The sequence below is a fragment of the Onychomys torridus genome, chromosome X (assembly GCF_903995425.1).
Source record: "Onychomys torridus chromosome X, mOncTor1.1, whole genome shotgun sequence".
Taxonomy (NCBI): Eukaryota; Metazoa; Chordata; class Mammalia; order Rodentia; family Cricetidae; genus Onychomys; species Onychomys torridus.
Window position 1 is genome coordinate 73,483,717 of NC_050466.1, and position 72,089 is coordinate 73,555,805.

Consider the following 72,089-nt stretch of genomic DNA (forward strand, 5'->3'; position numbering starts at 1 on the left):
AAGATGATGAAAAATATATTAGTGATTTTCTAAGAATGATCTTTGGAATCATGAGAACATTTTGTATTGGGTGATTTCCCCTTTTCTTTCTGTCCCCCCTTTACTTATGATAATAAAAGATTGGCATCACCAGGGCAAAAGCAGAAGCTAAGAGAAGTTAGAGAAGCTAAGAGAAACTAAGAGAAGTTAGAGAAATTAAGAGAAGCTAGGGAAGCTAAAGGAACTTAGCAACTACAGAAGCCAAAAGTGACCTATCAGCTTACACGAACATTGTCTCAGCATTGTTATTGTGCCTTCCAGGCATCCCATCCTTCAGACCCATGAAACTGCTGAGGCTGGTCCCCGGCATAAAAGCAGGGCAATCTGTATGGATTTTTGAAGCTCAATGGATGGAGAAGCTCCAAAGTGCTGTATTTTGGTGACCACATATACAGTAACCTGGCAGATCTGACAGTGAAGCATGGCTAGCACACTGGAGCAACCATCCCCGAGCTGCCGTCTGAGTTCAGAATCATGAACACTGAGCAGTACATTCAGACCATGACCTGGCTGCAGACCTTGACTGGGCTCCTGGAGCAGACACAGGTCCACAGCGATGCTGAGTCACAGGTGGTTTTGCAAGAGTGGAAAAAGGAGAGGAAGGGGATAAGAGAAATGACCAAAAGTTTCTTCAACACCCAAGTTTGGGAGCTTGTTCTACATTCCAGAACCCGACCTACTTCCTGAGGCGCCTGACAAGGTTCGCTGACATCTACATGGCCTTTCTGAGCTGCCTCCTGAACTATGACGTCCACCACACGTTCTGCCCCAGGAGGACTCCCCTGCAGCATGAGCTCCCTGCATGGTCGGACAGCCCCTCTGCCTTCAAAGCCCGGTTGCTGCAGGAGTCTCTGCCTGAAGAAAAAGCCAGAAGCAGCCACGGCCTCACACAGGGTCCAGTGGGCCTGAGGGTTGCTTTCCCAAAGAGTCAGATAACACCTTTTGTATTTTTTCTACCTTACTGCAAATACTGTCCTGTTCAGGTAGAGACAGGAGCTGGCCATTTGGGTTGTGTCCTCTACACACAGCATTGAAACATGGATGCCGCCTTGTTTACTATGGAACCAATGTCAGGCCTTCTGAGACAAGTGAGACCTCTTGATGCTGTCTGTGTTCAGCAGGTCAAGAGAAGACATTCCTTGATTCTGTGAGACATTTCTTGGTTGTTTATAAGCAGAACATTGGGGACTGGAAGGCATGGTGACATCTGCAGCCAGTTCCCCAGTCCTCTGGTCCTAGGCTTTCGAAGACTTTTACACATTGTTCCAAGAGACCACAGCCTCCCAGAATGACTTTGTATAGGAAGAATTTGTCCTCAGTGTGAACTTGCTCTGCCTGCCCTGAGCTGCAGAAGGTGTGATGGGCGGATTCTGTCCTCCCTTGGGAATGGGTGAGGAGATAGTAGCTCTAATTAAAATTGCCTTTAAGCCAGGCAGTGGTGGTGCACGTCTTTAATCCCAGCACTCAGGAGGCAGAGCCAGGAGGATCTCTTTGAGTTCAAGGTCAGCCTGGGCTACCAAATGACTCCCAGGAAAGGCGCAAAGCTACACAGAGAAACCTTGTATCGAAAAACCAAAAATAAATAATAATAATAATAATAATAATAATAATAACAATAATAATAAATAAAATAAAATTGCCTTTAAGCTGGTGGGTCGGACATTGTAGGAAAAGACAAGCAGCAAAGCCTTGGGGCTCAGTCTGTGACCTGCGCAAGCCTGGTGTGCTAGGGCACTTAGGACATGGCAACTCGCTGGTGGAATTTCACATTTAATGCCAAGACCTAAGCTCATGAGGGGTATAACTTCTTCCCTCCCCAATCTAGGGGGAAGAATCCTTTATTATGTCTGCTTTGCAGTATCTTTGAACATATTTGATGATACAAGGGCCACAGGAATAGCAGTTGATAGAGGACACAGTACTGTTTAAATGGTTTCATTGGAAATGCTACATAAGTACCTGTGGCTAGATCAGCCTTGTCTCATGTGGCCCAGCTCATTTTAAGCTTTTTCGCTAATGTGGCTCTGCTGCTGCCATAGCTGCTCTTCTTTCCCCTCCTCCTTGCCCAATCCACACCCCCCACCTCTAGTTAGGGTCTTGTTACAGAGCCCAGGATGGTCTTTGACTCAATCCTCCTGCCTCAGTCTCCTGAGCGTTGAATTACAGGCATGCAACTGTGGTGTGGTGTATATTAAATCTAAAGAATGGCAGAAATATGAAGGAGGCTTGTGGCAAGTCCTCACTAGTTGGCATCTTTACTACAGTAAGTAGATCGTCACTGGCTGTTGATAGACTGCTCACATGGCCTTCTATAGGCTGCCTGCCACAACTCAGAAGTTAAATGGGCTGTCCAGCATTCACCACAATGCTGTGTGTTATCATGAGGATCCTTGATGTCTGCTGTGTTGAACATTATCTTGAAGCTGACCCTTCAGACCCCCTCCTCCCATGTTGTGTTCTGAACACTGGGTTTCAGTGTTCTGCTTTTTAAGGACAGAATGGGCATTTTTCTGTTTGCTTGTTTTCCCCAGTGTTAATCACCAAGGGCTTTTGGCAGCTAGCTTCTAATGCTGCTCAGGATGTCCCTGACTTGTGCTTTGTAGGAACAGAATGAATTTTTGTTCTGCTCAGATATCCTTCAGTATAGACTAGATGCCAATTCCAGGAGGGTTGTTTACTCAAGAATGAAGTAGGACTGCTTTCTTGAATGCCTACCATAGGTGACCTAAGCCTTGGGGGAGAAAAACATCTCCTGGGTATGAGAAATGAATTTTACAGTCCATTCCTGTGCAGAAGGGTCATAGTCTTGAGATCACTAAGTTTGACAGTCTTGGGATCAGCTGTACCATAGCCCTGCAAACATGCAGCTAGTAGACTGAACACTCAGACCTGTGTCCTCACAGTGTGGCCTTGTGTAGTGTCCTTGTAGGAAGAACAAGAGTTTCTGCTGTGTTATTGTCCTTGTCTGGTGCTGTCAGGACAGGTTTTAACTTGTCAGAGGGACTCTTGGCTGAGGTCTGACTTACTGTACTGGTTGGTGTCTTGTTCTATTATGTGCTCATTGACGACAGACTATAGATTTAAAAAGAGAGGTAGATCTTTTTCCACCTTTTAAAAACCAAATTGTAAAGCAAACATTGGTTTTTTATTGGTGTTTTTTTGAGACAGTGTTTCTCTGTGTAGCCCTGCCTGTCCTGGAACTTTCTGTGTAATCCAACCTGGCCTTTGACTCACAGATCTGCTTGCCTCTGCCTTCCAAGTTCTGGGATTAAAGGCGTGCATCACCACAGCCCAGAAATAAAATTATTTTTATTATCTTTAAAATAAAACATAACTAGGCTATATGTTTTGTTCTACTAATCTGAATGCTTGTTTTTATGTGAATTTGATGCTATGTTGAATATTATAGCTATGTGATATATTTTGAAATTCACTAGCTTGATGCCTCTAGTTTGATTCTTTTTTCCCCAGATGGCTTTGGTTATTTAAAATGTTATGGGATTCACATTAACCTTAAGAATAATCTCTTAGGGAAGTAGCAGAACTAAGTTCTGTTCTAAGATCCATGGCCCCACTGGGCACATGTACTTGACTAGGTTTACAGTACCAGGATGACTACCTTCTGGTTATCTCCAAGATTAATTGCCACTTTTTTACCCTTTGGGATGTTTTGCCCTGATGATCATTGTTGTGATTCATAGGTGCTATAGCTGGGCAGGAATATTTAAAGCTTTTTATTGCCTATCAACTTCCCATAGTATAAAAACTAGTCTTCAGGGAAGAGGTTTTCAGATCATTTATTTATCAATTCTTCTGAGTCCTATTTTCAGAATACCTGGTGTCTTCAGCAATAAGGTCTTACATTCAGCTTCTGCCAGGAAGCGAGGGCATATGAATATCAGTATTATTTTGGAAATTTCTTCAATTTCTCAACAACTCAAAGTGTGGTCTATTATGCCTGGTACTAGTTTTTTGTAAGACATTCTATGGCTCTTGAGGGAATATTGTCAACCCAACTGGTGGAACTCCATTTGTGTGCACACACACACACACACATAAACACATGTATTATCTATAAATTTGGGTAAATATAAATCATGGTTCTATATCTCTTTTCAGCATCCTTAGTGTTTTTATGACTCCTCTATCTCTCCCTCTACTTCTGGATTCCCTCCCTTCCCACTGCCCAATTTAAAACTCCTTTCCAGTCCAGTTTCCCAACCTCATTCATGTCACCAGTATTCTATCATTCCCCTTTGCTCATTTTCACTTTTAAATTTCCTGGTTTCTGTTGTTAATCCACATTATACATACACATATGAATAATTGGAAATAGAAATGAGAGATGAGAGAAGACGTGCTGCATTTTTCTTCTTGGGTCTGACTTATTAAACTACACAATATAGTAAGTATTGTCTAGCTCCATCCATTTATTAACAAATTCCTTGATTTTTTTCTTTATAGCTGAATACTATGCCATCTGTATATATACCTCATTGCCACTATCCACTCATCAGTTGGAGGACATATAAGTTTTTACCATTCCTCGCCAGGATGAATATGGTGACCATGAACACTGCTGACCTATGGAGTACGATACTGAGCCTCTTGACCATATGCCAAGGAGTTCTATATCTAGATTATATTATTGATTTATTTTTAGCTTTTTGGGGATTATGCACACTAATTTCTGGAATGGCTGCACCTGTGTGCAACACTACCAACACAGAATGAGGATTTCATTTTCCCCACAGTCCTAACTTTTATTGTTGGTTGTTTTGTTGATCATTACCTTTTTGACATCTTCAAGTTGTCTTAATTTACATCTCCCTAATTACTGAGGTCAGTGAGCACTTTTGAATACACTTCTTAGCTATTTTTCCTTCTTTTGACAATTCCCTGTTGATATCTGTAGACAATTTTTGTTACTTTTTAAAAATGTATTTTAAATTGAAACAGAATTGTATCAACATCCTCATTTTCTCTCTCCAGATCCTGATGGCCCTTCTTCAACCTCCTATGTCTTACACCTGGCTCTCAAGATAATAGCCTCATTCATATTTTAGATTATGCTTGTTGTGTACATATATCTGTATATATGTACATGTTTGGATTTCACATGTATGTATATATATAAAAGAACCTGAATAGCCCATTTTTATTGTTTATGTATATCTGTTTTCAAGGATGATCATCCTTCATTGGGCAACCAGTTATGGCCATCATCCTAGAGAAAAGGTAATTCTCCTTCTCCCAGCAGTCATTTAATGCCTGTAGTTCTTTTTCTAGGGGTGGTAATCAATGAAAGTTCCCCTCTTCCATATATCCACAGACACTGTATTGTTCTTGTCTTGTTCATGAATCCACTTCTAGGAGAGACTGTTTCAAAGAAGACTTCCTGGTATTCTGGCTCTTAAAATCTTTTCACACATATCCTGAGCCATAGATACAGAAACAGTGTTGGAGGTGGTTCCAATGGAACTTAGCTCCCCACAATTTGTTGATGTCTGCATTATGTCCATTTGTAGTTTTCTATGGTGGTCTGCATTTGCTATAAAGAGAGGTTTTGATGAGGTGTAGTTACACTTACCTGTGAGTATAAGGATAAGATTTAAAGTGTAGTAAGGAATTATGCTGCTCTAGTACAGTGCTGATAGTTGATTATTTTCTAAGGTCTGTAACCTCACTAGCTCAAGGAAGCTAGCTAGATTTCCAGTATGAGGTATGAATTCCCTCCTGTTCAGTGGGCTGGCTTTAAGGTTAATACAGAAGGGGAAGGAATAACAAGGAGAAATATCACCAAGATAGCTTGATAAAGCTTCAAGGAATCATATTATTTCATATCTACTTAAAATTATACACAATACATATAAATATATGTACATACTATATATATATATGTGTGTGTGTGTGTGTGTGTGTTTGTATAGATGTGTATGTATGTGCATAAGTGTATATGTATATGTTATGATTATATAATATATGTCTTGATCAAGAGTTCTATTGCTATGAAGAGACACTATGACCATGACAACTCTTATAAAGGAAAACATTTAATTGGGGGATGGCATGGTGGCATGCAGGAAAACATGTTACTGGAGGAGCTAAAAGTTTTATATCCAGATCAGCAGACAGCAGGAAGAGACTGTGAGCCATTAGCCTGGCTTCAACCTCTGAGACCTCAAAGCCCACCCCTTAGGGACACACTTGGTCTAACAAAGTCACACCTACTCCAACAAGGCCACACATCCTAATAATGCCATTCCCTGTGGGCCTGTGGGGGCCACTTTTATTCAAACTACCACATACTTCTGCTTTGTTAAGATTTCTACTGCTGGGAAGGGACACCATGACCATGACAACTCTTATAAATGAAAGCATTTAATTGAGACTGTCTTGCGGTTCAGAGGTCTAATCCATTCTGTTCATGATTGGAAGTATGGTGGCACACAGGCATATGTGGTGCTGGAGGAGATAACTGAGAGTTCTGTATTTGGATTCAAAGACAGCAGGAAAAGACAATGACACTAGGCCTAGCTTAAGTATCTGAAATCTCAAAGAACACCACTGGTGACCTACTTACTCCAACAAGGTCATACCTACTTAGGGCACATCCTAATAGTAATAGACCTATGGGTCTACAGAGGCCATTTTCATTCAAACCATCACAATATATTACATTCTTTGTATTTATTATATTATTATATTATTATAAAATATTAAGTATTTATTATATTTTATATATTACGAATAAATGTATATTTTTTTCAATGAAGTTAAGTCAGACTAACAATGTTTCCCCCAAGAATACAGACTAACAAAAACCCCAGTATTAGGCATGGGAAACTTCCTTTCAAATGGTTGGTCAGAGTAGTACAACTGGTTCCCAAAACAATAAAGATTGTCATGGTAGCACTTGGTTACTGCTCAGGGATTGAGGATGCACACCTATTGCTGAAGACACCACACATTTAAGACACAGGACTCACATTATTCAAGCTGGTTCTGACTTGAAACACTTTTTTTCTGAGGTTTACCTTCCATGGTTCCAAAAATACTATGCAAGCTGCTATTAAGGAAGGGAAACAATCAAACAGTGTTACTAGTTACAGTACTTATGTGTTGTGTGATATTTTGGTTACACTCTGACACTCCCAAGGCTGACAATAAAGTTTACCTTGAATCAGACCACAGAACTAGCTATTAGCCAGCCAAAACTAATCATAGAGGTTTTGGAGTATTCAGGACATGTAGAAATACACAGGAAATAATAGGGAGGGGCTTAGAGAGATGCTCCAACATCTTGGATTGAGGAAGGAGAGAGGGAGGAGGTCACTGATTGCTTCTTTGCCACTGTTCTGACCAATCCTGTTTTTATCCCACTATTGACTCCTGAGTTTTCAATGATATTTATATAATTATATAAATGTGTCACCTATTTACAATGCCTGTTACTAGCATGGCGAGATAGGTTTATACTTGCAATAAGAGACCTTCACGTGCCTCCCAAACAGATCAAGCTATTCAATTGTCTCATTTATCTAGAGGGCCTGATCTATCTGGGGGCTCCACAGCCGTGGTTCATAATTCATGTGCTTTCTTTTGATTGGCTATTTGTCCCTGTGCTTTTTGCAATCTTGGTCTCAACAATTCACGCTCTTACAGTCTCTCCTCTTTCCAGGCTGTGGGACCTGGACCTGTCCTTAGTGTATGAGCTGGCTGTTTGGAACCTTGGGCTTACACAGGGACACTTTGCTCAGCCTGGAAGGAAGGGACAGGACCTGCCTTACTGAATCCACCAGGTTTAAATGAATCCCCAGGGGTGTCTTGGTCCTGGAGGACATGGGAATGGAGGGGAGGGGCTGGGGGAAGGTGGGAGTCGGGGCGGGAAGGGGGAGGACAGGAGAACCCATGGCTGATGTATAAAATTAAAACACATAATAATAATAATAATAATAATAATAATAATAATAATAAAAAGAAAGAGACCTTCACGTATTGGTGACTACCAACAGCTATCTAAATTAGACTTAAGGCCCATAACCCATTTTAATTAAAGTGTTTTTCTTAACTAATTGTTTATTTAGTTCTTCATACATCCTGGCTATTATTTTTTTGTTATAACTATAACTGTAAAGGAACTGTAACTATTCAGAATGTCTTTTCTGACCTCTATCAATTATAAAGTCCTATCTATGTTTTCTTCCAGCAGTTCTGGTGTTTCAAGTTTCAGATGTTGTCTTTCACTTATTTGGAGTTACTTTTTGTATTGGATAATAAGTCTAGTCTTTTCTTTGTTTAATATTGTTTAGGCTATCTGAGGTTTTACAGTTTCATACAAATTTTAGATAACTTTTTCTATTTCCAAAAAAATCCAGTTGGTATATTGATTGTAATTGCATTTAGTCTTTAAACTTCATTAGGTAGAACATTAATCCACAGAATATTAAATGTGCCAATCCATAGGTCTGTCAAGTATTTTCATTTTCTAGTGTCTCCTTGAATCTCTTTCTTCAGAGATTTAAACTTGTGTTCCATATTAAAATATTATTATATCATTTCCCTCAACTGCTTTTTCTCCCTCTAACTCCATTATAGTAGTCTTTTGCCTCCTTTGTTAGGTCTACCACAAGAAATTTTATTTTATTTGAGGCTATTGTAAATGAGAATATGTCCATAATCTCTTTCATAGCATTTTTGAAAAATAAAATGTTTCTTCTAGTTTCATGTAGAGAGATGCACTTGAAATTTGAAAGAGATTTAATTGAATCTACAGATGTCTTTGGGTATTATAGAAATCTTCTTTCATACATTGAATAAAGGACTAGTCTTCAAAATACGCATGGGAAACACATTATTCAATATCAGCAAACAAATAACCTTATTAAAACATTCATGAATAGACATGTCTCCAAAGATGTACAAATAGCCAACAGTATAAGAAACATGCTGAACATCCCTAAATCATCAGAGAGATACAAATTAAAGCCATGAAACCATATACTATCATCACATACATTTTAGATAAGCTAGTATTTAAAATTACTACTCATTATGGTAAGATTTTATTTATTTATTTTAGTATAAGCCAGAAAATGGTGGATCTATTTTAAATTAGTATAATCTATTCAAAAACAATATCAAGTTTTCCCTGTAAATCTTTAAATAGAATTATTGAATGATCTCACATTTCTACTTCCAAGAACACAATGAATAAGTTGAAATCAGTATTTCAAACAAATGTCTGTTCTCCCAGGTTCATGGCCACAGTATAAAAGTGAAAATATAAAAATTATACTAAATCCACAAAATTGATAAATAAATTTAAAATTGGAGTATACATATATTTTTAGCCTTAATAACAGAAATTGTATAATCTGAGACAATGCAAGGGACATAGAGATCATTATGCTAAGTGAAATGATATGTGATTTTACTTATATGTAAACTTGACCAAATTCAACCTTAAAAAATAGGAAGAAATAAAATTTTCTGGGGATTTAGCTCAGTGGTAGAGTGCTTGCCTAGAAAGCGCAAGGCCCTGGGTTCGATCCTCAGCTCCAAAAAAAAAAAAAAGAAAGAAAAATTTCCCATGGGCTTTACACAGGAGCAATAGAAATATTAGTCAAGAAGTATAAAACTTAATTGAGGAAGAAACACTGATGTACACAGCATGTATATTTCAAGATTGCTAAAGAAAGGATAATAAATGTTCTTAGTATTGAAAACAGGACCAAAAAGAAATGACAAATATTTGAGAGGACAAATATCTTAGTTAAATTGATTTAGTCATTCCATAAGGTATATGGGTATCAAATATCACAGTGTAATTCATTGATATATGCATTTGTTATTTGTCAATTAAATTTAAAACTTTGATATTGCAAATGAAAATGAGAGAAAGAGAGAAAAGGAAACACTTCTAATGAATTCAAAGCTACCACAATTGACAGTGATACTATTTGCTAGGTAAGTATCAATAATTTTTATAATCATACCTCTTGCTGCACTCCAACTTTCTTCTATCTTTGCACCAAAGTGGTGAACATGACATTTTAAAGATGCTCACTGTGTAGCTTTCTTATATCATCATGTTAATCTGCTATTTTCATGTAAGTTTTAAACTTCTTTTATTGGAAGTTTCCAAAAGAAGATTAAGCCCACCCAGTTCAGCATGTCTTTGCTATTTTGAAAAAAATGTTAGAATACTGTGATACAAGGAATTTCACAACTATACTTTCATCATATTAGGGTAAGAAAGTTAATAAAAAGAAGGTGGCAAAGTGCTTACTAATAACAACTTGGTGACTAGTGAACCAGAGTCTCTTGCAGTTTTCTTAACTATAAAATGAGAGCCTTAGATCCCATGTACTGTAGCACACCTGCCCTCTGAATTTTCATGGTGATTTTTTTGGATACAATCTATTCATATTTTCTCATATATAATAATAGCAATAAAAGAAATGATAATATATCATTTGAAAATCTGGGAATGCAGCTGGCCACTGGAGAATAAAACAATAATGCTATGAAATACATTGGTGCACTAAATGCTAATACAGGAAAAATACAGTTCATACACATCCCAACAACTATACATTTTCAGAAATACATTGATAGGTGATGTCATTCTCAGGTGAACACCAAAATATATTCATACAAAACATGGAAAAATGGAAACATGACATTATTGAGGCTCCTCTTGGGAGCATATACAGCATAGTGTTAGTCAATTTTGTTTCTAAGTATAATTTCACTTTAAAACTATGACAAAAGTATAATATCCTAGATAAGTAATCATTAATACAGTTGGTTACTGTCATTATTAAGAATCAGGTACTTAATTGCATGCACTGTTCCTCTGAGTGCAACAGAGCATGTTTTCTTACCACAGTATCTTAGAGTGACACATGGGACTGTGACAATAGGATGCTTGAAACATTAGTGGGTGATAAAACTTTCCCAACCCTTTATCATTTTACAGCATCAGCAATGTATATCTCTCTATAAGAAACTGAAACCTTATTATAGGATGTGTGATTGTAGCTTACTTTCAGAACTAAATGACTCTCTTTTCTCAAAAAAAAAATCCATTAATATTCTTCCATAGAAGTTAGTATTTCTTCTTGGAGATTCAATAAGAATAATAAGATCCTATAGTATAATATGTTCTTTCCATATATCAGCAAATTGTCAAGTGTTTTATGTATGTTGTCAGGATCAATGCCTAAATATCTTTTTTGGTTTTTTGTTTGTTTGTTGTTTTAAGTCAACCATAGCAGTTTATTACTCCAAGGGTCGCATGGGCAGGGTTCCTGGCAGGCCACCTGCCTCCCCTTTGGGGATACTTCACTTTGGCCATGGATGGACCCCATGAACCTCTGAATGCGCTTATTTAGACATTTGACATCTCAGCATTTCCCTCTGAAAATGATAGAGCTGTGTCCCACCCACCCCATGGCCCACCAGTCCAGCCTGCAGAGGAGACTCCACTGCCTTGGAATTCTGAAATAAATAGAATAGGTATTAGTGCTGAGTGATGGCAAGGCGGCCCCAGCAACCTCCAGGGCACACTATGGGTACAGTCTCAAGATGTCTTCTGATGAGCAGGCATCGTGCACTGTTGGCAGTACCAGGCCACCTACAGTTTGTCCAGGAAGTTGTCCAGCGCTGGGATACCCTCTTTTATGCCTTTGCACTTGCTAGTCTTACCCACCACTTGGCTCGGACGGCTGCTGTTGTTGAAAGGGTACCCAGGCAGGATCTGCCAGTAGTCAAACACACATTGTGGGTAGGCCTGGCTACTGGTGATGGAGCACAGGTTGGCTGTGAAACCAAAGGACTCATTGACAGGCAGGTAGGCCTTGACCACAAACATGAGGGTGCCAGCCACCTGGGACTCCTCAAACACATGACCACGCTTCCTGTTCAGGACACTGCAGATGCTACTTACAACTTGCTCAGGACACTGGATCTCCATCAGGTAGATAGGCTCTGTAAGGCAGGGCTGTGCAGTCAACACATTGGCATAGAGGCAGTGACAGGCTGTGGGGATGATCTGGCCACCACCTTGGTAAGCGTCAAAGCATACACCACACATGTTCTCCTCACAGAGCGTACCCTCCTTCGTGGCCCACTGGAAGTCAGCCACTGTAGATGTAACCGTCTTGTTAAATAAGAAACACAGAACCAATTGCAGAGTTAAAAACCACGAGGTCAGAGCAAGAGCGGAAAACCTTACCCTTCACTGCTTCTGCTGTCCTTCCTCTCAGGAATTCTGGGAAGTGGAAGGCAGGGAAGGAGACATGGCCAGTCACTGCCATGACAAAAAAGAAATAAGGTACTGGTAAACCATGAGCCACATGGCAAAGTAGAGATTAATAGAAATGGGCTAAATGTAAGAGTAAGAGCTAGACAATGGTAGGCCTGAGCTAATGGCCAAGCCCTTTAAATAATATAAATGTCAGTGTGTTTATTTTACAATTGGGTTGTTGGACTAATAGGGCTTGGTGGCACCTGGAGAGAAGCTCTCCAACTACAAGCCACCACACTGTCCTTGATCTCGTTCAGGTACTGCACACCCTTGACGATGTCGGTGAGAATCCTGGGGCCAGTGCCATCAGGCCCAAAACACCAGATCTTTTGGGCTTCAGTGACATCCCACTTATACTTTTCAGCCAGATAGCATACACAAGCCTTGGGCTCCAGGCAACCAGACACTTCACCCTTGTCAATGTCTTCAGCTAGTCCAGCAGCATCAGAGAAGGGCTGGGCCTTCATGTACAGCCAGTTGTGTTTGCTGGGGGACTTGGACAGGCAGAGCACCTTTTATTTTTAACATTAAGGAAAGTTTAAAGAATTAGGCCTTCCAAAATTTTCTGGTTAATAAGATGAAAAGCCTTACCAGCTAAAACATGTAATATCACAAAGTTTTATGCATTTACAGCTGATGCTTGTAAATTTCTAACAAAGGATGTCCAATAAAACAGAACTCAAAAATATAGTCTTCACTTGGGTTGGTAACATAGTTTCTTTGTAAGCTAGAAATAATTGTTTAGATAACATGAGATTCATTTTTTTTTTTATAAATTTGAGACAATTGAATTTGTCAAGAATATCAGATTTGGGTATGGGAAAAAAGAGTTAACACATTCATTGTGCCTATAAATGCATATTAAATCATATGGCATGATAAAGTAATTTTGAAGTCTCATGCATCTGCTATGTCTCTCTGTCAAATGAAGGGGATTTCAAAGAAGATAAATACTAGTAATAATTAATAGAGGATTATTGCATAATTAGTATGCACATAGGAAATATCATAGCTGAATACAACATTTTGTAATGGAAGTATATGAAAAATTATATAACAAAGGTTTTAGATTTAGGGAGGAAACAATAGTCACAGCTATTGGTAGATCTACCAGATAATTTAAATACATCACAATGAGTCAGAAATCTGACATGCTGTCTAGAAGCTGGTCATTTAGCTGTAGAATGGCATTACTTAAAATATAGATATAGTAAAAAAAAAACAAATGAAATGCCATTTTATTTTATTTTTAATTAAATAAAAATGAATGAGAATTATTTAAGAAATCAAATATAGTCAGAATTCCGGACTTCTATAAAAATGATACCTGAATTTATTATGTAATTTTATTTAATGGTATACAATTTGAAAACATCAAACTTATGAAATACTGCTTATTTGATAACCAATTTTTGAACAATCCATTAAATTTAGTTTAATTTTCCCAAAAATGTTAGAGCTAAATATGTAGCTCTGTGGTACTTCACCAACCTAGAATATGGAGGGCCACATGTTTAATCCTAACACCAAAAAAAGTCTTATTCTTTTGATTTGAAAATGTCTCTCTCTCACATACACACATATTATATATATATATATATGTGTGTATATATGTATATATATATATTATATATATATACATATATAATATATATATGAGTAAATTAAAATAAGACTATTAACTAATGGTGGAATTTTAATAGTACTAAGCAGGAAAAGGAAGTTTATTTTCAGTGGGGTCACATAGAAAAGGGGGCAAAGAGATCCAGTGACTTTCTCAATCCATCTTTTGGATCATGACATGAGGCTGTCTGTTATCCTTTTGTCAGAAATGGGTAACAGCCTTTGTCTCAACAAACCAGGCTTGGAAAAATGTACTCAATAAATAATTTAGACAGACAAAAATGTAGTAAAAAGCAGAAAAATCAAGTTTATTCAATGTGGCCACACTGGGGAAAGAGACAAAGAGATCAATTAAAACCCCCAATTCAATCTTTTTAAATTATATTAATAAATATTAATGTTAGAAAAATATAATTCAGATGCTCATTTCATATTTTTATTACCTATTAGATATCACTAAAGTTTAAACAGTGTTTGAAAGTGGTTCATTACAATGAAGAACTTTGACAGTTTTCACACACACACACACACACACACACACACACACACACACCAATATGTTATATTATACATTTTATATATACCCCTATAATAATTTACCCTTCAAGAAACCCTTACTTCTTAAATTGTGTGTGTGTGTGTGTGTGTGTGTGTGTGTGTGTGTGTGTTTGTGTGTGTGCAAATACAGATTGCTGGTTCCATTAGTGATTTTTGGTTACATGTACTACTTGAGATTAGGCATGAATTTGGGAGGAGGTAGGGAAGACACAGTAGGAATTAAAGGTAGGAAAGAGTGGAGTAGAAATGACCTAGAAGCCTCTAGTCTATGTCATGAATATATAAACCTTTTCTGTACATTTTTGAGTTGACAGTCAACATCTTTGTAGAAATCGTATCAAAGTGTTGGAAAACTATGTTCTCATTCTTTTGACTTTAAAAGACATTCGTTGAAGGAGGTAAAATGAAAACACCCATTAAAATGTCCAAAAAATATGTATTTCACTCTGAGCTCCCTATTTGAACATGTCCTTTACTTTTGGCATTTCATTTTCTATCCTATTTCTAAACATCTAAAACTGAGTTTTGACCTTGGTGGTTATATAGTTCTGATTTCTCCCTGACTTTCTCATGTGGTGCAATATCTCTATAAAGAGACCTTTATCTTCAATCTGAGGATCAGATTTCATGTGTATTTTCTGCAAAGAATGTAGAAAAAAATCCTAAGAGGAATTATTTGTTGTTTAGTACTGTAAGTACAAACACACCTAAAATAGAGATGGCCCTATTTGATGAAATCCTTAAAAGCAGTGTTCCCATGTACTTCATACAAAACCAGTAAGCCTTGTCATTAGAGAAGGTTTTATTCTCCAAAGGAATCATCAAGATGGGAATCATGGAATGTAAAGGACTTCTAGAATTAATGACTAAATTGTGTGTCATGTATTTCAGCAGATGTGAAAAACAGAGCATGGAAAATGAACTTTTTCTTGATATCAAAATCAAGTTTGCTTTGAAAATTTATTATAACAAACATAATTTATGCCCTAATATTTTCCATTTTCCAAACTTTTTAAAAATGTTTACTATGTGTCAGCTTTGGATTGGAATTAGATCTTTATCACAGGAGACCTATGTAGAAGGGATGTTCCTCATGATAATATCTTGCTCTCCAAAATAGCATCCAAATTTTTTGAAAAAGATTTTACTCCTTTAAAATTTCTTAAATCAATTGTATAATTTAATTTCATATTAGTTTCTTAAATATTTTAATGAAAGAAATCTTTGAACTTTAAGATTAGTAGCATAAACATAACAATTACTTTATATCATTTCTTTATATTGAGTAACATGATCCCCACTATTTTAGAAATATATCCACATGTCACTCCATTCCTTTGACTTTTAGCTAAAGTTCATTACATTTCAAAAAATGATATGGATATTACTTATGTTAAAGAAATGCATAAACATATTTATAATGGAAACATGTTGAGGCAACATAGATCCAATATCATTTTGGAAAGCTTTTTATTAATCTAAATCTCTTTAGTTATCTTTGAGGGCACAAAGTAAATCGATTATGGTATTATTTATTCACTAAGCATTAAGTTATATTCTACACATTTTATATATATATAAAGTCATTATATATTGTTTTAGAAAATATGCTAAGGATAATTTGACTCCATAGATCTTTAAGTAAACTAGCTGCCTTTACATGAATGGGTGAATGATTTTATAGTGAAGCAAATGTAGCCTCTAAGATTATGCATTCTGAAGAAAATTAATTAGTTATCCCATGCCTAGACATCATAAATTACCAATAGATAATTAAAAATTGGGCTTGATGAGTTCCTTTCACATTTATTCTGGGATTTTGGATGGTTTGATCTTGTGCAGATTTTCTGCATGTAATCACAGCCTTTATAACTTCATGTTTGTACTGACAAGCTGTCATATCATTGAATACTGTTTCACTGCATCATCATCTTTTTTTCTCTTTCTTTCTTTTTCCTTTTTTTTTTTTGTCTCTCACCCGCCAGTCCCACAGTCGCTCAGACCCAACCAAGTAAGCACATATAGACTTATATTACTTATAAACTGTATGGCCATGGTAGGCTTCTTGTTATCTACTTCTTTTATCTTAAATTAACCCATTTCTATTAATCTATACTTTGCCATGTGGCTCGTGGCTTACCAGTACCTTATATCTTTCTCATCATGGTGGCGGCTGGCAGTCTCTCCCCACTAGGCTTCTACTTTCCACAGTTCTCCTCCTCCTTGTCCCGCCTACCCTATCCTTCCTGCCTGGCTACTGGCCAATGAGCACCTTATTTATTTTAACCAATCAGAGCAACACATTTGACATACAGAACATACCTCAGCAGGGTTTTTCTGTGTAGTTTTGGTGCCTGTCCTGGAGCTCGCTCTGTAGACCAGGCTGATCTCGAACTCACAGAGATCCACCTGGCTCTGCCTCCCAAGTGCTGGGAATAAAGGCATGTGCCACCACTGCCCAGCTCAATCCACTATCTTTATCTCCTATAGACTTTATACTCCTCATACTATGACCCCTGAGCCTCACATATAAATATTGCATTTTTGATGTCCCATTTAGAACTTTTAATACACAGTTTCTTATTCCCTGAGTATTGACCAATTGCTAATTTCTGTATTAATCATTATCTACTACATAAAAAAGAGTTTTCTTTGATGAGTAATGAGAGATGTATGCAATAATATACAGGTAGAAAGAACTTATTGGACATTTTATTACTGTATATTTAATCTTTTATGTTGTGAGATTCTAATTATATCATTTCTCCCTTCCTTTTCCTCCCTCCACACCCTCCCACATACCTGCCTTTGTTTTCAATCAAATTCAAGTCTCTCTCATTTCTTATCCTTTATTTAATGGCTAAAATCCACTTATATGTGAATACATACCATATTTATCTTTCTGATATGAATTTTCTCACTCAGGATGATTTTTTTTACTTCCATTTCTTTGCAAATTTCATGATATCACTTTTTAAATGTATTTATTTTACATACTGAGCCCAGTTTTGCCCCTCTCTTTTCCTCTAGATCCTCCCCTCTGCCCTCTCACGGCTACTCCTTCTCCATTTTTATTCAGAAAAGGGCACGCATCCAATGGATATCAACAACACATGTCATATCTAGGTGCAGTAAGACTAAGCACCTACCCTTGTATTAAGGTTGGGCAATGTACACCAATATGAGCAATGGGGTCCCATAAGCCAGGAAAACAGTCAAGGACAGCCCCTATTCCCACTATTAGGAGTATCACAAGTAAGCCAAGCTATACAACTGCCAAATATATAAAGAGGGCCTAGGTCAGTCCCATGCAGGTTCACTGGTTGATGATTCATTTGTTATGAGCTCCTATGAGTCTAGGTTAGATGATTCTGTGGATTTTTTTTATGATGTCTTTGACTACTCTGGCCCCTACAATGCTTCATTCTTCTTTAGAAGGATTCCCTGAGCTCTGCCTAATGTTTGGCTGTGAGTCTCTGCATCAGAGTCTACCATTGGCTGGATAAAGGGTCTTTGTTTACAATCTATGAGCATTAAGGCATCATTACATCGATATTCTTTTCCTCAAGTCACGTTTGGTTCTTTCTTGAATCTTCAGTCCATTTAGCTTCTGGGTTCTGGTACTCCAGGCAGTGTCAAGGGTGGGTATGGGTCTGAGGCTAGACCAGTCATTAGTTTACCACTGCCATAATCTCTGTGTCACCCTTATCCTAAAACCTCCCATAGACAGGACAAATTTCATGTCAAAGGTTATTTGGCAGTATTGGTGTCCCAATTTCTCTACTAGAAGTCTTGCGTAGTTACAAGAGATGGCCAGTTCAGGCTTTCTATCCCCTATTGCTAGGAGTCTTACCTGGGGTCATACTTGTAAATCCCTGGTAGTTTTTCTTGCACCAGGTTTCTACCTCACCCTGAAATGCTCTCCATTTCCAGTCATGTGTTTCAGTACTCACAGTTTATACCCTCATCTTGATCCCTCAAGTTCACATCCACATTAAACCTCAGTCCACTCAAGAAACCTCTTCGATTTCCACTTTCCAGGAAGATCTTTTAGATCTCACCTTGTGTCATAGCCTCTCTGGGTCTGTGGATTGTAGCATGATTATCCTTTACTTTACAGATAATATCCACTTACAAATGAGAACATGGCCAGGTGGTGGTGGAACACACCTTTAATCCCAGCACTCGGGAAGCAGAGCCAGGCAGATCTCTGTGAGTTTGAGGCTAGCCTGGTCTCCAAAGCGAGTTCCAGGAAGGGCACAAAGCTACACAGAGAAACCCTATCTCAAAAATCAAAAAAAAAAAAAATGAGAACATGCCATGTTTTTTGTTTGTTTGTTTGTTTTTGTTTTTTTTCCCCCTGGGTCTGGGTAACGTCACTCAGGTTGATTTTTTTTCTAGCTCCATTCAGTTTCATGTCATTGTTATTTCACGTCATTGTTTTTAAGAGCTGAATAATAGTCCTTGGTTTAAATGTATCACATTTTCTTTGTCCATTTTTTAGTTGAGTTACATCTACTTGTTTCCAGCTTCTGACTGTGTAAGTGTCCTTGAGCATCCTTTGAGTATATGCCCAAGAGTGGTATAGCTGGATCTTGGGATAGATGCATTCCCAATTTTCTGAGAAACAACCATGCTGATTTCCAAACTGGCTATTCAAGTTTACACTCCCTCCAGCAAAGGAGGTGTGTTCACCTTGCTCCACATCCTCTCCAGCATGAGTTGTCACTTGTGCTTTTTATCTTAGCCATTCTGACACGGGTATGACAGAATCTCAGAGTCATTTTGACTTGCATTTCCCTGATATAAAAGGATGTATAATATTTCTTTAAGTGTTTCTCTGTTGAGAAATCTGTACCACATTTTTTAATTGGATTACTTGTTTGTTTTTTGAGTTTCTTGAATTGTTTATATATTTTGGAAATCAGTCCTCTGTTAGATGTGGGGTATGTGAAGAACATTTCCTATTCTGTATGCTTTCATTTTCTCCTATTGATGGTGTCCTTTGCCTTAGAGAAGCTTTTCAGTTTCATGGAGTCCCATTTATTAGCTGTTGACCTTAGTGCCTGCACTATTGGTGTTGTCTTCAGAAAGTTGTCTCCTGTGCCAATGTATTGAAGGCTATTTGCCACCTTCTCTTTTTTCAAGTTCATTATATTTGGATTTATGTTGAAGTCTTTCTTCTACATGGATGTGACTTTTGTGCAGTGTAATAGACATGGATCTATTTGTATTCTTCTTCCTGAAATCCAGTTATATCAGCACCATTTGTTGAAGATTCTTTATTTTTTCCACTGTATAATTTTGTCTTATTTGTCAAAAATCAGGTGTCCATAGGTGCATAGATTTATGGCTGTGCCTTCATTTCAAAATTCCATTAATTCATATGTCTGTTTTTATGCCAATACCATGTGGTTTTTATTTCTACATCTCTGTATTACAGCTTGAAATCAAGGATGGTGATACCTCCAGAAAGTCATTTATTGTACAGAATTGTTTAAGCTGTCCCGGGGTTATCATTCTTCTATATAAGTTAAATATTATTCCTTCAACTTCTGTAAAAAAATATTTTGGAATTAATGGAGATTTTTTTTTGAATCTGTAGATTTATTTAGCAAGATGATCATTTTTACTATGTTAATTCTACTGATCCATAAGCATGGGTATCTTTCAATCTTCTGATATCTTCTTAAATTTCATTCTTCAAAGACTTAAAGTTCTTGTCATACTAGTGTTTCATCTGTTTGTTAGGTTGCAGCAAGACATTTTACATTATTTGTGGCTATAATGAAGGGTATTGTGTTGAGGGATATCTTTCTGTATGCTGTGAATATGTGTGGCTCTCATTGGTTAATAAATAAAGCTGCATTGGCCTTTGGCAGGGTAAGATGGAGCCAGATGGGAAAATCCAAAAGAGATGGTGAGAGAAAAAAGCAGTGTCGAGGAAATAGGAGCCTGCCTCCAAAGGAGCAACAAGATGCCAGCCGAGTGATAATGCCATGGCCATGTGGCAACATATAAATTAATAGAAATGAGTTAATTTAAGATGAAAGAGCTAGTTAGAAAGAATCTGGAGCCATAGGTCATACAGCTTATGATTAATATAAGCCTCTGAGTAATTATTTTATAAGCAGCTGTGGGACTGCAAGTGGGAGAGATTCATCCTGACCATGGGGCCGGGTGGAAACTTCCCTCCACAGTATTGTTTCCTTGACTTGATTCTCTGTTCAATTATCATTTTTATATAGGAGAGTTACAGATTTTTTTAGCTAATTTTGTAACCAGCCATTGAAATTGTTTATAAGCTGTGAGTGGGAGATCTCTGGTAGAATTTTTGAGTCACTTCTGTATGTTATCATATCATCTGCAAATAATATTTGACATCTACCTTTCTAATTTATATTCCCTTGATTTTCTTTAGTTGTCTTACGGCTGAAGCTAGAACTTCAAGTACTATTCTGAATAGGTATAGAGAGAGTAGACAGCCTTGTCTTGTTCCTGATTTTAGTTGAATTGCTTTAAGTTTCTCTCCATTTTATTTGACATTGGCTATTGGCTTGCTATATATTGGGTCTATTATTTTTAGTTATGTCCCATGTATCATGATTTCTCCAAGACTTTTATCATGAAGGGGTTTTAGATTGTGTCAAAGTCTTTTTTAGCATCTAATGAGATGATCCTGTGGGGTTTTATCTTCCTGTTTTTTTTGGTTTTGGTTTTTGTTTTTGTTTTTTTAATTTGGTAGATTGCATTGACAGATTCTCTTGTTGAACTATCCCTGTATCTCTGGGTTGCAGCCTTCTTGATCATGCTAGACGATCTTTTTGATGTGTTATTAGATTTGGTTTGTGAGTATTTTACTATTTGGTTTGTGACTATTATGGCATTGGTGTTCATGAGGAAAACTGGTCTGTAATTCCTTTTCTTTGTTGAGTCTTTGTGTGCTTTGGCATCAGGGTGACTGTGACCTCATAAAAATAATTTGGCAAAGTTCCTTCAGTTTATATTTTGTGGATTAGTTTGAAGATTATTGGTATTAGCTCTTCTTTGAAATTCTGTTAGAATTCTAAGTTAAAACTCTCTGGCCCTAAGGTTGTTTTTTGTTTGTTTTTGACTCCTTTTATTTCCTTATGGTTTATAGGTCTATTCATTTTTTTCTGATCTTGATTTAATTTTGGTAAGTGGTATCTATACAGAAATTTGTCAATTTATTTTAGATTCTCCAATTGTGTGAAGTACAAATTTTTGAAGTATGATCTACTGATTCAATGGATTTCCTTAGTGTCTATTTTTATGTCTCCCTTTTTATTTCTGATTTTGTTAATTTAGATATTCTGGCTCAGCCTTTTAGTTAGTTTGGATAAGGGCTTGTCTATCTTGTTGATTTTCTCAAAGAACCAATTCTTTTTTTCATTGATTATTTGTATTGCTCTCTTTGTTTCTATTTTATTGATTTCAGCTATCAGTTTGATTATTTCCTTCCAAAGCCTCTTGGGTGTGTTTGCTTTTTTTGTTCTAGAGCTGTCTTTTGAGGCAGGTCAAAGCCCCTCCCTCTGCATCAAGTCTATGAAATGTGTCCCACCATAGGTAGTGGGGCTCCAAAAAACCCCACTTTGCTTGGCTGTGGATCTCTGCATCTGCTTCCATGAGTTACCAGATGAAGGCTTTATGATAACAGTTATGGTATTCACCAATCTGATTACTGGGTTAAGCCAGTTCAGGCACTCTCTCTACTACTGCTAGTAGTCTAAACTGGAGTCATCATTGTGGATTCCTGGGAAGTTCCCTAGCACCTGGTTTCTCCATATTCCCATGATGTCTCCCTCTTTCATGGTATCTCTTTCATTGCTCTCCCACTCTGTCACTGTTCTACCTCAACCATTTCATTCCCTTATGTTCTCATCCCCCATCTCCTACCTTCTTTGCCTCCCTCACCCCCAGTTTACTCATAGAGAACTCATCTATTTTTCCTTCCCAGGGCATTCCATGCATCCTTCTTATGGTCCTTCTTGTTAGCTAGCTTCTCTGGAGCTGTGAGAGTAGTCTGGTTATCCTTTGTTTTATATCTAGTATCTATTTATGAGTAAGTACATACCATGTTTGTCCTTCTGAGTTTGGCTTACCTCTCTCAGGATGATATTTTTTAGTTCCGTCCATTTGCCTCCCAATTTCATGATTTCATTATTTATTTATTTATTTTTACTGCTGAGTACTACTTCATTGTTTATATGTACCACATTCTCTTTATCCATTATTTTCTTGAGGGGCATCTAGGTTGTTTCCAGGTTCTGACTATTAAAAATAATGCTGCTACAAACACAGCTGAGCAAATGTCCTTGTGGTATGATTGAATATTCCTTGGGTTTATGCCCAAGAGTGGTCTAGCTGGGTCTTAAGTTAGATTGATTCACAAATTTATGAGAAACCACCATACCTATTTCCAAAGTGGCAAAAAGACATTTAAGGAATTGTTCAACATCTTTAGTCATCAGGGAAATGCAAATTAAAATAGTTCTTAGATACTGTCTTTCACATGCCAGAATGTCTAAGAGCAAAAACACTGATGACAGCTTATGTTGGAAAGGATGTGGAGAAAGGGGAACACTCCTCCACTGTTGATAGGAATGCAAACTTGTACAGTCACTTTAGAAATATGACAGTTTCTCAGAAAATTGTAATTTCTTGATGAAGGTACTTAGTGCTGTGAACTTTCCTCCTAGAACTGCTTTCATTATTTCCCCATAAGTTTGGGTATGTTTTCCACTCATTTGCATTGTCTTTAATTTCTTTCTTATTTCATCCTTGACCCAGTGGTAATTCAGTAGAGAGTTAATTCAGTTTCCATGAGTTTGTAGGCTTTCTGCTATTTCTGTTGTTGAAATCTAGCTGTAGTCTGTGGTCTTCTGTTTGGATACAGGGAGTTATTTTAATTTTCTTATATCTGTTGAGACTTCTTTTGTGACTGAGTCAGTTTTAGAGAATGTTTCATGAGGTACTGAGAAGAAAATGTATTCTTTTGTACTTACATGAAATGTTCTGTAGATGTCTGTTAGATCGATTTGGTTTATAATGTCTGTTAGCTCAAGTATTTCTCTGTTTAGTTTTTGTCTGGATGATATGTCCACTGGTGAGAGTGGGATTGAAGTCTCCCACAATTGATGTGTGAAGGTCAATGTACGGTTTAAGCTTTAGTAGTGTTTCCTTAAAAATGTGGGTACCCTTGTATTTGGGGTGTAGATGTTGAAAATTGAGACATCATCTTGATGTATTTTTCCTTTGATGAGCAAGAAGTGTCCTTCTGCCTCTTTTGATAAAATTTGATTTGAAGTCTATCTTCTTAGATATTAGAATAGGGACATCATATTTCTTCTTATGGCCATATGCTTGGAAAATGTTTTTCCAACCCTTTTCTCTGATGTCATGTCTATCTTTGGTATTGAGGTATGTTTCTTGTATGCAACAGAAGAATAGATCTGTTTTCACATCCTTGCCTTTTGTCTGTGTCTTTTTATTGGGAAACTGAGTCCATAGATATTGATAGATATCAATGACAAAAGATTATAGATATGTATATAATGACTATATATATCCCTCCATACCCACTTGTCACCCCTGCAGCACTCCCCCCAAAGAACTCCACCCACAAATTCATTAAAAACACCACCCTGCTCCTCCATTTTTCCTGTCACAAACACCTCTTCATTTGTTCTAGTGATTTGGGGAGCTATGGTCTGTCACACAATCTATTTTATCCAATCAGCTCCACCCACAAATGTTCATTGTAATGGGTCATTGTTCTGGTTCAAAACATCTGGCATTTGGCTTACCATCATCACTGGACCCTCACCAAAACTCCTCTTGTATATCCTGCTGTTGCTCCAAGTCCTAGAGATCCTGTGGCTATAGTTCTGCAGGTCCAGTCACTTCACACAATCCAGCAGGTCATAGATGGGGTAGATGTTAAGGTGGCTCAACCCAAAGTAAAGAATATGAGTCTAGGTGGTAGCTGAGCTGATCAGTCTGGGCAACTGGGAACACCTCCTCAGGAAAGAGGCAGTGCCAGCCCTCCTAGGCTCATGTCATTGGGGCCAGCTCTCCCATTCCATGGTGAGGGGTAGGGCTATCTCTCCTGAGTGAGTCCAGCTCTCCCATGAAGGGCTGGATAGGCTTGTCAAGCCCTCAGATTTCAACACTCATGTTTTCTATGGCCCTGCATTGTCACACAGGCCATGGACATCAACACAGTCCCCAGCTACAATAAGACCACAGACCCTGACATGGCCAGCAGCAGCAGCTCAGGCCTGAACATCACCATGGCTCCAGGTTTCAGTGTGGCCCTTGGACACTAACATGGTTTCAGGTGATGTCCCAGACCATGGGTATTTACTTGGCCTTCAGTAGTGACAGGAGCCCCAGACATCAACTTAGACCATGTTTGTGGTAGAGCCTCACATCACTATGCCCCTAGTTGGCAGCACAGGTTACTCAGATCAGTGTGGCCCTGGCAGCAGCATAGCTCTCAGAAACCAACATGAAATCAGGTAGCTGACCAGACCCCAGACATCTGCATGGACTTCAGTGGTTACTGAAGTCATGGATTTCAATCAGGACCCTGGCTGCTGAAGGACCACTAACCCAGACATGCCCCTTGACAGTAGATCATACCTGTATGTCATCATGCTCCCAGGTGGCAGCACAGGCCTCTCAGATCAGCATGGTACCAGCAGTAGCATGGCCATTAGACACCAACAGGGCCACACATTGTAGCCTAGACCCCATGTACACTAGTGGCCTTTGGTGGAAACATGGATCATCTATGTCAATACAGACTCCAGCTGTAGACATGGCTAGTGACCCAGGGACCTAGACATGGCCCTTTGCAGCATCATGGACCTGAGTGGCAAGTGGGCCATCCACACCAATAATATACAAGGATCCTTTGTATTTAATTTAAATATACCATAAACCCACAATTTTCAACTTAAGAAATTAGATAATTCTGAAAGTAAAATATTCAACAGGAACAATTAGAAATTATTTAGCTACTCATTAAAATATTACAAATAAGGTTTGACCTCTTCTTTATGCCAAAAGAAACTACTGATAAAAGGAATATTTACTACAGGAAGGAGATTAAAGTATATAATAGAATTTGGAGCAGATAAAGTAATACTTGTGCCATGTAAATAGTTTAGTATTTTGATAAAGGTCAATAAAATTTTGAAAAAGTAATTATTAAATGCATGTAGTACATGATGGGTGGGCAGTCAGTATAAAAAACATGTAATAGGTCAAACACTGGTTTTTCTATTAAGAAATGAAGAATCACAATAGGTGAACTTTGGTGGAAACTGTTTGACAACAGTGTGACAAGAGTACAGATATTCAATCAAAGATCCATGAGTTGGACACCAAAGAACTCATCAATGCTTCATTAACAGAATTGAAGATTAGAAACAAGTTAAATGTTTAACAGCAGGGAATGTCTTAGTAGCATGATTTCAAAACTGCTTACAATTTCTTGAGTATTTCAATTATATTGGTTAGCTTTTAACATAAAAATATTAATTTGGTTTTCATGTCTTTTGTAAATTATTTAACAGATTTTTGACACTTCATTATTGCAAAATATTGTAATATTTGTAAGTTGTTATTCTACAGATATCAGTTTAGACATAAATCTCTTGTGTAAGCAACCCGGGGGATTATTTCCACTATTGTTTGTGTGTGTAAAATTAGAATCAATCTAATTATAAGATATTTATTTGCTTTTTCATGAAAGTTTACACATAACTATTCTTTATCCTTCCTGGTTCCCAGGAAACTGACCTCAATAGACTCTGTCAATCAAACTCTTTGACATTAGGATTCTCCTTGTATTAACAAAAAGAAACCATTAACAAGAGAAGTAAGCATTGAAGAACGCTTCAGTTACTTTTCAAGCTAAAATGATCAATGAACATTACAGAAGGGAGGGTTCATTATAAGATGAATTACTTAATGATCTTATTAATAAAAAAAGCCAGAGCCGTATATTGGGGTGAAACCTGAGAGATCCGAGAAGCAAAAAGAAGCCAGCCACATTTGTAGCACTAGGAAATCCTCCAGCAAAGAGAGAGCTACTTCCTGTATATTCACATTTTATATGCCTTTCTGTGCTTTGCCATCTTACTTCCTTTCTCTGCCCAGCTATTTCCCTTTCCTCTTTCTGCCCAGCTCTATCATTTCCTGTCTGTCTGTACAGATTTCAAGACCTCTATGGTTAATGACCACTGAGATTAAGGGCATGTGCTACCACATCTGGCTCTTATGTTTAATATAGTGGCTGGCTTTTTTCTCTGATCCTCAGATAAGCTTTATTTTGGGGGTACACAAATAAAATATTACCACAGTTTATTTTGGCTTATGGTTAGAGAACAATAACAGCCCATCAAGGTAGGAAGGAACAGCAACAGGCAGGCATGGTAGCCAGAGCAGGAAGCTAAGAGCTCATATTATTAACCACATGCACTAGAGAAAAAACAAACTTAAATTGGCAGAGGCCTTAAACCCTTAAAGCCTGCTACCTGTTATGCACTTCTTCCAGTAAGGCTATATTTCCTGAACTTTCCCCAACAACACTGTCAACTGGAACTAAATGTTCAAATATCTGAACTTATGAACTGATGAGGAACATTCTCATTCAGATCACTAGGAACAACTTTTCAACTCACTTCCTGCTGACCTCCAAGGTCACAGTGGGTAGAATATTCAACTACGGCTTATAACAGCTGTTTTGTAACCCATTTTCCAAAGCTTAGCTTTTGTGTTACCAGGTCTTCCCACTGACTCTGGAGACCCAAGAGAATGAGACTTTTGTTGTGGTTGTTTGTTGTTGTTTAAGTTTAGTGGCTGTAGTATGTTTCATGGTCCTTATTTGCTAATTTAATCCTGCCTACCCCACTTCAGTTATGTAGTTACATGCTATTTGCATAGTATCACAGTCATTATAGATACACACAGAGAGAACTAAGAGACCTTTAAATTACATCATAGAAGATATGTCAGAGCCAGTTTAAAAACTCTATTATTTCTACTCTTTATACAAAATCATGCTTTATGTAGAGACATTTTAAATGCTAAAAATAGGCTATAATGTTGTGAGACAAAAATGTTATTTGTACAATTTAAAATATATGTGTGAATGAATTTTCTTATATACAACCACAACCACACATGATCTTTCTACTATACAGACTACTAAAATATATTATGTCATTGATCCTCCTGTTACAAGTTACTTAGTTTTATAAAGTATTACAAAATACTTTATAAACTGAATAGAGTTGTAGTAGGTTCCGGGACCCTGGATGCTGGAGGTAGACCAAGCAGAGTTCTCCAGAGAACACCACCGGACTGTGCCATCCCTTTCCCAAACCCTGCAACCTATCCCTTCACTTGTAAGTTACCCCACAAAATAAACCTCCCTTTTAACTACATGGAGTGGCCTTAACAATTTCACCAATATCTGGCGCCCAATGTTCTTAGTACGAATTCACAAAAATGCCTCTTGCCTGTGGCCTTGTGAGCCCCTGCTCAGGCCAGAGCTACACTCCGCCAGTACTGGTAGGATTTACTGAAGAAGGATCCTGAGTTTGAGGCCAGCCTAGAAGGCTTGCTAGGGAGAAGCTTTGGTTTAGCCACAAACGGTGGCAGCTGTGGGACCATGGAGGCAGCAGTTGCTGCTCTAAGTTGCTGGCTACTTCTCATCATGTTGTTGACTGTGGTAATGCTGCTACCTGGGACAAAGGGTTTACCGCTACTTGTTCAGAGAAGAATTGCCAGAACCATGTTACAAGAACAACAAAGGTCAGTTTGGAAAAGTTTGGCAAGACAAATGGTGGGGAGAAATTGCTGTGAAGATTTTCTCTTCTAGGAAAGAACGTTCATGGTTCCAAGAGACAGACATTCATCAGACTGTGATTGCTCCACACCACAGAGGAGGCAAAAAAAAAAAGTCTTCAGAGAACCATGACCAAGCAAGTTTGAAATCTTCAAAAAGATGATGGGACCCAACAAAGATGAATTCATGCGGACTATGGTAAAGCCATTAGCGCCATGGAAAGATCAACTTTCGATTACAAACTGCTCAGGACAATTTCGAGATGACTGGATGAGATGATCCAGCCTGACAGACTACTTGAACAAGGACTTGAAACAAGCCCTGCACTCTCTCATTATGCAGTGGCTGGACAAATGATACAGGACTTGACAGTTAACCCAAAAATAGAGTTTTTGTTTAAAAAAGAAAAAGGAGAATGTAGATATGAGGTAGATCACTGAATCTACTCTGAGAAAAAAGGTAAAGCAATAATAGGATAAATGGGTAGATCATTGAATCTACTCTAAAAGGAGAAAGAGAAAGATGACAAAAGGTAGATTACTGAATCTTTATGAAAAGAAAAGAGAGAGAATATGGATATGATCAGATAAAAAGGGAGATTGGAATATGGAATCTACTTTTAGACAAGGAACTACTTGTTATAAATAGGATAAGTACTGAAATTTTTTTGCCTGGGCTTATCAAATGTTACTGGACTGGACATTGTTATATATAATGGAGTTTTTCACCTGAATCTGTCAAATGTTAATGGACTAGACATCATTAATGTAAATCTGGACTATGTATATTGTATATACTTATTGGATATGATTTTTCTTGTGTTAGTTATAACCTTTTTTTAAATTTTAGACAAAAACAAAGGAAGTGTGGTGGGTATTGTGTTCCCCACAATATTGTGTGTTCCCTGAAATAAACTTATCTGGGGTCAGAGAGCAGGATGGCCACAAGATTAAACATAAGGATAGGCAGTGGTAGCACACACCACCTTTAATCCTAGCATTTCAGAGACAGAAATACCTCTGGATCTCTGAGTTCAAAGCCACATTAGAAACAGCCAGGCATGGTGACACACTCCTTTAATCCCAGAAACCCAGCCTTTAATATCAGAGAGTGGGGGCAGAAAGAGAAAGATTATATAAGGCGTGAAGACCAGAAACTAGCAGTATTTTGGTTAGTTAACCATTTGGTTGGTTTAGCTGAGAGCCATTGGGATGAGGACACAGAAGCATAGAGTTTGGTCTCTTTCTGGATAGGAAGATCATGAAAAAAGGAAACAAATATGTAAGTCAGTCTCCCACTTAGTACAATGAACAATGAACTTTTAGAACAATGAACTTTTCCATAGGGATAGAACAAAACCAAAACCCCCACTGGTGTAACTCAGAAGAAAATTTCTGAAACTTCTTATGGGAGACAAATTTATGACCAATTCTACATGTTTCTGAAATCACCTAATGAATTATAAAAATTAATAGTAAACAGTAAATGGTGTGTGAAAGTAAAGGTACTATTTATTCAACTTTGAGTTATTGTTGAAAATTAAGAATTTATATAGGGAATGTAGAATTAATGGCTTAATAGTCACATTGAGTTTGAAACAGTCACCATAATCAGAGCAACTGACATTGTTAACATTTTATATTTTGATGAGATACACTTTTCCTCTGTTGCAAATTTCAAATATAAAATACAATATCATTATTTTTTGTCCTTTTGTAGTTAGATTTTTAAGGCTGTTTTTTTAAATAACTAGAGTTTATATATCTGGATTTACACTTATGCCATCCTATCCTCAGGTCCCAGTAACCACATTTATTTTATAAATTATTACATGCATTATTTGCTCCCTTCCCTACAAAACACCCTATTATAAAAAAAAATCTAGAAGAAGATTTTTGTAAAATAAGATGACATGTTATAAACTGGTATAGTCAGGGTAAGATATTTTTCATGCAAAAATAGACAAGTAGAGTTATAGAATATGGAACAATGATTCAGACTCCATGAAAAATGTTACTTGGTTGATTACCTAAGGAAAACCACAGAGATGATGAATGTTCCTTCTCAAAAGAATAAGAACACACAGGCAAATAAGAGAATTCATGTGAAGTCAAGCATGCAGGGTCTAGAGAAATCTGTAAACAGATCACAGAACAAGTAAAAAGGACTTTAATAAGGAATTACTTGATAAATATAGATATATAAGAAGAGGTGAAATGCCTTAAATATAGTGCATGATAAAGAAATATAGAAACCAAAATTCAGTCTTGTATGTGACAGAAAATAAGTCAAAGTTTGTTTAAGGTAGTAGGAAGACTCTAGATGCTTAAAAAGAGTGAAGGAAAGGGGGCTTATTTACTTTCTTCTAAAAATGTTTTTATCATATTTGGTTCCACATACATATGTATTTATGAAAGATAAAGACTGGTATATCTAAGATTCAGGAACAAATTGAACCTATAGTAAATATAACTTGATAGTAAGTCAGCATGACTATGATTAGGAATTGAAAGTGAGACATGATTCACAGTTAACATTATTTTTGTGTGTGTATGTATGTGGAATGATTGCATATTTGACTTCTTCCTTTCCAATTTGCATCCCCTTAGTCTCCTTTTGTTTTCTTATTGCTCCAGCTAGAACTTCAAGTACTAAATTGAATAGATATGGGGAGAGTGGACAGCCCTGTCTTGTTCCTGATTTTAGTGGACTTGCTTTGAGTTTCTCTCCATTTAATTTGATGTTGGCTGTCAGCTTGCTGTAAATTGCCTTTATTATGTTTAAGTATGTTCCAAGTATTCCTGATCTCTCCAAGACCTTTATTATGAAGGGGTGCCTGATTTTGTCAGGTGATTTTTCAGCATCTAATGAGATGACCATAGGATTTTTTTTTCTTTCAGTTTGTTTATATGATGGATTATAATGACAGATTTTCATGTGTTGAATTATGCCTAATTCTCTAGGATGAAGTATACTTGATTATGGGGATGATTTTTATATGTTCTTGGATTCAGTTTGCCAGTATTTTATTGAGTATTTTCACATGATGTTCATTAGGGAGATTGGTCTGTAATTGTCTTTCTTGTTGCATCTTTGTGTGGTTTGGATATCAAGGTAGCTGTAGCCTCATGGAAAGAGTTTGGCAATGTTCCTTCTGTTTCTATTTTGTGGAACATTTTGAGGAGTATTGATATTAGCTCTTCTTTGAAATTCTGGTAGAATTCTGCATCTGGTCCTGGGGTTTATTTAGTTAGTCAGTTTATTTGTTTGTTTGTTTTTGTTTTGTTTTATTTTTGGTTGGGAGATTTTTAATGACTGATTTCTTTTCCATTGGTGTTATAGGTCTACCATAATTTTTTATTGGGTCTTGATTTAATTTGGGTATGTGGTACCTATCCAGAAAATTGTTCATTTCTTTTAGACTTTCCAATTTTTTGAAGTACAAGTTTTTGAACTATGATCTGATGATTCTCTGGATTATCTCATTGTCTGTTGTTACTCCTCCCTTTTCATTTCTTATTTTGTTAATTTAGATATTCTCAGCCTTTTGGTTAGTTTGGGTAAGGGTTTGTTTATCTTGTTGATTTTATCAAAGAACTAACTCTTTGTTTCATTGATTCTTTGTACTGTTCTGTTTCTGTTTCTATTTTATTGATTTCAGCCCTCAATTTGATTATTTCCTAACCACTAGGTGAGTTTGCCTCTTTTTGTTATAGAGCTTTCAGGTATGCTGTTAAGTCATTAGTGTGAGATTTCTCCAAATTCTTTATGTAGACATTTAGAGCTATGAACTTTTCTCTTAGTACTGCTTTCATAGTGTCCCACAGTCTGGTTATGTGGTACATTTGTTTTAATTGAATTTTAGGAAGTCTTTTATTTCTTTAGTTCTTCCTTGACCTAGTAGTGATTCAGTTGAACATTATTCAGTTCCATGAGTTTTAGGCTTTCTATGATTTGTGTTGTTGAATTCTAACTTTAAGAAATGGTAATCTGCTAAAATATAAAAGGTTAATCCATTTTTTGTATCTAATGAGATTTACTTTGTAACCAAGTATGTGGTCAATTTTAGAGAAGGTTTCCAGGGGTCCTGAGAAAAAGGTATATTCTTTTGTATTTTGGTAAAATGTTCTTTAGATTTCTATTAAATTCATTTGTGTCATAATGTCTGTGTGTTCCCTTATTTCTCTGTTAAGTTTCTGTCTGGTAGACCTGTCCATTGCTGAGAATGAGGTGTTGAAGTAAACCATTATTAGTGTGTGGGGTCTGATGTGTGATTTAAGCTTTAGTAATGTTTCTTTTACTAATGTGTGTGCCCTCATATTTGGAGTATAAATGGTCATAATTGAGATTTCATCCTGATGGATTTTTCCTGTGATGAATATGTAGTGTCCTGAATCTTTTTTGATTAATTTTAGCTTGAAGCCTATTTTGTTAGATATTAGGATAGCTACACCAGCTTGCTTCCTAAGTCCATTTGATTGGAAAGTCTTTTTCTAATCCTTTACTCTGAGGTATTGTCTGTCTTTGAAGTTGAGGTGTGTTGGTTCTAGGTAGCAGGAAGGATCATGTTTTCATATCCATTCTGTTAGCCTGTTATTAATTTTATATGCAAATTGTGTCCATTGATATTAAGAGATATTAATTACCAGTGATTGTTAATTCTTGTTATTTTTGGTGGTAGTGTGTGTGTGTGTTTCCCTCCTTTGGGATTTTTTGCTGTGGGTTTATCTGTAGCCTATGTTTTCATTGGTGTATCTAACTTCTTTACATTGGGTTTTTCTTCTAGAACTTTCTGTAGGGCTGGATTATGGATAGGTATTGTTTAAATAAGGTTTTGTCATGGAATATTTTGTTTATTCCATTTATGGTGACTGAGAGTTTTGCTGGGTATAATAGTCTGGGCCGGCACTCATGGTCTCTTAGCATAACATCTGTTCAGGACCTTCTGGCTTTCAGAGTCTTCAGTGAGAAGCCAGGTGTTATTTTGATGGCTGTGCCCTTATATGTTACTTGGCATTTTTCCTTTGTAGTACTTAATATTTTTTTCTTTATTCTGCATGTTTAGTGGTTTGATTATTATGTGATGAGGGCAATTTTTTGGGGGGTCCAGTCTATTTGGAGTTCTAAAAACTTCATGTATCTTTATAGGCATTTACTTCTGCATGTTGGGGAAGTTGTCTTCTATGATTTTGTTGAATATATTTTCTATGCCTTTGAGCTTGTATTCTTCTTCTATCCCTATTTTTCTTAAGTTTGGTCTTCTCATTGTATCCATGTTTCCTGGACAGTTTATGTTGTGATATTTTTTGGATGTAATTTTTTTGACTAATGTATTTGTTTCCTCTGTCGTATCTTCAACTTCAGAGATTCTCTCTTCCATATCTTGTATTCTCTTGGTTTTGCTTGTATCTGTAGTTCCTGCTCATTTACTCAGATTTTCTCTTTCCAACATTCCCTCTGTTTGTATCTTCTTTATTGCCTCTATTTCTGTTTTCAAGTCTTGAACTGTTTCCTTCACCTGTTTCATTGTTTTTTCTTGGTTTTCTTGACTTTCTTTAAGGGACTTTTTGATTTATTCCAATTTTTTGTTTATCTTTTCCTCAATTTCTCTAAGGGAATTTTTCATTTCCTATTTAAAGGCCTCTATCATCTTCATAAAGTCATTGTAAGGTGTTTTCTTCTGATTCTTTTACATTCAGGTAAAAGAATATTCAGGTCTTGCTATAATAGAACAGCTAGGTTCTGGCGGTGTCATATTGCTTTTTACATTGTTGAATGTATTCTTGCACTGGCATCTACACATCTCTTCCTCCAATTGGTGCAAATGGTGTCTGTGTCTCAGGGAACCACTCTTGGTCCAATGGGTACTGGCAGTGTTTGTGTTTCAGGGAGCTGCTGGGGACTTGGGGGATGGGAGGGTTTGAGGGACAGAGTGAGACTTGTTGATTGTAGAGTCAAATGTGTGATGGTGGTGGGAAGGCCTGCCCACAGGAGTCTTTCCTGTTGGCCTGCAACTGGGATTGCAAAGGGAGGGTATGTATCTTTATAGGCATTTACTTCTGCATATGGGTTGTGCCTCTGGGCCTAGGGCCTAGAGGCTGGAGTGACCAACTGGGAGAACATTAACTTAACTCTTTGTCCCATTGGAGCTAACAGAGTCTGTCTCAGGGAGCAGCTGTGGTGTCAGGGGATGGTGGGTTTAGGGGATGAGTGGGGCTTGTAGATTACAGCATCTGATGGGGGAGTGGTTGTCAGGCCTGCCCACAGAAATCTTGCCTGCTGGCCTGCAACTGGGGCTTCAATGGATATGGATATGGAGTCATGGGTTGTGCCTCTGGATCTAAGGCCTAGAGGCTGGGGTGACCAACTAGGAGAACAATTGAAATTACTTTTCTTTATCATTTGCTTTATATTTCTCCTTTCTGATAACCCAGGATAGCAACAAATCCCTATATATAAATGTATACTAAGCATATTCAACTTATAATGATTTATGGAATAATATCTCTATCAAATCAATATATTCCCATAAAATTGACTTAAATACAACCTTACAATGCAGTATGATGTCTGAAATACTATAAATAATAAAAATCATTATTATATTCAAATATTTTAAATAAAAAATAAAGGATCTATGAATAATAGAGTTAAAGGGAAATAACATCAAACATTAAAAATAATTTGCCAAGTTCAAATAAAGTAAAAGTCATTGGTTGCTGGTACCTAATCCAAATTTCATTATGGTTAAACTTTTTAGAACGTCAATGTAAGTGTAAAACACTACACTAAAACAAATGCCTCATTTTACCTTGGTAAAGATCTTATTTTACTTGTGGAAGTAATCACTAGAATGGATTCCATTTTATGGTATTGTAGTGATAGACATGAGAAGCAAGTTTTAATGCCAGATGTTGATTGAAGTGAGTCTATGAAGGAGTTAAGTATGTATTCTGTTTGCTCCTGGATGATTCTAGCTGCTGTAATACTGTTTTCTGAGTTCAGCTCACCTAGTAGTTCTCATGGATAAAACAGCAAAACTACAGCATATAATTGTTATGCTCAAATTATTCAATATTATAATAGTTCTGTTGAAAAAAATTTATGTGTTCAAAACATGTGGTGCAGCAGAACTTGAGTCATTCCCTTCTCTCCCATAAAATTGACAAAATCTAAATGAAATATCCTGAGGGTGTATACTTTCCCCATATTTATATTTGCAGTGGGTTTCTCCACATAAATGTGTTATCACATTCAAGTAATAATAAATAACAAATTTATTATTTTTACAACATTGGAAACATCTCTGCAAAGTTTATATGCACTAGTGTAATTTATTCAACTTGTACACAACTGCACACTAATGGAATTTGACACATTCCAGGCAGAAAAATTACATGTGTACTTTGAACTATAGGTTCTGTTAATTTAAAAGGGAGAACGTGAGGTTCTTATGCTGCAATAACAGAGACAAGAAACTATTTAATTCCTATAATGCATTTAAAGACAGTTCCAGCTCATCTTTGGGTACAATCTTACTCTAGATGGTAGGAAAACAGTTCTTAAAGAAATTGAATCACTGATAACAGCATATACACCCAAGAGCTAAACGCATTCATAACAGTGATAATAGGTATAACGTTCTTAGGATCAATAAGTTACTAAGAGCATTGTTAAGATGCTGGTTTTGTTAGCATTTATTGCTTTTGATTGATTACTGAAACATGAAACACTGCATTTCTATAAGCAGTTCTCTTTTTCATAATCAGAGTATAGCTATCAATGGGGAAACTTAATCTCTCCAAGAGGACTTGTGCTGTGGATATCACTCTGTATAAATAAAGTGCTGATTGGCTAAATAAAGTGCTGATTGGCTAGTAGCCAGGCAGGAAGGACAGGGTAGGTGGGACAAGGAAGAGGAGGAGGCTGGGAACAGGAAGGCTGGAAGGAGACACTGCCAGCCGCTGCCATGAAAAGCAACATGTAAAGACACCAGTAAGCCACAGGCCATGTGGCAAAGTATAGACTAATATAAATGGGTTAATTTAAGATAGAAGAAGTAGATAACAAGAAGCCTACCACAGCCATACAGTTTGTAAACAATATAAGTCTCTGTGTGCTTTCTTGGTTGGGTCTGCGCGACTGTGGGACTGGCGGGTGAGAGAGATTTGTCCTGACTGTGGGCCAGGCAGGAAAAAAAATCTAACTACAAATGGCACCCAATGTGGGGCCAGATATTGGTGAAATTATTAAGGACTCTCCACATAGTTAAAAGGTTTATTTTGTGGGGTAACTTACAAATGAAGGGATAGGTTGTAGGGTCTGGCAAAGGTATGGCGCAATATCACTCTGTATAAATAAAGTGTTGATTGGCTAGTAGCCAGGCAGCAAGGATAGGGTAGGTGGGACAAGGAAGAGGAGGAGGCTGGGAACAGGAAGGCTGGAAGGAGACACTGCCAGCTGCCACCATGAGAAGCAACATGTAAAAACACTGGTAAGCCACAAGCCATGTGGCAAAGTATAGACTAACAGAAATGGGTTAATTTAAGATAGAAGAACTAGATAACAAGAAGCCTGCTATGGCCATACAGTTTATAAGTAATATAAGTCTCTGTGTGCTTACTTGGTTGGGTCTGAGCGACTGTGGGACTGGCGGGTGAGAGAGATTTGTCCTGACTGTGTACCAGGCAGGAAAACTGTAACTACAGACTTGGGACTTTTTTTTCCCTTAGAATGGTATTATGCAACAAGAAAAGCAAAAAGAAAAAATTCAAAAAGTTCATTTGGAAATGGGCAAAGCCAATAGGATGTCAAAGAGCCAGCTGTACCCATTTGTTTAGTATAACTAAAACAGTATAAAATGCCTATTATAAATATTTAACAGAGTGTATTTTCCATTATTTAAAACCATAATTAAACCCCTCCAACTCCTCCTTAGCCTGACTATACCCACAACAAGGCCACTTCTGAATTTAGTTAGTGCTGTACATATGGTAGTATCCATTGCAGATGAACAACTTAACAGAGCCATACCCTGAAGAAAACTAGCTCTTCCTCCCCCAATAGACATCAAGTACCAATAAATCCTCACTTAGGCATGGGGGCATGTGTGCCCTTCTCTTATCTATGCTAGAATGCTGACTGCCCTGATCTTGTACAACTAACACAGCTGATATGTGTTTATAGGTACAATAACCCTATAATGTACAGAAGATAGTGATTTTCAGCTTTCCTCCCAAACTCTGGCTCTCATAATCTTTCTGTTTCCTCTTCAGAAATGTTCCCTCAGGTTTGTCAGTAGGATTGATATAAATGTCAATTTAGGACTTACTGCTCTACAGTCAAATATATTTTGTACTTTTTTTAACTTTTTAAATTGCTTTTGGGATTTCATATGTTCCCCATTCCCTCTCAAATGCAGAACTTTTTCTATAATTATTACTGTTACACACACACACACACACACACACACACACACACACACACGGTTATATGCATTTGATGCAGATTATGTATATATATATAATAAATATATATTACACACATTATATATACATATATATATACTACAACTTAGTGAGCCCATTTAGTATTGCTCTTACAGTTGTATTTAGGTTAGGGCTGATCCCTTGGTAGCTGACAATCTAACAAAGGGCTTGTCTTTCAAGAAGTTTAGTTTCCCTGTCTCAGCAGGCATTGATTGCCTATGGTTCTGCATCTAGGGGCAAGGCCTTGTGAAATTTACACTATCTGTATTAGTATGTTGATGAATGTTGTTACTATACATATATTCTTTAGGCAACCATAATGTCAAGAAGACATTATTTTGCAGAAGACATCTTAGAACCTCTAGTCTTTATGGCCTAAGTTCTGTGATATTCCCTAACTCTGAGCAATGGGAGTTAAATTGTAGATATACAATTTGGAATTTGGCACACCATGGTCACTTGTTCTCTGCATTTTAAGCATTTGTAGATCTCTGTATAAGCTGCTGCCTGTTGAAAAAGAAAAAGAAGAACAGCTTTTTTGATGAGAGATGAAAGCTACATGTATCTGTAAATAGAAGAAGAAATGTTGAGAATACACCTAAAAACTGCATTGATTTAGTAAAAATGGCAGTAATAGATTCTCCTTTGGGTATATGATTTCTTCAGTCATGGATAGGTGGATCAGTGTACAATACCAGACATTATTAAATCCCTGTTATTGACTTGTTTTTAAGTCCAACTTGAAAGTTCTTGATTGCCCCGACATAATAGTGTCCACTATTGCACCATTGGAAATCTATCACAGGCCAGACAGCACTCTGGTTCATCAAGCTTTACATATGGGTAGGATTATAGATCACTTTTTCTCACTTGACAAACAATCACCAAGGAGACTTTTGTGGTGTTAACACTATTCATCCACGTCCTGTGTTTGAAGTGTCTTCAACAGCATGATCTTATATTCAAGTTATGTGAGGTAACTTATTTTCAGATTCTCTTGGATATCTACACTAAGCCAATAATTCAAAAGAATGTTTCTCATGTATGGCACTAAAACTTTAGATACAGTTTGTAGTTTATATAATTATCATCCTTCATGGCAGGGTAGTAACTTTCCAGTTAGTGTCATCGACCCTTCTTTCCCTTCCACCAGTTCACATCCTACTTGTACTTTTTAATTTATTTGTATGATATAGATATCAATGAAATATCAGATGTACAGTTGGCAAAGATACTTTGACTCTGGGGACTTCCTCTTCACTCAAGTGACTGTTTCTTCTGCTGTATAGAAGCTTCTTACATAATGATGTCTAACTTGTTGATTTTGGGCCATAGTTCTTGAGTGTATTGAGGCCTAGCCTGAATTTCCTTTCCTTTACCTGTGTCTTTTACAGTAATGCTCAACATAATACCAAATTGAAGTAAAACACAAAACCAGAAAAAGAAAATTGTAGGCCAATATCCCTGGTCAATATATACTCAAATGTGTTCAATGAAATACCGGCATAAAGAAAAGATATATAAAAACCATTATCCACCATGACCAAAATTTATTTATCCCTGATGGTTCAAAATATGCAAGTCAATAAATATACTAAACCAAACAAATTGACTTAAAGACAAAAAGTATATGATCATCTCAATAGACATGCAGGGGGAGCCTTTGACAAAACCCAACATGCTATCATAATATAAGTTCTAGCGTATTTCTGACTAGAGGGAACATATTTCAATATAACAAGAGCTATATATAAGAAACCCACAGGCAACATCATCCTAAGTGTAGAAAAACTTGAAGCAATTCCACTGAAATAAGGAACAAAATAGGGATGTTCACTGTCACCTACTATTTTTACATATTGTGCTAGAAGTAATAGCTGTAGCAATAAAGAAATGTAAATGGAGAAGAAGAAGGCAAACGATCCCCATTTGCAGATGACATGATGCCATAAATTATAGACATCAAAATTTCTACCAGAAAACATCTAGAAACAATAAAAACAATAGCTGTTTGGCAGAATACAGAAAAATGTTCACAAATCAATAGCTTGTCTTTATACCAACAACAAACATATAGAGAAGGAAATCATAGACACATGGATATTCACAATAAAAAAAATAAAATATCTACAAATACAGTTAACCAAGGAAGTAAGGGGACTTTATAACAAAACCATAGACCTCTGAAGAGCAAAAAAAGACACTTGAAAAACAGAAGGATATTCAATGCTTATGAATGGGTAGAATTACTGTCAAGAAAATCACCATTTTACAAAATCCATTTAGAGATTCAATAAATCTCATTCAAAATCTCCATCTCTCTTTTCATAGAAATATGAGGCTATCCTAGCACACACATTTAATCCCAGCACTTGGGAAGTAGAGCCAGGAAGATCTCTGTGAGTTGAAGGCCAGCCTGGACTACAGAGTAAGTTCCAGGAAATGAGCAAAGCTACACAGAGAAACCCTGTCTTGAAAAACAAAACAAAAGAAAACAAAAAGATATTCTAAATTAATATGGTTTCACAAAAGGACCCAGACAGCTGAAACAATCCTGAGCAGATGGAACAATAATAGAGAGATTACAATACCAGATCTTATTACAGAGCCCTAAATAGTCAAAACAAATATGATATTGACACAAAAGCAGACATGTAGACCAATGGAAAAAATTGAAAATCCAAATATCTTTGTATGTAACTTCAGCCATTTAATATTTGATGAAGATGCCAAGAACTTATCCTGAATAAAAGAAAGCATCTTCAAGTGATGCTGGGAAAACTAGATGTCCACATGCAGAAGAATGAAATTAAGCCCTCATTTATCACCTGGCACAAAATCTAAATGGATCAAAGATCTAAAAGTGAAACTTGAAATGTTTTAATTGCTTGATGAAAACTTAGGCAGTACCCTCAATGATTTGATGTAGTAAAGGACTTTCTGAATAAAACCTGAATTTTCCCAAAATTAAATCCAATGTTTGACAAGTGGGACTGTATAGAACTAAAAGGCTTCTACACAGGTAAAGAAACAATTAACCCGATGAAGAGGATGCCCACAGAATGGGAAGGAATATTTGCCAGACTTTCTTCTGACAGAGAGAAGGTAAACAACTGAGTAGCCCCAGGTAGAGCTCCAGGAGTCCAGTTTTCGAGAAAGAGGAGGGACTGTAAGAGCATGAATTGTTGAGACCAAGATTGGAAAAAGCACAGGGACAAATAGCCAAACAAATGGAAGCACATGAATTATGAACTTGATGAATGGATAATGAAAATATGATACATATATAGACTATGGACATATATGCTTCATCTGTAAAGAAAAGATGAAATCATCAATGTTGTGAGTAAATGGATGGAACTAGAAAAGGCCTAGCTAGATGTGGTGGCACAGGCTTTTATTCCCAGCACTCAGGAGGCAGGGGAAGGTGAATTTCTGAGTTTGATGCCATCTGGTTCTAAAGAAAGAGTTCCAGAACATCCAGGAGTACACAGGCAAACCCTGACTCAAAAACACCATGAAAGGAAGAGAGGAGGAAAGGAAGAAGGGAAAGAAGGAAGGAGGGAGGAAAGAAAAAACAAACTATATTGTGTGTGGTAACCCAGCCGCAGATAAACAAATGTGACATATTTTCTCTCATGGGAAGCTCCCATCTCCAAATATTCACATGGAAGTATTTTTTGGAGTAATGACAGAAACCAGGAATGTAAAAAAGGAATAATGCTGGGGTAGGGATGTGGTGAACAACAAGAGAAGCATAGGGACATGTAAGGAGGAAATAAGAAAAAGGAGTCTCCAATTTTGAAGTGAGGAGATAAATGAAAAGGGATGGAGTAGGGTAAAATAACAGTAAAAATGCCTGAAAATGTCATAACTACCATGTAAAATAAAAATAAAATACACATAAGTCTATGTATGATTATACACATAGAGTTTAATTCAAAATTTCTCATCCTGGCTAGATATGATCCCTCCAAGAGCCAAAACTATCTAACCACAATATCAGGCATGAGAATCTTTCTTTTGAGTTATTTGTCAGATTTGTCCAAGAGACTCCCAAAATATAGGCTATTGCTGTCACACTTGGCGGTCTCCAGAAGTGAAACCTAAGTTTGCTGAACACAACATACTTCAGATGAAGGATCCAGAAGCCCCTAAGCTAAACTTGACCTGAATGTCTCCTTTTGGAGAACTAGGTTTCTTTGTACCAAAAGGTACCATGTAGTTTCCAAAGGTGGGAATAAACCAACAGTCCAATCCAGCTAAGCTGCCTGTGAACCACAATAACGAACAGCATGGCAAATAATAACCCTGTGGGTGATATAGTGGCATACATACCTTATTGGTAATCAACAGCTCTTTAGCTTGACTACAGGCTCATTCAACGAGAAAGAAATCATGCCCAGTACAAGAAACTGCCAATTACCAAAAGCTAATGAAGTTATGAATATTGGAAGAAAACCCACAACTCCCACTTCACTAAATAATAGTCTAATCCCTAACCATGTACTAATTATTTGGCCTCATACCCACAGATAAGTGTAGTCCTCACTCCTCATCAAGAAAACTTTTCAGTTCCATAGACAGAGACCATTACAAATAGCCACAACCAATCAAAATCAAAATGATGAGTTGTAGAGCAAAGTCTCAATGGAGTCATGCAAAAAACAACTCCTACACCTAAGGTCAGGGAACATGGCAGAAGCAGTCAACTAAAAAAATCAAAGAGGCAGAGATTCAGGGGATTTCCTGTGAAATTTTATCTCCTGGTATTGTCTGAATTTATGCCTATGAAATTTCATGAATGTGATTGCCAAAACATTAGCTGATCAAGGACAACAATTGACATGCCAATGTGGATGGGCAAAAGAACACAAGACATCAACCAACCACAAAGTATTACAGGCAACAGGGAATGCTCAGGGTATGGAAGATCACCCCAGTTGGTTATGTAATACCAAATGAATAACCCTGAAATCATACACATTAACATTATATAGACTGAGTAGTTCTATCATGTAGCACCATTTAATGAAAAAAGATGCTATCAATTTGAAAGAGAGAAAGGAGGAATATGTATAAAAGTTTGGAGTGAGGAATGAGAAGAGAGAAATGGTGTAATTATATTATATATCATAAGAAATAAAACAAACAAATGAAATATTCAGAATAAACCTAATAAGAGAAGCAAATGACATCTATAATAAACTTTTACTATAGTACAAGCTTAGAGATGAAATTAAAATATTATTATAGGCCTTTTTGTCTCCTCTCAATTATAAGCATATATCCTGGAAGAAGTTTGAGGCAAGAGATGTGAATGTTTTACGAACACTGAATTTCAACATAAGGAGTACTTCCAATCAGTCATCATAGAACCTGAGTTAAACAATTGATTAATTACTTGGTACCTTACTTGTCTTGGGGTTTCTATTGCTGTAACAAAACACCATGACCAATGCTGTTCATCACTGAAGGGAATCAGGACAAGAACTCAAACAGGGAAGGATCCCGGAGGCAGGAGCCAAGACAAAAAGCCAAGGGATGGCACCACCCACCATGGCTGAGCCCTCTCCCATTGATCACTAAATGAGAAAATGCCTTACATCTGGATCTCATCAAGGCATTTCATTAACTGAAGCTCCTTTCTCTGTTGACTTTAGTTTGTGTCAAGTTGAAACACAAAACCATCCAGTAGAACTGACTACTTGTCAACTTGAAACACAAACACATCACTATTAAGCCACAACCCTTCCTTTCTTTTTCATCCCCAAGATCTTAAATAATTTTAAAAGTCCCACAGTCTTTAACAAATTCAGACACATTAAATTTCAGTTCTTTAAAATAGCCAATCTCTTTAAAAATACAAAGTTTTTTAAAATTTATGTCTCTCGCTGGGCGGTGGTGGTGCATGTCTTTAATCCTAGCACTCAGGAGGCAGAGCCAGGTGGATATCTCTGAGTTCAAGGCCAGTCTGGGCTACCAAGTGAGTTCCAGGAAAGGCTCATAGCTACACAGAGAAACCCTGTCTCGAAACACAAAACAAAACAAAAAGTCTCTCAACTGTGGGCTCCATTAAAACACTTTCTTACTTCAAGAAGGGAAAACACTTCCTGGGGTGATGCATGTGTGTCCTTCTTAGTGTCCTCCTAGGTTCTCTGAGGTTGTGGATTGTATCCTGATTATCCTTTGCTTTGCATCTAATATTCACTTATGAGTGAGTACACACTATGTTTGTCTTGTCACTGGCTTTAAACAAAAGGTAGTTCAAAGCCTAGGTGCTATCACTCCAGAAATTAAACAAGATACAATGGCTATGTGGGATCTCTTGCTACAATGGCATCTGGCTCTCATAGCCTTTCTACCCCATATTCCACAATGATCCCTGAAACTTGGGTGGTGTTAATGGTATAAATATAGATGTCCCATTTAAGACTGCAACTCAACAATATATTACTCTCTGCACATTGATCAATTTTGTGTCTCTGTGTGAGTTACTATGTGCTGAAAGCTGAAGCTTCTCTGGTGAGAGCTGAGAAATACAGTTATCCATGGATATAACAATAAATCATTAAGAGTTGTTTTAAGTCTTTGTTCATTTAGCTGAATATTAACAGTATGTACTCCCTATGGGCATGTGACCTGTCTACCCACAGATTCTTATTCCTTGAATAGGTACCAGGGTATGGACTCTGTCTCAAACTATTCAGGAAGTGGTTGGTTATTCCCATAACATGCATGTCAGATATCACAACAGTGGGCATACTTTGCCAGGTCAGTAATTATTGTTGTTCTAAGCGTTTGCGTCTGCATAAGATTGTTGATTACTTGTCTCCTTTGGTAGCATGCATAGCACCTTCCATCACCATGAAAACAAAACAAATTTTGCAATGGGGATAAAGTCTGTCCCATTGTTATGTAAACATGGAGTTGCACTAAGACTGAACACTAAGTGCCATTTACTTGGTTAACAACATGACAAGTTGTGGTAATAGGAAATAGAGCTTCAAACACTATGAAATGACACCAAAATAGCAATTTTAAATACTACCACTTGATATAGAAATCTTGTCTCATCTATGTTGACTGGGTGGTTGCAGTTACAAGTCACCACATGGTCTCCAAACTGAAGCATATAGGCACTAGTGTGGCTGGCAGGTACGAAGGCAGACTGAGTCTCCAGGAGTCCCATCCTCTTGTTCATTTTATAGGATGCAGCATAATCCCAGAATTGTGTGTTGAGTTGGATTGCTGATTCACAGGGAGGCAGATTGGCTCTGGAGTTCCTTATCTGGAGTTTAGGGTTAGATTGCTGATAGGAAAACAAACAGACTGGCTCTGGTGGTCCTTACCTGGGGCGCTGGATCACAGAACTTCAAGTGATTCCAAAGTGGCATTATGAGTGGAGTTGCTTTGGGCATTGATCCAAGAATACAAAGTTTTACTTCTTGGAAATAGTAACAACCACATTAACTTTTCTTCTACTGTATGAAATAAGGTGTATTTTACAAAGCATATGAAATATTTTAAAATAAATTGCTAGATTCATTTTTCAAGGACTCCCATATCTGTATATCTTTTCAGACTGCTATAGAAATAACTTCTTGTCTTAATATTTGTTATTTAACAAATAACAAAATAGCTCATTGGGCTAAGGAACTTGCCGCTAAACCTGAAGACCTGAGGGCAATTTGCAAGACCCATGTAGTAATATTAGAGAATTTTCTTCTACAAGTTGTCTGATGGTTTCCACTCTTGCTCCATGGCATGCATACACACACACACACACACACACACACACACACACACACACACTGAACTGAATTTCTTCTTTTTTAATTAAAAGAATTATTATATTGTAGTCATTGGATTTGGGGGAAGGAGAGTAAGAGACCACCAGTGTGGGGGTGGAGGGGTTCAGTGGAGGACAGTGAAGGTTAAACAAGAAAAATAGATAAAATGTTATATATGTATAAAATTCTCACCATAGAATCCATTATTTTGTATAATTTAAAAAAATTCAATTGAATTTAAAATACAGCACTATTCTGTCCATGTAGGTTAAAACATGGGTCATCTCTTTTAGAGACTCAATGGTTTATCCCAAGAGATCCTACTTTGTCCACAGACAATTATGGTTGTCATAGTCTATCATGGGAGGTTAGTGGTAATACTAGAATCTAGCATATAGAGAACAAAGATATTGTTAATCACTGTGTATTGCATGGGATGGCCAACCATAATAAAGAATTACCCAGGCAAAATGACAGTGCAATAGGTGAAAGATTGCTAATATATGAATTAGAAACTATTATATAACTTATTATTGATTCTATGCATGGAATCTAAATAATAACTAGAAAAGTACAGATTCATGATTTTATAAGAGCATATTGCAAAAAATTTTGATGCAAATTGAAGAAAATATAGGATAATGAACTTTCTATATCATAAGAGAAAAGTATCCATTGTAATTTAATAGTGGGATAAAACAAAAAGAAAAGTCAACATGGCAGAAGTAGAGACAATGACAGGGATGCATGTGTGTTTGTCAGTCAATTGAGGATGAAAATTTCCTGAAATATTTTAGGCTGTGAAAACATGAGTTGAGTAGATCCCCAGATGTGGAAATAGTCTGCATTAGAGAATGAGGGTGATTAGTGAAAGGTAGAGTTGCTGAAAAGAAACTAATAGATTCCTGGCAGGTACTAAAGCTATAAATTATAATATGAACAAATATAAAGGATTGTTTAAAAATACACATTTGACTAACTTGCAAATAACAAGAACATGCCTTTGGAAACCATGACTCATAAAGTAAGACATTTGATTTTTAGTTTTTAGTACAAAGGGAAGGAAGAGTGAAAGCCATTTATTTCATCAAAAAATATAGATAAGCACATGAATATATCTTTCCTTTTACTATTTATTCCTCTTCTTATCAGTGACATTGAAATGTCTGATAAATTGCATTGGAAAATGAAAATATTTAAAAAATTTTTAAAGTATATACATTATACTGCTTATGAAATACCATTCTTAGTTTCATTATTAAACCTAAAATATTTTCTTTTTAAAGATTTACTCTACACATTTCTGTAGCTGGAGTTATCTCCAGTCCCACTCAGATCTGCAGCCACTCAGACCCAAATAAACACACAGACACTTATATTTTTAAACTGTTTGGCCTAACAGCTCAGGCTTCTTGTTATCTAGTTCTTATATCTTAAATTAAACCATTTCTATTATCATATATGTTGTCATGTGGCTTGTGGCTTAATGGTACCTCACATCTTGATTTTCATGGTGGCAACTAACAGCATCTCCTGACTCAGCCTTCTACTTCCCAGAATTCTCCTCTCTCCTTATCCTGCCTACTCTATACTTCCTGCCTGGCTACTGGCCAATCAGCATTTTATTCATCAATCAATCAGAGCAACACATTCCCAGCATTCCCAGCACATTTCTCTGTGTGTGTGTATGTATGTGTGTGTGTGTGTCCCCCTCCCTCCATCCCTCTCCCTTACCCTCTTCCTTTCCATCTCCTCTGTCTCTCTGTCTCTCTGTCTCTCTGTCTCTCTCTGTCTCTGTCTCTCTGTCTCTCTCTGTCTCTCTCTCTCTCTCTCTCTCTCTCTCTCTCTCTCTCTCTCTCTCTCTCTCTCTCTCTCTCTGTGTGTGTGTGTGTATCTGTGTGCTTGTGTCTGTTTATGTCTGTGTGTCTGTCTGTCTGAGTATCTTTGTAAATGTATATGCATGTATCTGCAAGTGCATGCCAGAAAAGGGTGTTAACTCTCTTAGAATTAGAGTTAGAGTTACAGATGCTTGTAAAATGCCTGTCTAGTCATAAGGGTGTAGAGATCTGAACTCTAGACCCCATAATTATTCATCAAGCAGTCAGAAATTCTGATCCATCTTTCTAGCCCACTTCTACATATTGTTTGAAAAATAAGAAGCATGTAATCTGGGAGTGGTATTATACCATGTAATCTCAGCACAATAAAGAAGGCTGAGAAATGTGGATCATTGACTTTCTTAGGTCAGATTTAGCTTCACAATGAGTGTAAACCTAACCTGGACTACATAGTGTGACATTGCTCCCCCAAGTAAATAAGTAAGTAAAATATATATCTAAAGAGAACTTGGAAATTACCTTAATTCTGTCTCAGTGGTTATTCTTTGCTCATGATGTTAAACAGTACATTTGTGAAAGGTAGAGGTTCAGAAAAGCATAATAAATACCAGCAGGAAGACTGTTGTATGGTAATTACAATGAATTCAAAATAATATATTTTAAATATCTATTTCTGACTCATGTTTTCCTGCAGTTTGTTTTTGAATCTGAAAATCAATCCTCTACCCACTATTTTCTTGCCACATTGCTTCAAAATTCCAATGCTGTACTAACTTTAATAAATCTCCTATGGGTTCCCAGAATATTTTATGTAATTCATGTAGGAAATTGTTTCATGATCCTTGTAGCATATTATGTTCCTGTTGCTTTTGGCAAAAGGGCATTAGCCAAAGAGTTGAGTAGAAAAAAGATAACTTAAAGTTGTTTTTTTTTTTTATTTAATGTGTTGATAAAGGGAGAAAATACATTGTGTGTGTAATACTTTACTTTGTTTCTCATTTTATCAGTGGAGTCTTATGCTATGATAAAGAGGTTAATAGCTCAGAAGAAAGACTTTCCTCACAGTGGCCTGATGTCATTACTGCAGTCAAACTAATCTATTATTGATGACCTGTGATGCTTTTTTATTTGTCTCTGTTTCAGCACTTCTGATATGTTGAGAAAGCCTATTGATTCATGCTGCTTTGGCATTTATGGTAATTTACTAAAAGGGTGCCTTGAAGAAAGCTTGCAGAAGAAATGAACATTTTTCAGTTCTTTCCTAACTGGAATAAAAGAAATATAAAAGGTCTATTTTCTCTGGATGAATTAATAATTTCATCTACTTTAGCTTACTATGGGTAGTAAGGGTTCATAGAAAAGGGAAAATTGTTAGAAATGGAGTGCATCTTCAATTGACATTTAATGCTAAAACTAGGCTGTTGATTTTAAAGAATGCAGGCATTAAACATAAAAAATAAAATTCAAAACTATTTTTCAAAACCTTTAAAAATTCCCTTTAAGAGGATTTCGTGTGTTACCCTCAGGGTTAATTAAGTGGCTTATATTATAAAACATATTGTGATTAATAATTATCCAATGTTTGTATCAGAAGCATCTAAGGAGTAAAAAAAAAAGTATGTTTTTCTACCCTAGCTTTTCATGTAAGCTGGTAATTTGTCAAGACTGACTCTAAAATTGTTGAGCACAGAGAGCACACGTTCCTCATGGGACATCAAATTGGATTCTCATGTGTATTGTACTAGCTTGATTAAATTTGTCTGTTTTTATCTCTGCTACAAAAAATATTTCTGAGTTTTATGTTTCCAATGGGAAACTAAAAAAACAATATTCTCTTCCTAATTGATATGCTTCTTCCAAGAGAAAAATGCAAAAAAATAGGTTAGTTTTAGGCAGCAGATAAGAAAATATGGAACATTGAATAAAATTGATGCTCAGTGTAGAGTAATTTGAAGACTGGATAAATTATCGAGATGTAGCACATTATGGACTAAAGAAGAAATAGTGTTGTCTTGTGAGAAGAACAACAAAAAGAGCAAAATATTTTAATTCTATTCATTAGTCTGTACAAGTTCTGTGAATCTTATTAGTATAATTCTAGCCTTTAGCCTTCCTACAAAAAAAGAGAAAATCATTGGAGTAACAAAGTATTTCTGGTAACTTACTGAAACAAATGCAGATATGCTTTACAAGTACTGTCGAAGTTTTGAACCCTTTAATACTACTTTAGTTTTAATGTGAGATGACCTGAAAATAAGAAAGAGTTACATAAAGGGGATAAAACACATTACAATGCTAGAAGTGTTACTTTAGTGGATAATGAGGCTTGTGGGTAAAATATTTTTAAAATGTTTTCTGTATTACAGATAGCATATTTTCATAGGTAAACTATGTGTGTTAATATTTTTATACTCATTTGTTGAGAGATTTCAACAAATCTTTTTAACTTTTAACTTCCATTATATGTACATAATTATTAACAATGTAGTTAAGAAATTAACAGTTCGTTGAAGTCCAGATGATGAAAAATATAAACACATAAAGGTGTATGTTAGAAAGTGTTAAGGAGGACATAAGAATATTTGAGTTAGAACATTGTAACACAAATCTTAAATAGTCTTATTAATAAAAACTCAGTTTATTGGGATGCATAATATATCAACCACAGAACTTAACATTTTCAAACAGCTACATAACAATGGTTGTAAATATGGTAGCTAAAGGCAGAGTATGGTGATAAAGTAGGTGCAAATCTACTGACCTGTCCACCTTGGAAGAATTTTTAAATATATAAATAAGCTGCTATGAGGAATTTAAAATCTTGAGCTGATAGCCATGGTATTATAATGTTTAGTACTCTCTGCCCAAGCTCCAGAGTCAGCTTGAACCCACCTAGACAGCACCTTGTCAGACCAAAGCAGCCACAGAGTCCTAAGCAGTGGAAGGTGTTGAATGATCCCCAAAGCAGCAGAAGGCAATCCACTACCTCAGGACATCTGGCTATCCCAAAATCCCCCTTCCCTACCCCTCAAGAATTAACTGATGCCCACTGAGTCAGCTGGAAGAAGTTTCAGGAGAAACAGCACTCCCATTCCCAGTCACCCTCCATTTTTTTATAATAAGTGAAGAGTCTAGAATGTTGCTATATGACCACACATGTGCTGCCCATGAGCCAAGCAAGAGGCGAAGTCGTTCTGGGGCCTTATGTCCAATGTAATCCGTGTGATATGTGGTCACATAATTTGCACGCAGTGTGATCAGGTAATCTATGTGCATGCATGTTATAGTTGCATAAGCCCATATGCGCATGTGTGGGGGGAATCCATAAAAAGCGGGTCATAGATTCTTCCTCCCATTGTCTTCTTCCCTCCCACTCTTCTCCCTGTACCATTTTCCATAGGCCTAAGCACATTCCCTTCTGTTCCTTCTCTTAATAAACTCTTATAGTGGATTTTTTCTGTGCCTTGTGGCTTTTTTAACATTGTAAACAGCACCACTTAATGAATAACATTGCTTAATATTAACAAGCAGGGAATCTATGAGCAAGGGGCATCAAGATCATGATGGGGAAACCTACAGAGACAACCAAACCAAACTGTGGAACCTCCAATGAACTGGACTAGGCCCTCTGCATAAGAAAGACAGTTGTGTAGCTTGATCTGCTTAAGGGTCCCCCTGGCAGTAGGATCAGGATCCATCCCTGGTACATGAGTTGGCTTGGGACAGGGAGAAGGGTTTGGTTCTGCCTCTACTGAATGTACTAGGCTCTGCTGACTCCCCATGGGAGGTGGTATTACCTTCTTATAGGAGAGAATGGGAGATGGGTTGTGTGGAGGAGCTAGAAGGATGAGAGGAGGGAAGAGGGGAATCTGTGATTGGTATATAAAGTCAATTAAAAAATTCTTAAGAAAAAAACTGTAGTGATATATTGTGTGCCCTAATAAACATGCCTGGGTATTAGAGTACAAAGCCATCCACTAGATTTGACATAGAGGCCAGACAGTGGTGGCATACACCTTTAATCCCACTACTTGGAAGCACACATGCCTTTAACCTCAGGAAGGGATATCTGGGAAGAGAAAGGTATATAAGGCATGAGGAAACAGGAACTCACTCTCTTTAGGCTGAGAATTTCATAGAGGTAAGAACTAGTGCCTGGCTGCTCTACTTCTCTGATCTTTCAGCTTTCACCCTAGTATCTGCTGTGGATATCGATCTGTATAAATAAAATACTGATTGGCCAGTAGCCAGGCAGGAAGTATAGGTGGGATAAATACAGAAGAGAATGGGAAATAGAAGGTTGAGGCAGAGAGAGATGCCAGCCTCCACCATGCCAAGCGAGATGTAAGGTACAACTAAGCCATGAGCCACGTGGCAAGTTATAGATTAATAAAAATGGATTAATTTAAGATAGAAGAACATCACTCTGTATAAATAAAATACTGACTGGCAAGTAGCCAGGCAGGAAGTCTAGGTGGGACAAGTACAGAAGAGAATTCTGGGAAACTGAAGGCTGAGGCAGAGAGAGCTGCCAGCCTCCACCATGACAAGCGAGATGTAAGGTACAACTAAGCCATGAGCCACGTGGCAAGTTATAGATTAATAAAAATGGGTTAATTTAATATAGAAGAAGTAGATAACAAAAATCCTGGCACGGCCATACAGTTTATAAGTAATATAAGCATCTGAGTGATTATTTTATACGTGGGTTGTGGGACCACTGGGGCTTGATGGCTCTCAAGCTACTAGCATCTGGCTCTGGGTTTTATATTATAAGACCATCTAAGACTCTAACAACACAAAACCACCTCATGAACACAACCCAACAAAGGAAAAAAGCTGCAAAAGTAGACATAAGAATCAGAGACACACTCAAGAGTTCCATAAAAATACTAAGCTGAAAGTTCTAATATATACACAGAGGACCTGTGTGGTGGGTATTATGTTCCCTGAAATATTGTGTGTTCCCCAAAATAAACATATCTGGGGTCAGAGAACGGACAGCCACTAGAACAAAGCCAAAAATGGTGGCTAGAAAATGGGTCAGAGCAAGCTATAGCAAATGTTGGGTGGTGGTGGGGCACACCTTTAATCCCAGCACTTAGGAGGCAGAGCTAGCCAGATCTTTGAGTTCAAGACCACTTTAGAAACAGCTAAGCGTGGTGACCCATGCCTTTAATCCCAGGGAGTGGAGGCAGAAAGAGAACGGTATATAAGGCGTGAGGACCAGGGTCTAAAAAGTAAAAAAACATGCAGTTAGTTAGGCATTTGGTTGGTTAAGCGTGCAGGCTTTGGAGCAACACAGTTCAGCTGAGAACCATTAAGATGAGGACTCAGAAGTTTCCAGCCTGAGGAAACAGGATCACCTGAGGAACTAGCAAGGTGAGATAGCTGTGGCTTGTTCTGCTTCTCTGATCTTCCAGCATTCACCCCAATAACTGGCCTCGGGTTTGAGTTTCATTAATAAGAACACTTAAGATTCATGCAATAGACCTGGTGGAGACCTTTATAGGCTTTGTTCTTGTTACTTCAGTCTTTGATAATCTACAAAAGTTTTGCTTGGTTGATTCAGAGGGCTCTGTTCTCCTGGTGTCCTCCATCCTCTCCAACTGCTACAGGAGGAAGCCTCTCTGATAATTGCTGAATAAAACACCAATCTATGAGTATAGCAGCATATCATTAGGAGTCATTTTATTGTTAACTCTTTTTAGACCATTAGTATTTGGTTTTATCCTAGATCTATTGGATATCTAGTCTTTGGTTCTTGATCACTGAAACAGTGTCAGATATGGGTTCTGTCTCATGGAGAAGGCCTTAAGTCAAATCAGATATTGATTGGCTATTCCCACAAGTTCTGTGGTACCATTGCCCTTGCATGTCTTGTAAGTAAGACATATTGTAGGTTAAAGGTTTTGTGGTTGGGTTTGAGTTGTGTTCCTCCTTTGGCAGGATGAAGAGCACCTTCTTGTACCAAAGACACTTGAACATAGGGATGAAGGATCCATATAGGCTTCAGCTTGATTTCTCTCTGTTCAGTGTATTGTGTTGATATTCTCCTCAGCAATGGGGTCCCACAGCCAGTTTTTAAAGAGCAACCCATTGTATTAGCAACTGCCTGGGTTGTTTGTATGTTTCTATGGGACTCCCTTGGCCAACAACTCAATTGAATCGACCCAGCCCTGATACTGAAAGACTCCTTTGGTGACGAGATAGCAAGTCAGGACTCCATCCCCCTTATTATTAGGAGACTTCATTAGAGCTGCCTTTATATATTTTGGGGAACTTCCACATCACTAATTTTCCATACCATCTCTCTAATGTCCCTCAATTCAAGCTGTTTCTCCTTACAATCCCTATCTCAACTCTATGTCCCCTCTCCCTCCCTACCTGGTCCTCCCATTCCTGTCCCCACCAGCCTCCAGTCTTCTGGTAAAATGTATTTATTTTACCTCCCAAGGAGATTCATGGGCTCCCCTAAGTCCCTTCTCTTATAGGGTATATAGACCTCTCTGGGTCTGAGGATTGTAGTTTGGTTATCATTTATTTAATGACTAATATCCATATATAAGTGAATATACACCATAATTATATTTCTGGAACTGGATTAACTCATTCACGATGATTTTTTTCTAGTTCCATTTATTTACCTGCAAATTTCATGGTGTCATTGTTTTGAACAGCTGAGTAATACTCTATTGTGCAAATGTACCACAGTTTCTTTATCCAATCTTCAGTTTAGGGACATCTAGGTTGTTTACAATTTCTGGCTATTATGAATAGAGAAGCAATGAACTTGGTTGAACAAGTGCTTTTCTTAGGATGAAACACCCGAGAGTGATACCCCTGGATCTTGAGGTTGATTGATTCCCAAGTTTCCGAGGAACCACCATATAGACTTCCACAATGGATGAACAAGTTTGCACTGCCATCGGCAATGAATGAGAGTTCACCTTGCTCAACATCCTTGCCAATATGAGCTGCAATTTGTGTTGCTGATTTTAACCATTCTGACAGGTATAAGAACAAATCCCAAAATAGTTTTGATTTGTTTTTCTGATGGCTAAGGATGCTGAATATTTCTTTAAGTATTTCCTGGCCATTTAAGTTTCCTCCATTAAGAATTCTAAGTATAGATTTAATTGGATTTTTTTGTTGATATCTAGTTTCTTGAGTTCTTTATATATTTTAGATATTAGTACACTTTCAGATGTGGAGTTGATAAAAATGGTTTCCCATTCCATAAGGCTGCTACTCTGTCTGAAGGACAGTGTCCTTTGTTTTACAGAATCTTTTTAGTTTCATCAGGTAACACTTATTGTCATTCTTAGTGCCTACACTATCAGTGTTTGGTTCAACAAATCTTCTCCTGTGTCAACAAGTTCATAACTGAAAGAAGAGGCAATTTAAATAGAACTTATTTGTTTGGAGATTCCTAGGTATTAGTTGAGATACTACCTAATTATAGAGGTAAGATTATAAATGAATTGAACCCTACTGGGGATCTTGTAGAGGATAAAATTAGAAGTGTGAACTAAACTTTCTGGTTTTCTTTTCCTTTTCCTTTCCTTTCCTTTTCTTTTCTTTTCTTTTCTTTTCCTTAGTCTTAAAGTTCCCAATGGGAAAATGAAACAGTAATATTTTGGTAAACTGAATATGCAAAGCAGGATTATGATTCTGTCTTTCAAATTTGGTGAATAAATGCATTTGGAATGCACCAAATAAAGTAGTTTCAATTTGAGAAACTATTGTAGCTACTGATGTGGGCAGCAGTATTCCAAATTCTAATGTGTGTGTGTGTGCGTGTGTGTGTGTGTGTGTGTTGTTTATGTGTGTGTGTGTGCTGTATGCACACATGTATATATGTATGCATGTATTTATATGTGTGTTCATGCAATGAAAAGATGCAGCAGTTTTCTGAGTAATTTCTGTGTCAGCCATTGAACTTAAAATGGACCAGGTGCATATATGGTGTTGGTAACTCTGTGAGAAGAGGTCAGTATATTTAAACATAGGCATAAGTTATTTTCTTGAATGAGAAATGAATATTCCTCTATTTCTTGAATATAGAGCTCATATGTTTATTTTCTTTTTCTATACATAGAAAAACATAAATATGTAATGAGTATTGTAAACAGCATGTCGTCATATTACAGGTATTCATTGCCCTTAAAAATTCTATTGATATTTATTAACACAGTAAAATTACTACTACTACTAATACTAGTACTTCCACTGATTCTTGGACATATTATACATACTTGTAAGCTTTCTTAATTTGGTTGTTTTGTAGTTTTGAATTTTAATCTATACCATGGCCTTTATTTTAAAAACAGGAACATATGCAAAACCAGGATTTTTCTTGGGTATCAAGGAAAGACTTCATTCTAAGATATTCAGTGAAGCATGTCCACTCTTCATCAGTTGCTACAATGTTTGCTAGCAATATGTGGATTCAGTTTTATCTCTGCTCAGTGTTATTAAGGCTCTCAAACTTTGCACATATAAAACTGTGTCACTGTCTACAGAGGATGAAGATTTCTCATTCCTTCTCTATATATATATTCATTTTGTTTGTCATCCATAGACAAACTCTAGCATGTGTACCATCATGGAATTTGCAACTCTGCTTCCTTTACTTAACAATGATGATTACAAATTATCCTGCCCTGGAAAGTATGACCTTCCAGGCAGCGATACATAGAGATTATTATTCTTGTGTTTCCCTCTTTGGATAGACTAGAGTTCCCTGATGTTTCCAGTTTCTGGAAACAGTTTCCTCATATATTTTGTTGACTAAACTAATTTTTAAAATTTATTTTATGTTTATGTGTGTTTTCCTACACTATGTGTATGATTTTTGCTCTCAGAGGCCAGAAGAGGACATCAGATCTCCTGAAACTGGAATTAATGGTAGTTGTAAACTGGCATATGGGTGCTGGGGACCGAACTCAAATCCTCTGCAAGAACAGTAAGTGCTCTTAACTACTGAGTCATCTCTTCAGACCCAATGGCATTTTTATATGATAAGGCCATAGTTATGTTTTCACATATTCTGAGAAATGTTTTTGCTAGGAGTGGTATAACTGGACCATATGGTACAACTATTGCTAGCTTTTGAGGTTCCTTCAGACTGATTTCCTTAGTGATAGTATCATTTTGTAGTCCCAGCAACAGTGAATGTAGATGCCTCCTTCCCCACATCCTCTTGTTTCTTTCTATGACTTTCTCTATATCTTTAAATCATCCATTCATTGTCCTTAAGGTAACTGATAATGCTTTATTATGGTTTCTTCTTTCCTTATTATATCTTGGGCTACTTTGTCAGAAAGTACTTTTCATTAATGATTATAACTGGAGAATCATTTCAACAGCTAGTGCTGTGGAATAATGCCCTTGTACACTGGTTAAATAAAATGCTGATTGGCCAGTAACCAGACAGAAAGTATAGGTGGAGCAAGCAGATGAGGAGAATTCTGGGAGGAGGAAGGGCTGTGTCAGGAGTCACCATCCAGATGCAGAGGAAATAAGATGACAAGGCAGAACTGAGAAAAGATACCAAGCCACATGGCTAAACATAGATAAGAATTATGGGTTAATTTATGTGTAAGAGGTAGTTAGTAATAAGCCTGAGCTAATGGTCAAGCAGTTATAAATAATATTAAGTCTCAGAGTGATTATTTTAAAAGTAGCTGCAGACCATGGGGCTGGATAGGACACAGGAAAACTTCCAGCTACATTTGGCATACCAACATGGGGCTCTCGAATTTCCATAAGGCCTAAAAGAGTTTAAAAAGGGCTTCTAAACACACAATAATGGAGCCAAAAACAGCTTACTACTTCATGTCTCATGTGGGTCAAGATATAGAGATGCCAATGTACTTGTATTTTAAAGGTATCTTGACTTGAAAATTTGGATCTAAGGATATGCTGCTTTGGAAAGGAGGCTCTGCTTTTGTTTCCACAGGAAGCAAGAGGCTACAGATTTGTTCCAGATTAAGATAGATCAGATTTGATCAAGTCAGACCTCCTGAACCTTAACAGATGGTACCTATCAATAAAGGTTATAGCCAGTCTTCCAAGAACTTGACCATTATCTCGAATTTTCTCAGGATCCCCATAAGACTACCAGCACCCCCTGTCAGCAGGAAGCAGACTAGAATACAAGGCCCACATTACCAAAAAAATGGATTATAGTTATTTGTCTTTGTAAGAGGTTGTTATTGGTCATAGTCAATATCTTTCTAAAAGAAAAACGGGGATATGATATAGATATGATAGGATGAAAAGGTAGATAAATTAATCTACTTTTAAAGAGCAACTTGTTTTAAATTGCTATAGATTTTAGTTTATTGATACAAATTTAAAGTTAATTTTGTTATACTGTATGTGTATTTCTACTCTTGTTTAAGTATTATGCTTGTGAATCTCATTTGAAATTGTAATGTATAATTAAGAAATACATATTAATAATTAGTCTATGCTAGTCAAACTTATAGTCATGTTAGTTAAGTTTTCTAGGTCTACATAGATGTAATTCAATTAGGTAGGTTATCTTCAAACACTTCAAAGACCTACAGAATATGGTATTTAAAGTGTTTTAAAAACTTAGAATTTCTGAACAGTGAAACATATCTGCTCCTAGCAGCACCAATATACTTCAAAAAAAGAATATGGACATCAAAGACACTCCATACGGAATTTATCTTCTTCATGGCAAAAGTTAGCCATTTCATCAACAAACTGTTCTTGCCTGGAATGCTTGACAAAATGTTGTATAAACTGGATATGCAAGACCCATAGGAAGATGACCAACGAACTTTGCATGACAAGATGGTTCTTCAGGTTCCTGCTTCGCAGAGAAAACTACCAGACATTCTACAGGACACAGGGAAAAATGACTGAGACCAGACCTATAGGCTGAAGACAGATGCCCCAACATTGCAGAGGAACTTTGGATGACTGTCCAGGCAGGCAACTTTCTCTGTCATTTCTAAAATTTTGGAAGTTAGTTACAAAGCACTTCCTGTTTACTCATGTAAATAGCTGGAAAGGGACTTTTTATTTCCCAGAATTGTTACTGTCTACTGTAACCTGACATCCAAATGTAAACACTTGTAAAGAGCAGGTACTTACCAGCAATAATACAAAAAGCCATTTTAAAATCAAAGATGCAATTTTGAAAAACTGAATGGACTACAACACTTCTACTGAGACTAAAATTCCAAACCCTTTCTTTAGGCCTGATTTTCTTCTTGTCAGTAATTGTTGTATCATTTTATGTCAACAAATGAAATCAATATAACCCTCAGGATATTAATAGAGGTGAATTAGTGAAATTATTAATCTTTCTGTTTTCATGACAATGTTTCCTCTATATGTGTCTATTAATATAAAGTCTTTGTTCAACATTGCTTAATTAAATATATGAGAAAATAAATGAAAGACTACACAAACCTTAAGGGATTATGTTACCAGAACAAGCACTAAAGTAATGTTAATCATGAGTAGAAAAATTGCAATTGAAAATGCTTTAAAGTTATATTCATGTCAACTTTAAATATATTTACATTTTATTGCTATTTGTACCTGTTACTGTCTGTTTATCATTTTTAGATTTATGCACATGGATTCTTGTTTTATCATAGAGATTTTTTGGTATTGCCTTTCATAGTAAGCAGCTACATCAAAATTAAAGATGAATTTCAGAAGTAGTAGCCTTTATCACTTCAAAAACAAGCATTGGAGGAGCTGAAGAGATGGCTCGGTCACTAACAGCATTGGCTGTTTTTCCAGAGGAGTGGGGTTTAATGCCCAGCATCCACTATGTGGCTTAACACAGTCTACAACTCCAATTTCAGGGGTTATGAACACATATATGTGATATACTTCTATGCATGTAGGCAACACATCATGCAAATACTGTTTTTTAAGCATTGGAAAAAATCTTTAAATATCCTATTCCAAATCATTTACATAGCTGAGTATAGTTTTTTGATGACATTTCATATCCCCCACTGGATACCTTGGAAGGCACTTGCAAGAATTTCAAGTTTGTTTTTCTTAAAGTTTCCATATATTCTGATGGTTTTATTTTAATTGGGAAAACCTCAGAAAAACTTGCCTCAAATATCAAAACATATACTTGCCAGGAAAAAGTGTAGTAATTCCAAATGGCTTTAACATTATATTGCCATTATCTTTCTATTTGCTTAATGTGAATAAGCTGGTCTGTATGACTAAAACATCTACTCTAGCTAATTGGACAGTGTGTAAAAATTACCTTGCTACTTGAACAGATTTTTGACTAATAGAGTGTTTGTTTATCAAATTCTAAGTCTTACACTCACTTGAATAGTTTCTAAATCTTTTTTAAATCTTGGTTGGTTTCTACCTCATAATCGGTTATAATTTCTATCATACATGTTTATAGAGACTAAAAGGTTACCAAAGCCTTAGGTGTAAAGGTTGTACTGTAGATCAGTCGAGAGTGGGCATCCCAAAATTCTCTTCATTTGTACCAGTTGCACATATATAATATCTATAGTGGTCTTTGTCTGTTATAAAAGAAGCTTTTTTGAAGAGGGATGAAAGCTACCTTTTTCTGTATAAGGAAAAGTATTTAGAATGATGTTAGATGTACTGGTTTAAATAAATAATAGTAGTAGGCTCTCCCAAGGGCCTATGACTTCTTCAACCACAAGCAGTTGATGAGTTTTAAAGAGATAGGTATGAATTTCCACCTATTGAGAGTGCCTTAAGTCTAATCGCACTGTTGGTTATCCCAAAGATCAAAGTGTCACTATTGTACCATTTAGGATGCCTACTGAAAGAGGGAGAATCAGTTTTCCCTGAGTATCAATGCTGTGATAGGTTACCTAGCCAAAGTGGTTGGCCCTTAATTCAAGTATATATTATATGTGTATCAGCAACACTAAGTGTATTCAGTAGGGTTCATTTGTAATATTTGTATGTAACAATAATAATTAAAGAAGAGATAATGAATTTGAGGGAGTGGGGAGCAGGGACACATGAGGAGTTGGTAGACAGAGAAAACACCCATGTATGAAGTACTCAAAGATACAAAATTTCAAAATAAAATACAAATGTCAATGAAATACCATTTCTACTTAAAGAAAATAGTTATATTATAAAGTAGACAGGAATATGCATTGGTGAACATATAGAACAATATAAAACTTTCATACAAATATGAATTTAAAATGGTGTGTTGATATTGAAGAACAATTTGATATTTTCTCAAATGTTAAATATTGCTTTATTGTATGTGTCAGAAATCTCTTTCCTAATTATATATCCAAATGATGTAAAAACATATTCATTTAAAATAATTACAGAAAAATATTCATAGCATTGTTCACATTAGCCACTATCTATAAACTGACACACATGCTAAATGTACAGCATTTAAACCATAAAAAATGACTTGCCAAAAAGGAATGAAATATTGATTTTTAATATAATTTGAATGGACCTTGAAAACATTCTAAATGAAAGGAGATGATCACAAAAGACCACATAGGAAACACCCAGAATACATAAATGTGTAATGACAAAAATGCATGAGTAGATGAATACTTATGGAAGTTGGAGATAGAGTGGAAAGTGATTAATAGCATTGGTGGTTTGTTTGAGAATGAAGAAATATACACTTAGATTGTGGTAATGATTGCACAACTTTTTAAATATGGGAAAAGACAGAATTGTGCCATTTTGAATGGATAGAATGAGGTCATGAAAATTACTTCTCAGTAAAGCTATTAAAATATACTCAGCTTTTTAAAACCAATGTTCATTCTAAAGCATTTCATTTCTAAACATCCTTCATTAGGATCAATGGTAACTAGTAAGTACTAAAATGAATGCTTTAGATATACTATTCACATATAAAAACTAATAAACAAGGTTATATAATCCAAAGCATTCAGACCCTTACCAGTCTTAGTCATATTTCAGCTGTTCATTAGCCACACATTTCCACAGAATACATTATTGCACAGGTAATCTATAAAATGTTATCTATTCTCAAGTAAAGTTTCATCAGGTAGACTTACTTTGAATGATTTTTTTTTTCCCTGTGGTGATACAGATTTGCTGGAATCTTTCCACGATTGAGTGGGAAATGCTGAGACTAGTTTTAGGAAGCAATCTCTCACTTCTCACTTAAATAAGGACTTTCAGCATTATGTCTGGATTTGTATTGGTTGTATATATTGTTTTGCCTTTCTTTTGATGTATAAAAAATCTCACTTACTGGTCTTAGCGTAGACAGCAATTTACCAGCAAGAAATCCAAGGGTGGGGAAACTGTCATTACAGGGAGGTAGGAGAGATATATCTAGATAAAACAAATAGAAATCAGCTCAGAAATGAAGAAAAAAGTTTTTTGTTGTTGTAGTTGTTTTTTGTTTTTTTGTCTTTCTTCTCTGATTCAGGTCAATTTTTTGTCAGACTGCAAAAATAGTAAGATATTCTGTATTGTTCATACTACAGTATTGAAACAATGTAGAATATCTGACTATTCTCTCTGTTTCCTTAATAAGATAATACGTTTATTCTCAACTGCAAAATTCTGTGCAAGATTTACGTGTGTACAGAGGGAGATACACTACAGTAACCATATATGTATTTTGCTTTTTCATCTTTATGCATAATTTCACTATTATTGAATTGTATTGAATTCAATGTTTTGATAGTTTTTTTCAAGTTAATTTCCTCAAAAATATTTTTCAACATTGCTTTATTTGAAATTTAAATATTTAAAAAATAAATTTAAAATATTCAATTAACTTATTTTGTTATGAATACCATGGCCAATCTGTTAGTTACAATTGAAATGAAATATTACTGCCAGAAAAAGTAAATAATTATTTTAAGAAAGCCATTATAATTTTCAAATGATAATCACCCTTTAAAATGTTCTTTGGAGACAATTTTACCCATAGGATATTCATAGTTTGCAATGATAAATGACTTCCTGACATTGACAAGCCATTTAGAAATGTTAATTTATTCATGATCCAAAATATGTTTATATATAGACATTTTCTTTTAACAAAGCTTTATTAACTGGAGTGACTCTCAAAAATCAAAATGCATTGCAAATCTCTTTCTTCTCATGTTCAGTTCAAAAGGGTGAAAGCACATTTCGTATCAAGGATGTAAATTCTAATGTGACTCTAGCTGATATTTGATCACAACCTGCACTCTTAATACAGTTGTAATCCATCTAATATCCAATGTTAGCATGACATGACCTGTAATCACATTTGACATTGCTGATGGAAGCTACCGTGCAGAAGGGATGAGAAACTCAGTTATAATGTGCTTCATCTTGTCAGCATGGATTTGTGTTCAGATTTATGAGGATAAATATTTATGCATGTGTATTTGCATACAGGGATATAAATAATAAATTTATAGATTTATAGATTGTGTGTTTTCTTGGCTATTATTAAGGATGATTTTTTTATGCACATATACTTAAGTTGAATACTCATACCCAGTTTGTAAGTTAATCACACTAGAGGAAGGCCACAATTAGTAATCTTATATATAGGACTACGGTTGGATTATGGTTGTATTTTTAGATTTTTAGACTTAGTGCCCACTTGGGGACCACATTACATTTTAAACATGTATTTTAGATTTATCTATTTTTATTTTATGTGTATGAGTAATAATCATGAAAATAAATTTAAAATAAGAAATTTAGTCTATTAGGACTAGAGCTATGGCTCAGAGGTTAAGGGCATGTGCTGTTCTTTCAAAGGATCTAGATTCAGTTCTCAACACCTGCATGGCGACTTACCACCATCCATAACTCCAATTCTTAACAATATATTTCTTCAGGTATCACAGATGCATATAGTATACATATATGCAGGCAAGAAAACTCATCCATAAAAAATAAAATAAATAAAAATGTTTAAAAGAAATTGATATATTTGCTTTTATTTTAGTATACTCTGTTGTCCATAATCACTGAGAATGATTTCATTTAAAAATGCATAACTAATATTTGGTAATAGTATTCACTTTCTTAAATCCTACAGTAATTAGTACTGATATGTTGTATACAATCATTCATATTTTGTTGGACTGTGTCACTGTATTTGCCCTAGAAGAACAACAGAAGAAAAATTTTCATTAGTATTTTATAAAGAAAAATATTATAAAATTTTGACTGAAGAAAGATGTAGAATGAATAAAATAATCTGAACAAATAAATCAAGGTATTTGACCAATCTACTATTTCTTTCATCACTTATATTAATGCTACATCTGGAGGCCTATCACTGGTACCAATAATCTTAGAAAAAAACTGATTATAGGTGCTAGTAAGTATTACAGACATTATGCGAAGTTAAGTTTCAGATCTTAACATAATCATATAAATAAAATTTAATCTTCTCAGGAGCTGTTGAACAGAAATGCAAATTAAACACATCAGCAAACTTCTTTTATTCTATAAACATAAATGCTTGATATCTATAATGATGGGCCTCATCTATATATCCATTATTCATAGTAAGAGCAGCAATAACACAAGAACTATCTGGGAAATTATGGAGATTTTCTTTTTAAGAGAACAAGCCTAGGTCTAATTGCCATCCTATTGGCTCAGTCTTGCACAGCAAATGACTGAGACACTGTTTCCAAAAATTTTATAATGTTCTATATGTAGATATTCTTGGAAAAACAGACTTGTTTATATGAGTGATCATAAATAACGCTGTCTAAATCCACATAAAACATGTTTCCATATTTTAATAATCTGTAAACTTTCCAGTAATTAAATGGTTATATAAAATCAGAAAAACATTTCATTTTGTACTGTTCCAATGTTGTAACTAATTTACCTGAGTTATGTGGGATAAAATCTTAAATTTAAATCTTTAAATCATTTAAAGTTATATATTGTATATGTTATGAAGTTAGTACAATTTGAATTTTTATTCTGGGTATCAGGTTTACCTAGCACCATTAATTAAAGGGCTACCCTTTCTCCACTGTATATTTTGTTGGCCTCTGTGAAAATTTAATCATTCATGCTCATATATTTTGGAAGGTAAAATTCTGTTCTGTTGGTTCATGTATACATTAATTCAGTATCATGATGCTTTGATAACTATTTTGATTCAATTTGAACTGAAGAAATGTGAAGATTTCAGGTTTCCTTTTAATAAAGATTACATTGGTTCTTGAATATCCTTTGTGAAGCTTTATTTTATTTATGTGTTTGTATATAACATGCATGAATACATGCCATGTCTGTGCAGATGCCAGAAGATGGAGTTACAAGAAATTTACATAAGTGACTTGCTGTAGACTAAGCTAGATTCTCTGGAAAATTAGTGTCTTATTTACTGTTTGATTTGCTGTGAAGAGATACCATGACCATGGCAACTCTTACAAGGAAAAACATTTAATTGAGGCTTGCTTATAGTTTCAAAGGGTTAGTCCATTATCATAATGGAAGAGAGTGTGGTACCAGGCAGACAGGCATGGTGCTAGAGAAGTAGCTGGAAGGTTTACATCCTGATCTGCAGAGAATGAGAAAGAGGAGAGAGAGAGAGAGAAAGAAAGAGAGAGAGAGAGAGAGAGAGAGAGAGAAAGAGAGAGAGAGAGAGCTATGAAACCACACCTAGTAATGTTTCCTACATAATTTTTACCAATTGGGGACTAATCGTGCAAATATGTGAGCCTATGGGGACCATTCTCATTCAATCCACCACAAGTAGGCAAGTGGTCTTAACTGCTGAGCCTTCCCTCCATCCCACAACTTTTCTATGTTATTATGAATTAAAAATTGAGTTTTCAAAAATGTAATTTGTGTAATAGGATACAAAATAATATTGAAAGACTTTCTTTTGACATCTAGTGTAGATGATCATCTTTTTTTATTTTCACAACATACCTTCATAGTAATTTCTATCATAAATTAGTTGGGGATTTATATATTTCTTTCTAATTTTGTATGCATATATAAATTCCATAAAAAGAGCAAAAATAATGTATTTGTTATAGAAACATGTTATAGATATACCAAAACTATAACACCCGTGAGGAATGTCATTAGATAGGTGGCACAGCTCTTCAAGGTTAAGCTCACAACCTAAACATCAGAATTTGGCAGATGTTCTTGTCCTAGGAAATCTGTAATACTGCATTTTAATGTATCTCAGTGCTCAGCAACATTGTCTGTGAATGTATTAGAAAAGGTGGGAAATTAGGTGAAATATTACCAACTCAAAAGAAAACTGAAAGAACACATATATTCATTGTTCTTGAAAAATTCAAGTGAAATTCCTTTTGTCTACAAAGCTCATTCTAAAACAAACAGGGCTATACAGAGAAACGCTGTCTTGTGAAACAAAAAACAAAAACATAAACAAAACAAAACAAAAATCAAAGTTCTCAATCCTTGTATCTCATACTATTTAAACTGTTAATTTCAGAAATCCATTTCTAAATATAAGATAATTTTTAGATTCAGTCCATTTTTGTAATCACCTGTGTAGATGAAATGAAGTCTACTTCCCTCTTAGAGTAAGTGGCAATGTGGTACTTAAAGCCAGAACTGACAAGAAAATCTTGTTCTTTCAGAAAAGGAGATGTGACTATTTGGGGGCTCAATTTAAGATAATTACTATTTATGATCATGTCAAATTACCTAAATGTCAGATATTAAGTCACAGTGACATTGCTCCAGGCTTTTTTTTTTTTTTATTTTGTAAAACTTCAGTGTTATAAGAACAAATTCTCACCCAAGGCACAGCTTTAAATACATTCTTCTGAAAAATGTGTATAAGTTCAAACACATGTTTGAGAGAATCATCTCAGGAAAGTAACTATAATTATTAAATTACAGAGTGGCCATAAGTGTTTAAAGAGCATGATGGGTTAATTGAATTACAACATATTTTATAAATAAAAAGCTGAGTTATATTATGGTAAAATCTAAGAAGTTACTAGGATAAAATTATATCACTTCATTATTTTCAAAAACCAAAGACTATGTTTATTTATTTTTCATTCAAATTAGAACATTTGTGAGTTAAAGCTCATTTTATTTTGGAAATAGTATGTTACCATTAATCATCATAATCACAAGCACTTTAGCATCTCAACTTGTACTAAACAATTGTTCTAAGCAAAGTTTCTCAATTATGTCATATACTTCTTACCATTGCCCTATGACAAATAAACATTATTAACATCATTTATGTAGAATAAATTTCCATAGAGACAAAGAATGAGAAAAGTAAATGTGTATACATTTCAGTGAGGTAGAATAAGGTTAACCAAGGAAAAAGGAAACAAAGATGTTTGAAAATGACAGTTGCTTCTCAGGATACTTTGGGAGTGGTCTCCAGGAAAGAATACAGAGTACTCACACTAAGAGTTTGCTCTACTTGGACACCCCTTGAGGGAAGCAGTGAGAAGACACAACACAGCACCAATGACACAGACACCAGGAGTCAGCAGCAGACTCCATTATTGCAGATATGGGGCAAACCTATATACCCTCCATTCTCTTCCCACACTCTTTTCCTCTATGTCCCTCACCAGATCCCTTATGTTCCCTACATACTCCCTGAGTCCACCCACAAAACCTATTCTATTTCTTCTGCCCAAGGAGATTGATGCATCCCCTCTAGAGACCTCCTCATTATTTAGCCTCTCTGGGACTGTGGATCCTACTAAGATTATTCTTCTCATAACAGCTAATATCCACTTATAAGTGAAGACATACAGTGTTTGTCTTTCTGAGTCTGAATTACCTCAATTAGTATGTTTTATCTTTCTTCCTATTTATTTTTCTTTTATACAATACATCCCAACTGCAGTTTCCCCTCCCTCCACTCCTTCTTGTCCCTCCACCTCCCCTCTCCTGCAGATCCACTGTTCCTCTGTTTCCATTTCACTTAAGAAAGTAGCATAGATGTAAATAAAACAAGATGCAACAAGACTAGGTAAAACCTCTCATATCAAGGCTGGTTGAGTCAACTCAGTAGGAGGAAAATGCTCTCAAGAGCAGCTATAAACTCAGAGACATGCCCACTCCCACTGCTAGGATTCCCAAAAAACACCAAGGTAAATAACCATAATATACATGCAGAATATCTATTGAAGACCCATGCAGTCATCATGATTGCTGCTTCAGTATCTGTGAGCCTCTTGTGAGCTGTTTACTTGATTTTGTGGACTGTGTTCTCCTGTTGCCCTTGACCCCACTGGCTCTGCACCTTCCATCAGCTTCCATGGTTGTTCTATTTCCATTTTTAGGTCTTGAACAGTTCTATTCATTTCTGTAAACTGTTCTTGGCTTTTTAATTTTTTAAAAGATTTATTCATTTCCTCCAATATTTCCCTCACTGTCTTTAAGGGCTTTATTCACTAATTTGAGGACCTCTATCATCTTTATAAAGTTAATTTTAAGGTATTTTCTTGTGCTTCAGCTGTGTTGCAATATTCAGGACTTGCCCTAGTAGGGTACCTATTGGTAAATGTTGAAAGATCACAGAAAACAAGCCACAGCCACTTCTCAACTTGCCAACTACTCAGTCAAAAGGAGAAGATCTTGCCTCCACAAATCTCTCACTGAATGCCTCTGAGTCCTCATCCAAAAAGGCCTGAATTCCTGTCTCCTCGTACCTTATATTGCTTTCTCCACCCAACCATTTCACTTCCTATCTCAACCTTCCTAGTACTGGGATTAATGATGTGTGTGCTTCTCAGATACTGGGGTTTAAGGTGTGTGCCACCACTGCCTGGCTCCATTTCTCTCCTAGACTGGATCAATTTCATGTAGCCCAGTGTGGCCTTGAACTCACAGAGATCCAGATGGATCTCCACCTCCTGAGTTCTAGAATTAAAGGTGTGTGCCACCACTGTCTGACCTCTATGTTTAACTCTATGGCTGGCTCTGTCCTCTGATCTTCAGGCAAGCTTTATTTCTTAGATTACAAATATCACCACATCTTGTGGTTACCTGTTGCCCTGGCTGTTGTTGACTGTGTTCTTATTCTGGAATCTAGGCATCTGGGTTTTGGGTGATTATAGATGTAGCTGCCAATTTTTTAGTTTTGTTTTTGTTTGATGAGGCTTTTGTTCCTTGATTTCTGTGTCCTCTCTGGACTTCTGGCCTGTGTAGCCTGTGGTTGAACAAGATGTCTCTGCCTATGTTGGGGGCTGTGACACAGTGATGAAGAAGGGAAGAAGGACTGGGGATAGTGTGTGTGTGTGTGTGTGTGTGTGTGTGTGTGTGTGTGTGTGTGTGTGTGTGTTGGGGGTGGTTACTGAGAGAATAGTGGTTTGTGAGCATGCAACCTTAATGGCATTCTGGCAGCATGGAGTCGCCACCTGAGTTGGAGGCTGGGACATGGAGAGGAGGTGGGTTTGGGGATAGTGTTTGGCTGGAGGGGCACCAACAGAATGGAGGAGGTTCACAAGCTAGCAGCTTACCTGGTCTTCTGGAAGGTGAGGCCTGTGTTTGGGCAGGTGGTGTCTGCCCAAAGGAACTGAGAGACTGGGGCAAACATGCTAGGATTGTTGGGATGGTTCTATATACACACCTAGTAAAAAAACTACATTTATTTTTTGGTTTTGGATTCTTTGTTTCAACAACTTCTTGAGATGATACTCATATACTCACAATTTGAGAACCATTAGTCTAGATCTTGTGCTTTCATGAACAGTGTGTCTATAGGATGTCCATACTATTAAGTGTCCCTTATATACTTAGTTGTTTTTGTTCTCCTTTATAAAAATCATAAAGAATACAATTATTAATCAGTGACCATTTTATATATGAATCTTTGCATTTATCACAGATAAAACGAATTATAATGATCCATGTAATTTTCCTGTTAAAATATTTGTTCTCAAATATGTGATTGGCAATATGCATCCCACTTGATAATACAGTAGTAACTTTTAGGATTTTTATACATTACTTATGATGATAAATTTTTCCTCTAATCAAAATCACCCAAAGTTATGAATTTGACTGTTCTAACCACTTTTGGTGTCACTACCCAGAATTTCCTAGCATCAGTGTTAGATAATCATTGTCATTCCAGAATTCCCTTTTTTATTTAATAAAAAAAGAGGTTAACAAAGTTACTTCACACTGGGCAGTGGTGGCACAAGCCTTTAATCCCAGCACTCCAGAGGCAGAGCAAGGCTGATCTCTGTGAGTTCGATGCCAGCTTGGGCTATCAGGTGAGTTCCAGGGAAAAGGCACAAAACCACAAAACTAAACAGTGAAACCCTGTCTCGAAAAACTAAAAAAAAAGTTACTTCACATTGTACTTTAGGTCACTGGATGTTACCATGTTATTTATCCACATTCTTTTAGCATTTTTACCTGAATATCCTGTCTTCTTCTAGTCCATGTCCCTGTTGAGCACCGTTCCAACTTCAATGCATTTGACCTTTTATGATTTTGATTATACTTGAGATCATATGCAATATTTCCTGCTGTGTCTGACTCATTTGACTCAGAAAATATGTCTCTCATACACATCCATAGCACAAAAGGTAGTGTCTCCATTTTTAAGGTTAGATAATATTCTATTACAAGAACATACATTCACACATTTCAAGTATCTTTATCTTTTATAATTTTATATTTTGAAATTATAATATAGTTTTATAATCTCCCTCTTCTATTTCCTCAGTTCAACAGCCCCTATGCATCCCTCCTTGCTCTATCTCGAATTAATGGCTTCTTTTTCTTTAATTGTAGCTACACATACACACACACCCATACACACACACACACACACACACACACACACACACACACACACAGAGACACTCACACACATATGCATACATATTGCTAAATATATAAATACAATCAGTTCAGTACATATAATATTATTTCAGGGCTGATCATTTGGAATTGAATAATCAATTTAGGGCTTATTCCCTAGGGAAAATTGTTTCTCCTTCTCTTTTCTTTCCTTATTGTCTTGTCATTCTTTGTCTAAAAGTGAGATTTCATGAATTTCCCCACTTCCATGTCAGTATGTCAATAAGTACTGTCCTTGTTCAGGTCTTATTTAGGCAGCCATGTTGATGAAAATTCTTGGGTTCTCTGACACCTAAGAGACAAAATCACAAAATGACAATCATTTTTATCCATCTTCTATATTGATCACTGATATGTAGGTGCAGGAATTGTAAGTTGTAAGTGTATCAATTGGGACTTGGCACCACACAGTCTCTTGTTCTTGGCATTTGGATCAGTTGTAGCTTTCTATTATGGCCTCCATCTGTCACAAGGAGAAGTTTTCTTGATGAGGGGTGAGAATTACATTTACCTGTGTGCATAAAGATAAATCTTTAGGAAGTTTTTTGGAATTATAGCTGCTTAGTGAAATGGCAGTTGTAGATTCTTGTCTAAGATCAATGACAGCCAGTACCAGGCAAGGGTTTCATCTTGTTGAATAGGCCCGAAGCCCAATTAGAGAGCTGTTCATTCCCTCTAAGTTAAAGGTGCCACTATTATATCCATAGATTATCATGTCATATTAATTGTTGTAGTGATTCTAGCACTCATAGCTGGGTAGGACTATCAGTTGCTTCCTTCCCTTGTAAGATTGTATGGCACCTTCTGGTCCCATGAAGGCTAGTCCTCAGAAATAGATTTCAGGTCAGATCCAGCTAAAGGACCTGTGTGTTCTGTGTCTGACTGGTGTCTACAGCAATAGGGACTTAGTTTTTACCTATGATGGCAACAGCAGTAGCCTCTAATGTTTCAGGAGTCTCTTGGACAATCCTTGTAAATCTTAGTAGAGGTCTCCTTGTGTCTAGTGTTGTGTTTTGTTAGTCTATGTCTCTTGAGGGGAGCATTGTCAATGCAGATGGGAAAAATTTTTGTTTAAACTATGCATTAATAGGTATGTACAGACAGGTGTAGGGCTGTGTGTATGTTAACACGCAGGTGTAGGGCTCACAAACTCAACCCTGATCCATGATTGTCTGTTGATTGGCCACGTCTTGTGTAGGCCCATTGCATGCAGCCACAACTTCTCTGAGTTTCATGAATGCAATGACTATATAGTGCCTAGAAGATAGCATTGCTCAGCCATCCTCTCCATCTTCCAGCTCTTATATCCTTTACCCTTACTCTTCTTCAATGTTCCATAAGCCTTAGATGAGCTGATATAAACATTTTGTTTAATACTGAGCATTCAACCATCATTATTCCCAGCACCCTAAACAGCTATGAGTCTTCATCCTCACCATTCACTGCAAAGCATGGCATCTCTGATTCAGGCTGAAGCAGCATTTGTCTGTGGGTATAAGTATAGATTCCTAAAAGGCAATTTCATACTATGCCAATTTAAGTAAAGAATAGTAGTAAGTTTTACACTAGGGCCAATGACTTCCAGAGCCATATGTTTCTGAGCAGGTGGAAAGTACATGTATGGGTTCCCTCCTACATAATAGGCCTCAAACACAATAGAGCAGTTAGTTACCCCTGCAATAGTCATGCCACTTATGCACAATGAGCACATCT

The 72,089-nt window shown here is 36.5% G+C and overlaps 1 protein-coding gene across 1 annotated transcript; it reads right to left on the reverse strand.

The window, feature by feature from the left end:
• Positions 1-11,680: 11,680 nt before the first annotated feature.
• LOC118574675 (elongation factor 2-like) lies at positions 11,681-45,324 on the reverse strand. The gene is made up of 3 exons (XM_036175601.1): positions 45,256-45,324; positions 12,579-12,864; positions 11,681-12,189 (listed from the first exon to the last, which is right to left on the reverse strand). The coding sequence occupies exons 1-3, from the start codon at positions 45,322-45,324 to the stop codon at positions 11,681-11,683; spliced, it is 864 nt and encodes a 287-aa protein (XP_036031494.1).
• Positions 45,325-72,089: the final 26,765 nt, after the last annotated feature.

Excerpts from the sequence above, each read along its gene's own strand:
- LOC118574675 (XM_036175601.1), bottom strand. The coding sequence starts at position 45,324 with ATGCCCAAAGCAACTCCACTCATAATGCCACTTTGGAATCACTTGAAG. Across the intron at positions 12,865-45,255 it reads TCTGTGATCCAGCGCCCCAG|GTGCTCTGCCTGTCCAAGTC; the intron begins GTAAGGACCACC and ends TAAAAATAAAAG. Across the intron at positions 12,190-12,578 it reads CAAGGACAGTGTGGTGGCTT|TGGCTGACTTCCAGTGGGCC; the intron begins GTAGTTGGAGAG and ends TTACATCTACAG.